Here is a 72,089-nt window from a genome sequence, read left to right on the forward strand (position 1 = left end):
CCAAAATTTTCATCAATCTACACAAAGTCCACAATAGTTTCCACTCCAAACTCATTTATTTCTACTCACTCGATGGATATTGTTCATCCACCGAGTAGTGATTGTATCCCGACGGATGTGCCTAACAGCAGTCATCCGTCGGTTAGCCAAATTACTACCCCGATGGATATCTCTTATCCGCCGACTGTCTCTGCACAGCTTAAAATCTCTTCAATTCTTAAAGTGCAGAAGACTTAATAGTAGTGCAATCACTCCTAGGACTGAGGGAAGGGAGTGAAATAAGTGAGAGTCTGGGTTGCTCCCAGAAAAAAGAGAGGAAAAAAGTGAACCTATGCAGTCCATTTCTTCAGGACTGGAAAAAGTGAGTGTGAGGAGTCCCACCTTGGATGGTGAAGGTGAGGGTGGGGAGCCAAGGTGAGACCTTGATGCAACAAAAGAGAGATCATAAGAGAAATGCAGGTACAGGAGTGATAAGGATGGAAACCATTGCAAGTGAGTCAATGAATGTCAGTGATGCAGAAAGGAAAAGGCTATTTCAGCAAGAATATCAAGCTGTTATAGATTCTATTTCCTTAGATGCTGAGACATTTACTTACCCTGTTACAGCTTACCAAACTCTAGCTGTACAGGGCAATGAGGAGGCTGAAAGATTGCTGAACTTGGTGCATACTACTCAATCCTTACAAAGAGCAAAGGATGCAGTCATTGCTATGCCTTCCAACATTGGCAGTGATTTTGAACTGGATGAAAGCTCTTTTGGGGATGCTGATAGGGATGATGAGGAAGATAGCATGGATATATGGGGAGATGCTGATGTTCCTGCCTGGATGCTAACAAAAGAATGCTCCTACTCACATCTCCAATCAACATTATTCAAGCAAATTCATGACACCCAAGCAGCCATTCAGACATCTACTAATGTCAGCACAAAGAAGCTACTCACAACACATCTTGAAGCACTCGAGCTGCATAAAATTCAAGCCCTCCAACACAGTCAGAGTGTGGATGCAATCAAGCAAGAAATTTCTGAAGTCAAGCAAGATGTCATAGAAAGGATGGATACTAGACTCCCTGCAACCACCATGACTGAAATTGTCCAAAAGCTAAGGAAGGAGGCTGATCTCAATAGGAAAGTTGAGGCCATGGACTCAAGATTATCTGTTGTAGATGTAATAACCCCAATTTTTGGGAAATTTTTGAAACCCTTATGAATAGTGTTTTTGCTGAATGAGAAAACTTTTCATGCCACACTATGTAGGGGTTCTGATATGGATATTCTGAGATTTTATTAGTACTTTATATGGGATATAAGTGTATGTAAAGATCGTCAGAATCCAAATCCGAACACTTTGATTTTTCCCGAAAATACACTAGATACGGAAAGATTTGAGAAAAAAGGTAACAGGATAAAAAGGATTTAAATTAAAGGATTATAGGAGAGGATCATAAAAGGAATATAATATATTGAGAAAGGTTAAGGGAACCTAAGTAATAAGATCCCGGGTATGATCCCTCAAACGATAAACGAAAACGAAAGTTAAGCGAACCGTATAACAGATCAGTGGTCATTAGGCAAACGATTAGGAAGTTAATCAAGGGGATTAGTGGGGATGATGTCATCCAGCCAATAGAAAGAGGACAAGGAGGGGAGGATGACATCATGAGGATGACACAAGCATGACAAAAAAGGAAGGAGATGTGGTGACTTTTTAACCACACAAAATCAAGGGCAACTAGGTAATTTACTAAAACAAACACAAAAATCAAACCAACCAAGCCAAGCAAATCATTTTTCATCAAAATCAAAAAGAAACCAAGGCATTGTTCTTCATGCTCTCGGCCAAAACAGAACCAGAACACTAAAACTGCTGTATCTCCTTCATTTCTCACTCAAATATTGTGTTCTATAGCTCATTGGAAAGGTATTGAGATGGCCTACAACTCTTGTTCACAAGTCTCGTCCAAATAATCATGGTAAGACCCTCATTTTTACAGTTCTTTAAATCGGACTTTTAGAAACTTCAAAGCCTAACTTTGTGTTCTTGATTTCTTTGGAAAGATCAAGCTTGTAGGAGGCTCCCTAAGGCTTCCTAGCAACTTAACACCTCCCAAGGAAGGTATAAACTTCAAACCCTAGCCTTTACTTTATTTGTTAGTAAGTTTAATGGTTGGTGTTGTGAAATGAGAAGCATGGATTGTGATTATTAGTAGTTTGGTTTGATTTGGAAGTGTTTTGGTAATTGAAGCTTGATTATAGTTCATAGGTCTTGATTGTGGTTGTTTGAGTTGAAAACCTTGGAGATTATGGACTGATGTGGTATGGTTTAGGTGAAGTTTTGTTGTATTGATGGTTATGAGTTGGTTGGTGGTTAACTGGAGTAGTTTAAACATTGGTAATCGCGTAAACATAGCCGTCGTAACGTCCGATTTTCTTTGGACTGTTTTTGTGAATAACATTAGGACCCGAGAACCCCCTACTAGATTATGACCACTGCCATTTTTAGATAGCTCATGTTACGAGCTTCGTTTTGATATGTAGTTCGTTCGATTCCGATGCACGGTTTAGGAGAAACGACCGTTTCAAGTAACGGCGTTTCGCGAACGAAACTTTTCCCCTCGCCTTACTTTGAAACATAGGTTAAGGACCAAAAAGGGTTAATTAATGTATGAAACATTTATGGTAAGTGTGTTAGGCAGTTGGTAAGACACTCGCGAAGGAATCGCTTTAAAACTCGTAAAGGTTAAATTATTAAAAATGGTGGAGCCGAGGGTACCCGAGTGACTTAAGCGAATCAGTGAGCGCAAAACGAGCGTTAGAGTCTGAGTTGGTTAGGGTATAGATTTACAAGTGACTTTGGTTTAATTCCAACTTACTTGTTGCTTATAGGTTACCAGACTCGTCCCGAGCCATTCGTAACCCCCAGTCGCTCAGGCAAGTTTTCTACCCGTTATACTGTTGTTGTGATGTATACATATGTATATGCATTATCTTGTGATAAATGCATGATTATTATTAGCAAAGTTTTGCGATATATTGGAGCATGCTGATATGGTATATATGCATGTCTGTTTCGTAATCTGGTTATCTATCTGTTGATTTCGATGCTTATAGTTGCATAATACCTATGCTAGAGATAAGCAGTAGTTGCGTATACCCTTAGTATAGGGGACCCAAAGGTGAACATATTTCTAAACCGGGAGTCGATGTTCCCGAGTATAATATATATATATTTTTATATATATATGGTTATAGTTTTCAAAACTATTAATCGAATAAGGTTTATTCGATAACTTTAACTTTATTTTATAATTGAATATTATTTCGAATATTCATCTAAGGACTTATGACTCCTTTATTTTATTATTGAATATTATTTCGAATATTCATTCGAGGACTTATGACTCCTTTTATTTTATTATTTGAATAATATTTGAATATTCATTCGAGGGCTTATGACTCGGTTTATATTATTTAATGAATATTTTTGAATATTCATTTGAGGATCTATGACTCCGATTATTTGCTGAGATTTGTTCTTTATTTTATTAAAGAATAAGGTGTAAATAATCAAACTTATTTTCGATTATTCAAATAAAGATAGTACTTTCATATAAGTATATCTTTGGTTATTTAATACTCGTTTCAAGTATAAGTTTTAATACTTCTACTTCAATTATTTTTATAAAGATTATTCTTTATGGGAATATTATTTAAATAATAATATTCAGATATTTTCTAATATATGGGGACTGATTTACTTCATTAAATCAGCTTTACTCCAAACACTCTTTAAAGTGTTTTCGAGTCTTCAAAATGATTTTTAAAAGTTAGAGCGGATCCCAAAACTCATTTTTATATTTAAGATCTTCCTTTTTAAGGGGATTTAAATACTCGCTCAAAACCTGGGGAATCCGGCTCTGTGGTGTGTTTTATATTCGCAACGAGGTTGCAGTTTTGGTAAATGAATTGATTACTTGCCCAATGTTCGGGAAGTAAGCCCATCTAATTGAGTCGGCATAAGCGACAGGCCGGGGTACGGTCTATGAAAGTGTAAGTGGCTGGGTGGCAGTCCATCAACGCGTGAGGGGCCGGGTAACGGTCTAGCGCGAGGTCCTAATGCGGCCAGGGTGATGAACGGTGAGGAATTCATCCATCTACAGTAGAAAAGGTTACTTATTGGTATCTTCGCCTGATCAGCAAGATATCTGGTTTATGCCAAAATTCTTTTCCTTTCCAAAATTCATTGGATGTTTCAAACTCTGTTCATACTTTACATAACAGAGGTTCCAGGAAATGTTTAAGAGATATATATATGTGGATATATATATATCGGGACTAAATAAAGTATCTCGTAACTTTATTTCATTCAATAATATTTCAAAGATTGAATCTATTCAAATCTTGTCTTGTAGTCTCATCTATGTGATGAACTTTTGAAACTGATTGTAACTTGAACGGTGGTAGTTCAAGTGGTATTGGGAAAGATATAAGTATATTGGGGTATTTGGTAACCTCATCTTTTAAACTTATATCTAATTAATAATTGTCTTATGAATGACAAAGATTTTCAGAAAAACGTTGAGACAAGGTTAGATATATGAGATCACCTTGCAACGATATTTTTTTATACAGTTATACACTGGGACTTTGTGTATATTATGCATGGAAGAGGACTTCCAATATTTTGAAAAGTATATATGTATATATACTGAATATTTTGCGACTTCATCACATTAAAATATCAAACTTGGTTCATTTCTTTTGACCAAGACTTTCATGAGTATTATGAGTAGGCTCATATACTATTAATCATTATACATATTATTTTGGTGGGCTTGCTGCTCACCCTTGCTTTATTTCTTCATCACACAACAACAGTTAGGAAAGATGGCCAGACTCCAGCAGACCCAGCGCAAGCGCGTGGGAAGCGTCCCGCGTATTCCCGTTGATGTTGTAGCTGCTATAGCTGCAGAGGTAGATCTATTGTAGATCAGACCATCTACTTTTGAGAATCAATTATGTATAATTATAACTTGTGGCAGATAATGGCAATTAACTGTAAATTTATCAAGTAATCATTTTGGGTTGTAATAATTTTTAAATTATGGATTCAAAGACTTGTACTTATTTAAATTTCATCTCTGAGACTATAACGGGTTATGGTGTGTGTTAGTGTGGGGTCACAGCATAAGGTTATTTATTATTAATTAAGTGAAGTGATATTGTGGAAAGAAAGACCGTGACGACCCGGATCCCCGACCCCGGATCTGGGGGTGTTACAGAAATGGTATCAGAGCTAAGCGTTATAAACCTCAGAGATGATGGGACGTTAAGATAATAAGTTCACTAAGATAATAAGAACTCTTGCCAAGTTCATAGTCGGGCTACCTAACGTAGTACTGACAGTTAAAACCCTTATGGGAACCCTTATAAATATCGTGATAGGAGCGTAGTTCGTTATCGTATATGGTAGCGGGACTCCGAACCCTGAGGTTGAGGAGCAACATCGCGATGATATTTTATTACTAATTGGAGATCGGATTGTGGATCCGATAGAGTGTCCTAATGCAGGACCGGATGATGTTGATATTGAGGATTTAGCGGTTGAGGATGTTGTCCTAGAAGGGATAGTTGTTGAGGAGGATCCCATGGAGGATCCTGACAGGATTGGATAAAGGACCACTGATGAATTGATGACCATGGTTTGGTCGACTACCAGAGGTAGGATTGGCCGGTCACTACCGGAGGTTCGTTCAAGTTATAAAGATAGTAGCCCCTTTAACGCGGCTTACTCGTAAGACTGAGAAGTTCGAATGGACAGAGAAATGCGAGAACAGCTTTCAAGAACTGAAGCAGAGGTTGGTGATGGCCCTTATGCTGGCGTTGCCGGATGGAAAAAGAGATTTTGTGAAGTATAGTGACGCTTCGCACAAGGGCTTAGGGTGCGTGCTTATGCAGCACGGTAAGGTAATCGCGTACATGTCAAGACAATTAAGGTAATATGAAATTCGATATCCCCGCTCATGAGCTTAGGCTCGTGGCAATAGTTTTACCCTAAGGATTGGAGGCACTACTTGTATGGAGAGAAGTGTGAGAATTACCTAAGCCATAAGTGCTCTAGTACATTTTCACGTAGAAAGAGCTCAACATATGCCAGAGGAGGCAGTTAGAGCTAATCAAGAATAATGATTGGGAGATTCTTTATCATTCGGGGAAAGCCAATATGGTGGCTGATGCCCTTAGTAAAAAGGAGAGACTCAAGATGATAATGTCTTTTGGAGAGTTTATAAGAGATTTTGAGAAAATGGAAATAGAAGTGAAGGTAACCGGAGCCGGTACCGAAAAGCTGTTTGAGATTGCAATACAGCCCGAATTATTGGAAAAGATCATATTGTGCCAGAAAAAGTTATGAATGAAGGCAGGGAGCCAACAATTAGATAAAAGATTAATATCGAGAAAGATGATAAGGGAATAATGAGGTATTCCTATAGAATTTGGGTTCTGAAAGTTCAAGAGCGTAAGGATGAGAACTTAGATGAGAGCCATAGTTTGAGGAATAAGATATAGAGCAAACCCTGAACGTGATAGTCAGGGAGGTCGCCATCAAGATAGAAGGAACCCATGACATAATGGAGTGGAAAATGAGGATTTTAAATTAAAAGATGACCCCAATTATGGGGAGTAGGATGAACATTTCATACTAAGGAAACAGAAAGTCGAGTAAGGAAAGGAGACCCGAGACGGTACTCCTATACGACAATTCATGGACCTGTCTAAAAAGAACTTAGACTATTATCCCCAACCACCACCCTGAGGAGACAGTGCGGTGAGAAATTCTTTCAGGACCTTTAAATCGCTAAGCTCTCAGAGTTCCAAGGAACAAACTGACCCAGTCGAGGCAAGAGCCTGGCTAAAGGAAATATAGGAATCATTTGAGATTCTAAATGATTGACGAATCACAAAAGACTATTTTTATCACTTACCCTCCTAAGAGAGAGACCACCCGCCGGTAAAAGGCCAAGGAAGGCACGGAGCAAGAGATTATAATAAACTGATTTAAGTTCAGTCAATTGTTTTCGGGAAAGTAATTCCCAAAGATAAGGAGATAGTGTAAAAGCTTTAGAGCCAGAACAAAGGCAGGCGAGTATGATAAATTATGAATCTAAGTTGTAAAAGTTATCAAGATTCGTTCTGAGGACACGAATCCAGAATGACGGGATGTTTGAAATCAATGCTTATGTTGTGTTGGTTCATGAAATAATGATAAGAGAAAGGAAAATAAAAAGAAATTGAAGTGGAAAGGAATATAACGGCAATAGAGTTTGAGGTATGATAAGGGAGTTGGGTATGAGGAAACCCTAACGACTCGTAGCAATAGAAATAGAAAAGTATGCATTCGTCAGGATGAGGGTGATACACCATAAGTTAAAATTGATGGTTGAGGGCATAAGAGATATATATAGTTTATCCCCTGTAAGTTGGGAGGATTCGAGGAAACCTTGAGATAATTCGAAGGATAAATAATGAGACGCGGATAGACTAAGGGGATAAGGAAGTAAGAAATTAGGAAAAATTGGATGAAGGAAGTGACCTTCAAGAAGGAAATGTAAGACCGGTGGCTTGATACCCAGAAAGGGAGACGTCAGGTATGAAAGATATCCCAACATTGAGGTGACTGTTGAGATAAACAACAGAAGTAAATAAGGAATTATTAAGAAGAAGTTCACATTGAACACGACCAATATCTTCCAGAACATCCTTGTTATCGTTACCAAATTAGGCAAGACAAGCGGATAACCGTTGTTATCTTTTGGAGGCCATATGGATTGACCTCAATTTGAATAAGGATGTTATTATGAAGTTAGGTATAGACTATCGAGGTGGGAATGATGAATATGATAATCTATCAAGGAAATATGACTTGATTTATTCGTGGAAGGATGCAGGTACCTTTTAAAGGTGGAATTAAGGATAGAACATTGGTAACTTAAAATGAATCCTAGGGGACTGCATAAAGGTTGGCATGTCACCCTTAATAGGGACAGTATGAGTTTTGACAGTATGATTGGGAAAGGGTTAAGGTAACAACAACCTTTAAGAATCAGTGGAGAAATTTTGCAGAAGTATATAGACAATGGTTCTACTATTAGTAAATGGTATTGTGATATGCCCTGTATCTAGGGAATACAGGAGGAACGATTGAAGGATAACCTTAGAGGTTTTATAAGGAAAAAGGTAATATTCAAAATTCTCAAGAATAGAAATGTGGATAAAGGAAATATGACGTAATTATAATGATGCCAAGTGGGGCACGTGTTAAACCACGAGAAAGTATGGATCGAACCAGTAATGGTCGAAATTGTTCAGGGCAATTAGGACTTAAGATAAAAAAAAATGTTCTAAGTATGATTGAGAGTCAGTCTTGACAGTGATTAGCCTCTAAAGACTGAGGCAATAACTTATGGAAAAATGGTGATTTTTTTTTCCCATCTGATTTTAAGGAAAACATCTTCACTCAAGCAGTGATCGGAAATAAGGTAGAAAATTTATTTGGAGGTGGTTAAAATGACATTGACTGTAAGGAAATTTTACTATCAGGAAAGGCCAAAGAGGTGGCCGACACTTTAAGGGTAAGAGGATAATTATAGGCGCGTGTGCCAAAAGAATACAGTGATGATGGTTAAAAATGTGAAGGTTGAATTATGGTTTGGAAGATTGACATTCCTTCTGATGACTGTGCAATACCCAACCGTAATAGTAGTTGGTAAAGGTTTAATTCGTGTAATCGCCATGAACGGGCTATCTATCTTAGAAGGTCCTATCTTGAGATAAGCCAGGACCATGTTTCAAAAAGGACTAGATGAACCCTTGAGTTAATTCTTCTATTTAGGGCGTATGATTAAGAATAGTATTAACCTGCTATCGTTGCTTTGATTGAAACTCTTCTGCACTTTTATCTGCTTCATGTCATGTATGTATGTCAGGATCAGGAGTGTTCTTCATGAATCAGAAATGGTGATTATGTTACCTCCTTAGAAGGATTTGATACGACATGTATGGACTCCGTATGGTTAGCTATTAAGATTTCATGGAAAGTGAATGATGACAGTGGGTCAGTGGTGGACCATAGTAAGGCAGCAATGATTCTGCGAGTAGTGAGTTGATTACAACCGTGAGAGTTGTATTGGAATGGGTGTTGAGATTGAGTACCACTAATCGGGTCGTGGTAGTGTATAAGTTATCATTGATAGACTAATTAAGTAGAGTATCTACCTGGTGAATAATTATTCTTTCTTATTAATAGAGAGTCGTATTATTATACGAGGAAGGTTGCGGTGCAAGCATAGAATTATAGTAACGATGATGTATAGAATGAGATCCCAGATTCGATTTTCGATGTCGAGGGAGTTTTCAAAGGTGATTATGTATAAGCTCGAGGAAGAGTGTGGGTCCATGGAATGATGGACGGAATAGAAATATTTAGGCATGGGAAATACGATGCTATAATACTTGATGCTGATATAAATACGTTTATGTTTTGTTCTCCTATGACAAACCTCTATAATTCAGAGGTAGGTTCCAAGCCAGATATTTTATGGCAGTATATATTTTTTTTATATATACAATTCTCTTCAGTTCGTTCTTTTCTCTTCTTTTCATTTCATGTAATCTGAGAAGAACAACTCTTCCAGAAGGGGAGGTATTGCCGAATGACTATCTATCTGTGTGATAAAAGCCTAGTAGGATACCATCTATTGTTTAATTGCTTGTCAAGTACTAAAGGCTGGCCACCTTCTGTACTAACTATGCAATATAACAAGTGTTCATGATCATAGTGATCTCTCAACAAATTCCTTTGCTTCTATATGATTGATCAAGCTTCCAAAGATAGAAGCAGCTGAAAAAGGAGTAATAAAGTGGTGGTAGTATGCGGAATGGGAACACATTCGTGATACTAAGGTTGACGTGGTTATTAAAAGGTTATAGAACGCTAACGAGCAAAAGTATAACCGGTATAATATTAGGAACGGAAGGTAGTAGCGATTACGAACTGGAAAAGAAAGGGTATTAAGAAGCAAAAGCTATAATGTTAGAAGCTATAATGAGAGTCTGTGCAATAGACCTGAAAGAAATTGGAATGATCACTTAACACGGATTAAGTTTTCTTACGACAATAGATCATATGTCATTATCGAGGTGTCACCTTATGAGATCCTTGAGGGAAGATAATGTCGATCTCCCTTATGTTAGGATGAAGTTGTAGAGCGCAAGATGCTCGGACCCGCAGTAGTCCAAAGGACCAGGGATATAATCGATCTAATCAGAGGACGGCTGGTAGTAACCCAAGATGGACATAAGAGGTATGCTGATTTGACTCAAAAAAGGACAAAGAGTATGAAATAGGGGGCCTAGTAATGTTATAGGTATCCCCTTGGAAACCCTTGAAAATGATTGATGAGGTTCGGAAAGAAAGGAAAGCTAAGTCTACAATTTGTTGGACCCTTGGATATATTAAGACGTTTGGGAAGTTAGCATATGAGCTAGCCCTACCCCCGAACCTGTAGCAAGTTCATAACGTGTTCCACGTATCAATGTTAAGGAAGTGTAATTCGGATGCCAGACAAATAGGGGCATATGAGCGCATAGACATGCAACCAGACGTAACCTATATGGAGCAACCAGGAAGGGTATAGAGTAAAAAGGAACGAGTGCTTAGGAGAAGGGTTATCAAACTAGTAAGAGTTTGATGGTAGAACCACAATGTGGGAAAATTTACTCGAGAGTTAGAAAGTGCAATGCTAAGAGAGTATCCCTATTCACTTTCTATCTGATTCCGGGACGGAATCCTTTTAAGGAGGGGAGACTGTAATAACCCCAATTTTTGGAAAATTTTTGAAACCCTTATGAATAGTGTTTTTGCTGAATGAGAAAACTTTTCATGCCACACTATGTAGGGGTTCTGATATGGATATTCTGAGATTTTATTAGTACTTTATATGGGATATAAGTGTATGTAAAGATCGTCAGAATCCAAATCCGAACACTTTGATTTTTCCCGGAAATACACTAGATACGGAAAGATTTGAGAAAAAAGGTAACAGGATAAAAAGGATTTAAATTAAAGGATTATAGGAGAGGATCATAAAAGGAATATAATATATTGAGAAAGGTTAAGGGAACCTAAGTAATAAGATCCCGGGTATGATCCCTCAAACGATAAACGAAAACGAAAGTTAAGCGAACCGTATAACAGATCAGTGGTCATTAGGCAAACGATTAGGAAGTTAATCAAGGGGATTAGTGGGGATGATGTCATCCAGCCAATAGAAAGAGGACAAGGAGGGGAGGATGACATCATGAGGATGACACAAGCATGACAAAAAAGGAAGGAGATGTGGTGACTTTTTAACCACACAAAATCAAGGGCAACTAGGTAATTTACTAAAACAAACACAAAAATCAAACCAACCAAGCCAAGCAAATCATTTTTCATCAAAATCAAAAAGAAACCAAGGCATTGTTCTTCATGCTCTCGGCCAAAACAGAACCAGAACACTAAAACTGCTGTATCTCCTTCATTTCTCACTCAAATATTGTGTTCTATAGCTCATTGGAAAGGTATTGAGATGGCCTACAACTCTTGTTCACAAGTCTCGTCCAAATAATCATGGTAAGACCCTCATTTTTACAGTTCTTTAAATCGGACTTTTAGAAACTTCAAAGCCTAACTTTGTGTTCTTGATTTCTTTGGAAAGATCAAGCTTGTAGGAGGCTCCCTAAGGCTTCCTAGCAACTTAACACCTCCCAAGGAAGGTATAAACTTCAAACCCTAGCCTTTACTTTATTTGTTAGTAAGTTTAATGGTTGGTGTTGTGAAATGAGAAGCATGGATTGTGATTATTAGTAGTTTGGTTTGATTTGGAAGTGTTTTGGTAATTGAAGCTTGATTATAGTTCATAGGTCTTGATTGTGGTTGTTTGAGTTGAAAACCTTGGAGATTATGGACTGATGTGGTATGGTTTAGGTGAAGTTTTGTTGTATTGATGGTTATGAGTTGGTTGGTGGTTAACTGGAGTAGTTTAAACATTGGTAATCGCGTAAACATAGCCGTCGTAACGTCCGATTTTCTTTGGACTGTTTTTGTGAATAACATTAGGACCCGAGAACCCCCTACTAGATTATGACCACTGCCATTTTTAGATAGCTCATGTTACGAGCTTCGTTTTGATATGTAGTTCGTTCGATTCCGATGCACGGTTTAGGAGAAACGACCGTTTCAAGTAACGGCGTTTCGCGAACGAAACTTTTCCCCTCGCCTTACTTTGAAACATAGGTTAAGGACCAAAAAGGGTTAATTAATGTATGAAACATTTATGGTAAGTGTGTTAGGCAGTTGGTAAGACACTCGCGAAGGAATCGCTTTAAAACTCGTAAAGGTTAAATTATTAAAAATGGTGGAGCCGAGGGTACCCGAGTGACTTAAGCGAATCAGTGAGCGCAAAACGAGCGTTAGAGTCTGAGTTGGTTAGGGTATAGATTTACAAGTGACTTTGGTTTAATTCCAACTTACTTGTTGCTTATAGGTTACCAGACTCGTCCCGAGCCATTCGTAACCCCCAGTCGCTCAGGCAAGTTTTCTACCCGTTATACTGTTGTTGTGATGTATACATATGTATATGCATTATCTTGTGATAAATGCATGATTATTATTAGCAAAGTTTTGCGATATATTGGAGCATGCTGATATGGTATATATGCATGTCTGTTTCGTAATCTGGTTATCTATCTGTTGATTTCGATGCTTATAGTTGCATAATACCTATGCTAGAGATAAGCAGTAGTTGCGTATACCCTTAGTATAGGGGACCCAAAAGTGAACATATTTCTAAACCGGGAGTCGATGTTCCCGAGTATAATATATATATATTTTTATATATATATGGTTATAGTTTTCAAAACTATTAATCGAATAAGGTTTATTCGATAACTTTAACTTTATTTTACAATTGAATATTATTTCGAATATTCATCTAAGGACTTATGACTCCTTTATTTTATTATTGAATATTATTTCGAATATTCATTCGAGGACTTATGACTCCTTTTATTTTATTATTTGAATAATATTTGAATATTCATTCGAGGGCTTATGACTCGGTTTATATTATTTAATGAATATTTTTGAATATTCATTTGAGGATCTATGACTCCGATTATTTGCTGAGATTTGTTCTTTATTTTATTAAAGAATAAGGTGTAAATAATCAAACTTATTTTCGATTATTCAAATAAAGATAGTACTTTCATATAAGTATATCTTTGGTTATTTAATACTCGTTTCAAGTATAAGTTTTAATACTTCTACTTCAATTATTTTTATAAAGATTATTCTTTATGGGAATATTATTTAAATAATAATATTCAGATATTTTCTAATATATGGGGACTGATTTACTTCATTAAATCAGCTTTACTCCAAACACTCTTTAAAGTGTTTTCGAGTCTTCAAAATGATTTTTAAAAGTTAGAGCGGATCCCAAAACTCATTTTTATATTTAAGATCTTCCTTTTTAAGGGGATTTAAATACTCGCTCAAAACCTGGGGAATCCGGCTCTGTGGTGTGTTTTATATTCGCAACGAGGTTGCAGTTTTGGTAAATGAATTGATTAAGCCCATCTAATTGAGTCGGCATAAGCGACAGGCCGGGGTACGGTCTATGAAAGTGTAAGTGGCTGGGTGACAGTCCATCAACGCGTGAGGGGCCGGGTAACGGTCTAGCGCGAGGTCCTAATGCGGCCAGGGTGATGACCGGTGAGGAATTCATCCATCTACAGTAGAAAAGGTTACTTATTGGTATCTTCGCCTGATCAGCAAGATATCTGGTTTATGCCAAAATTCTTTTCCTTTCCAAAATTCATTGGATGTTTCAAACTCTGTTCATACTTTACATAACAGAGGTTCCAGGAAATGTTTAAGAGATATATATGTGGATATATATATATCGGGACTAAATAAAGTATCTCGTAACTTTATTTCATTCAATAATATTTCAAAGATTGAATCTATTCAAATCTTGTCTTGTAGTCTCATCTATGTGATGAACTTTTGAAACTGATTGTAACTTGAACGGTGGTAGTTCAAGTGGTATTGGGAAAGATATAAGTATATTGGGGTATTTGGTAACCTCATCTTTTAAACTTATATCTAATTAATAATTGTCTTATGAATGACAAAGATTTTCAGAAAAACGTTGAGACAAGGTTAGATATATGAGATCACCTTGCAACGATATTTTTTTATACAGTTATACACTGGGACTTTGTGTATATTATGCATGGAAGAGGACTTCCAATATTTTGAAAAGTATATATGTATATATACTGAATATTTTGCGACTTCATCACATTAAAATATCAAACTTGGTTCATTTCTTTTGACCAAGACTTTCATGAGTATTATGAGTAGGCTCATATACTATTAATCATTATACATATTATTTTGGTGGGCTTGCTGCTCACCCTTGCTTTATTTCTTCATCACACAACAACAGTTAGGAAAGATGGCCAGACTCCAGCAGACCCAGCGCAAGCGCGTGGGAAGCGTCCCGCGTCTTCCCGTTGATGTTGTAGCTGCTATAGCTGCAGAGGTAGATCTATTGTAGATCAGACCATCTACTTTTGAGAATCAATTATGTATAATTATAACTTGTGGCAGATAATGGCAATTAACTGTAAATTTATCAAGTAATCATTTTGGGTTGTAATAACTTTTAAATTATGGATTCAAAGACTTGTACTTATTTAAATTTCATCTCTGAGACTATAACGGGTTATGGTGTGTGTTAGTGTGGGGTCACAGCATAAGGTTATTTATTATTAATTAAGTGAAGTGATATTGTGGAAAGAAAGACCGTGACGACCCGGATCCCCGACCCCGGATCTGGGGGTGTTACAGTAGAGAGGTCAATGGCCAAGATACTTAATAATTTAGAAACTCAGACTGCACTACTCCAACAGTTGGTGGCTTCTCAACTCCCTCCCACACAACTTGATGATAACAAAAAGGGGGAGAAAGACTCAAGTGAGGGGGAACAACAGCTTAATATTCAAGTTAACAAAGTAATTGTGCCTACAATTGCTTTTACCAAGCCACCAACTAAGGACAACATTGATTTGATTAATGAAGCAGCAGCCACATTGAGAGTAGCTGAAAAGAAGCAGTTAAGTCCAATCAACTGGGAGAAGATTGATAAGGATATTCAAAAGAGGTTTGGGCTAGCAAAGAAGCCAGAAAAATCAGCCGTTCATCACTCTCAAGTCAGGCAAATCTTTGTGAATGATATGAGCATGAATAATCTGGAAAGAGGACATCCATCCTGCATCAAATCTCCAAAGGATGAGCTAATTTTAAAGCCAAAGGTGAACTATCCAAAATCTTCACTAAAGAACCCCTTGGACACAGTGTATGAGACACCAAAACCTGATGAGAAGAAGCTGTTAGCCAGATCTATAGCATTCGACAAGGATCCTGCAGATTCAGTTCTAAAAAGGAGAATAACCAAGATTTTCAGAAATGGTAAGGAAATTTGTGTGGTGGCTGGACACCCTCATTTTGCTGAAGCAAAAAGGGAAGAAAAGGCAAGACTGAAGCAAGAAAAGAAGCAAGCTACTCTAGATGCTAAAAAGATCAAACAAAAGAAGGAGCAAGCTGCTATCTTGGCCAAGTTACAAGTAGTGAAACCCACACAACAAATTTCTGCACAACCATCTGCAATTGCTGAATCTCAAGATCAAGTAATGCAAAATGAGCCTCCATAGACGAAGAAGCCAATGTACAAGCAAAGAATCAAGAGAAAATTGGATTTCAGTGATGAGGAGATGGAAGGATACTTTCCCAAAGAGTCTACTTCTACAACAACTCAAACATCCATGCCCTCTGTGGCACATGAAGAATTCAAGATAGATCCATCCAAGAATTTCCACGGTGAACCTATCATTCCAAATGATGAGCCAATAGACTGGGATAGTCTACCAATTCCTGAACTCAATCTACCTTACTTCATGAAGCCAAAGAAGACAAAGACCAGAGCAGTCAAGAAAGTAAAGCCTTCAACTCTCAGATCCAAGTCCCTAACCAAAGCTCAAACCAAAGTCAACAAGGGAGATATCATGTACATTTTTTACATCAAGGAATTCTCAGATCTAAACCTCTATCTAGATGAACTGGAAGAAGTTAGAGGGGTTGATGCTTACAGGAATCTACCTGAAAGGTTAGTATTCAAGTACAAGGGAGGAAAAGAGATACAATGGCCACTTCACAGGATCCTTCAAGAAAGCCAATCTGTGCTGATAAAGGTTTATTCATCCTTCAAGAAGAACTTTGGATTCAATATGACAGCTAGAAGACTAGTTCTAAAGAAGATTGAAGAACTGAGGAGTATTAGAGCCAAGGATGCACTCCCAAAGTCTCTAACTATTCCTTACACTGGAAGTAGAGTGCATCTGAGACCCTACTGGCTGATGGAATTCATGGATGATAAGGGAGTTGGAAGATTCTTCAGATTAGAAGACCAGTTGAGCATCTCTAGCAATGAGACTGTTTTGGAAATGCAAGGAATGTTAAATCTCTCAGAATCTGATGAACTGGAATTCCACAGACAACTCCAAAATCAGATAGAAGAAAACAACAGAAAGCTTGAAAAGAGATCCAGATCATCAAGGAAATAGATCAATCTGCTCAAGCTAGATGAGCACCTTGAAAAAGACTTTGAGCAAATCTCTGTACACTATACCTTGTACTTTTTTCAAGTAATAATAGAAGCACTGTTTAGTTTTATCTACTACTTTTTAAATATGTAATTTTATAGTGTTTTGTTATCATCAAGTTTCTCTTAATTTATGGCTACAATTTTAGTAGACATAAATTGGGGGAGATTGTTGGGAATATATTGTGAACTTGATAATTTCATTAACAAAATACCTTAGTAGATTCAACTTAGTGAATTATGTAGCACTCGAAGGATAAAGAATATAGTCCCGACGGATGACTCAACATAGTCCCGATGGATGATGATTTGATATCCATCGAGTGAGTAGCTTATGTAATAATAAGTCATGTAGCACATTTATGCAAACACCTTTGTATAGATTCTGTAATAGCATATAAGTCATGTTGACTGTAACTAGATATGCAGAATAGGTTGATTAATTATAAATAGATGATGTCTTGTAATTCTGCATAAATGAAATGAAGTCAAGTGCCAAATAACTACCCGCCGGATGATTAACAAAGCTACCCGACGGATGATTAACAAGGCAACCCGCCGGATGTTCATGTACCTGACGGATAATCAATTCAAACATCTGTTGACAGTGACAACACAGTCACATATGTCGAGTGTTTGCAAAAGGAATGTGGCAGCCCATTCAATTGGGTTTTTGAGAACAAAGAATCATTGCCATTTCCATGCTATTATGAAGAAATTCAAAGATGCTGGAATAGAGTAATGAAGCAGCATAGTATTAGACTTGATAGGTTTTGTTTTATTATCTTGTCTTATTACTGTGTAATCTTGGTGATATAAAAACCAAGAGTAGCAAGTAGAATAACAACAAGACTAAGCATGTATTTTCTCAGAGAAACAATTGTAAGCTGAATCTTTTAGCATTTCTCTGTAAGTTTAGTTGTTCTTATTTGTAAGCAGCTATGAGCTATTCAAGCTTCATAGGGTTATCTTGATATATATATATATATATATCTGGTGGATACATTCAAATCCACCAGAAAGTTTTAAAGACTTGTATTTTTATTACTTTGTGTTTTGATTCATATTTAACTTGTCATTCCGCACTTTGCAAATCAAAATACTGACATATATATTTTAAGTTAGAACATTTTATAATTCAAAAAAAAAAGTTTCAAGAATTCCATTCAACCCCCCTTCTGTAATTATTGTTGCATTGTTAGGGACTAACACTAATTACAGGTTTTAGAGAACAAATAAGCATTACCATTTCCATGCAAGTATGAAGATATTCAAATATGTTGGAATAGAGTAGTGAAACAGTATGGAGTTAGACTAGATATAGTTTGTCTTATTATCTTGTCTTACTGTCATGTAACTTGGTAATATATAAACTAAGTGTAGCAAGTAGAACTAACAATTGAGTAAGCATAATTTTCAGAGAGATAGAAAAAGTTGTATATGTTAAGAATTTCTCTATAAGTTTGTAAGTTCACTTGTAAGCAGTTGTGTGTTATTCAAGCATCACAGAGTTCTCATACTAATATATATCTCTGGTGGATAAGTTCAAATCCACCAGAAAGTTTTAAAACTTTGTGTTTTATTACTTTATGTTTTGATTTCAAGTCAAGTTTCATTCCGCACTTCTTGCAAAATCAAACACTGTTATATATATTAAGTAAGAACAATCTTAAAATTTATAAAGGAGCCAGAATTACATTCAACCCCCCCTTCTGTAATTCTTATTGCATTGTTTGGGAATAACATAACCATCCTAAATCATGCTTCTCATCCTCCTATACAATTCCCCTGTATCTATTCATCGCCACACAACAAACATAAAAGTGCCCAAATTAACCATAAACCCTAGTTTTATAATTTGGGTTTCTCCTAATCTTGACCCAAGTCCCTTTTGCCCATGATTAACATTTCATATATAGCTAAATAAAATCTATTATATATATCTTATTCTATCGTATCCTATCTAATTATACCTGAGTTTACCACATCTCGCAGTTAATTAACCACATACTCAATGCTATCCTATATTATAATACCCGAGTCTACCACATTACGTTGTTAATTAACCACATACTCAATCAGAAAACTATAATTTATTTTAGAATCAATCATATTTGATTCCTAAATATTATAGCAATCAAATTAAATCAAATCATGATTCCTAATATAATTTATCCTCCTATCTATTTAATCAAGGTTAAATCCATTCATACTATAAAGTAGCTTATATATAATTAAAAGGAATCAAGATTTAAAAAATATGTTACTCAGTTAGCTATATACCCAGATCTAAGAGACCATTTTAAAAAAATTAAAAATACACATAGTCGGACTTCAATAAAATCAAAAAAAGCAATGCAGGTCTTCCCGGACTCGATTTGCAACTCGGCCAATTCCCTACATCATCACTCATTCACTATATCATGCCCAAGTGTGATGCATTAAACATTACAACCTGATCTCTTTTTCAATATTATTTAATTTTAAATATTTATATTTACAAAGTTAATTTTTTTAAAATAATATCCTATATTATAAAACCCGAGTCTACCACATCACACAGTTAATTAACCACAGACTTAATGATATCATATATTATAATACCGAGTCTACCACATTACGCAGTTAATTAACCACATACTAAATGTTATCATATATTAAAAGAGTAATTCGAGGTATTGGTTAAAGACATTGAGACCAATCAAATTTTAAAATAATAATTTGAGGCATTGGTTTAATAATAGTTCTAAAAAATTTGAGGTATTTTTAAATTTTAAAATAATAATTTGAGGTATTGGTTAAAGAATAGTTTCTAAATTTTAGACCAATCAAATTAAATCTAATCATTCCGAAAAGAAAGATAAATAAATATAATCATGATTCCTAATATAATTTAGTCTACTATATTTTAATCAATGTTAAATCTGTCACTCCTAATATTTTGGGTACCAAACAATTGAAATTTAAGCTACCAGACTAAAACCTGACTTGATCCATTATTGTAAATAAGAATAAGTAATATACAATAATAAAATGATAAAAGTTGTATCTTGCATTAGATAAATTAAGATTCCTACCACCATGTGCAGTTACAATTAACAAAATAACATAGAAAGTTTCATGTCCCCAAGTAGTTCATAGTTGCAAAATAACATTAAAAAAAAATTCAACTAAAGCTTCTTCTGTCTTAGGTCAGTGAATATCTTTACTGGAAGCTTTGGCCTTTCTCTTATACTGGTCCCAATCCCATATGAAGGAGGTGGAATTCCACAATTTCCATGTGATGCTCCAACATCTGGTGTAGGCATCTGAATTTAAATGGAATAACAATGAATAAAATTAGTTTTTGGTTTGATTAAATGAATTAAAGCTACATAATTAACATTAAACTACTTACAAAAATCATTCTCTGACTTCTCCCTGGTATTTTGGTAGACTGACTCTGTGCCTCTAGTCTTTTGCTTCTTCTTGGAGTGGTAGGTGGTGGTGCATTCATTTCAGTTTTAACCATAAAAACCTCATCCATTAACTGTGCTTCACCTGTCTCCTTTTAATTCTCATCCTTCTCCATTTTCTTATTCAAATCAACCTTTTCTTCCGTCATTTGCTTTCTCTTTAGAGCCCTATTTTTAGGAACTTTTTCAACATAATCAACAGATTTATTTGGGCATATGCCCCTCTTATGACCCATTTGTCTACAAATAGCATAATGCACCACCCTACCCAACCTAATTAATGTACTTTTTGATCCCTTCTTCACTCTTGTAGAACTACCCTCCTACCCTTCTCTCATCCTCTATTTTGGATATATCTTGGAGATATCGACAAGTCATTTTTCTTCACTAGAGAACTTAGAGTTATCGACAAGTCAAATATCACTAGAGAACTTTGAGTTATCGACAAGTCAAATATCATTAGAGAACTCTGAGATATCGACAAGTCAAATATCACTAGAGAACTCTGAGTTATCGACAGTCAAATATCACTAGAGAACTCTGAGTTATCGATAAGTCAGTTAGTCACTAAAGAACTCAGAGATGTTTATAAGCCAAAGTGAAGACATGAAGTGGAGAGATCTCGACAAGCTAATTCTCTTATAAAGAACTCAGAGACCTCTACAAGTCAAATCAACTATAGAGTAATGAGAAGATCTCGATAAGCCAATATACTTATCGAGATGTCAAGTTCTCTATATACCAAACTGGAGATCTCGAGGTAAAACTCAAAGTACAAAGTGCAGACCAGTTCAATATCCAAAATTAATGATCAACAAACAATCCAACCAGTTGGATTGACAAGTCTACAAAAAGCAGCTTGAAGAGTGTGCAAGATCAAGGGTGAAGATTAACTGACAAAGGAAGATCAAAGTTAACACAGTATGCAAAGATATGCTAAGCCAGGAATGGAAGATACACTTTTCCTAAAATGAAATGATTAGTGATAGTTTACTAAAGTAAATAGTATCTCTTATTGTACACTGTGTAAACCAGTAGTTAACTATCATATAAAGTTAACACTAGTCCTTTGTTAGAAGTAACAATTAGATGAGGAAATTCTTGTACTCTCTCAAGGAAGAAGCTAAGTTCTTTATCAACAAAGAGCCTAGAAATTTTGTAGCAAACCATTCTTAATTTTAATATAAAATAAAGTGAGTTTTGAAAGATATGTGTTATTCATTTTTGCATGTTTAATTTCAGTCTTAACACATCTTACTACAAGATTTAATTTACTTTGTTCACAACCATAAATATTTCAAGAAAAGCAGAAAAACATAGAAACACATTCATCCCCCTGTGTGTAATTCATTACCTAACAACTCATGTTTTTACATGAACATAAGGAGATCAACAATTATGACCAGTGTTCTAAAAATCGGCCGATTAACTGATTAATCGGAGTTCGGACGGGTCCCGTATCGATTAATCGTTAATCAGGTCAAAGTACGGTTTTTTAAAAAATCGGTCAAAAGTCGGACAGTTCGGGAAATATCGGTAGAATCGGGTCAAAAATCGGTCGAATCGGTCAAAATTTAAAAATAATAATAATTTTTTTTTAAGAAAAATTATAGTTTTTTGAAAATAATAATTAGTATTTAACATTTAATAATAATATATTAATATATTGACTCTTTTACATACATAAACAATCTTATATTCTTATATCCCTAAATTTTCTACACAAATCCCTGTTTGAATTACTCTCAAATCTCAATACTCAACTCGCTTGCCCAATCGATTCACAATCTTAAGGTATTCTAAATTTATCAACAATGGTTATATCTTTCATATTTGTATTGTTTTGTCCTACACTCACTCGATTTATTTTATTTTAAATCTTAAGGTTTGAACTAATAAGTAATTTTTAAACTATGAAAATCTTAAATTAATGATATGTAGTTTTATTTTTATAAATATTATGAAAGGTCATTTAAATAAAATTATTTATTATTATTTATTAAATAAATTGCTTCCGATTAATTCTCCGATTAATCGCTCCGATTAATCACAGATTATCCGATTAATCACTGAAAGGTCTCCCCACAGAATAATCCCGATTTCCGCTTTTTAGAACGCCGATTATGACAAGCTAGTACATGACAATTCACATGCATTTAGTTGTTAAATTCCGCAAATGAAAGAAAAACTGAACAGCTGAAGAGCATTAGTTGGCACAATAAAACTAAACGATTTTGATATAGAATTTCACAACCTCTAATTTCAAACATATATTCTATAGAAATATAAAATATTTTTGGAAACAAGTACTCCCTCTGTCCCTCCCAAATGTTTATATTTGGGTTGGACACGGAGTTTAAGAAAAATGATAAAATAGTGGAGAAAAGTTAAAAAAAGTGAATAAAGTAGTGAGGCTGATTAATATAATATATATAAAGTGGGTGTTATAGGGAGAATTTTGTATAACAGTGTTGTGGAGGTTAATGGGCGAACAAAGATCAAGGACGGTATTTGGTGGTGGCTGAGCTTGTATGTTGACTCCTTAAGAAAGAATAGGGTTTGTTATTCTTTATCAAGTGTCGACTCATGTCTCATACAAGTGCCTACGTACCCCCTATTTATAGGGATCAAGCCTCACGTAGTTCTTGGGGAACAAGTCACATAGGCTAGGGTTAGGACTTTTCATCCCGTGCAGCCCAAGCCCATGATAGAGTCATGCCTTCAGCCAATTTAGTCACGTAAATCTCAACCGGCTCCACACGCTTCCTACAATCTCGCGACATCTCCGCAATCCTTCCCGTGACTGTAGGAACAACCCGTGTCGGACCCGAAATCTATGAGCAACTCAATCATCTATGAGTTACTTTCCATATCGAATACAAAGTCCTCTAATGCGGGCCGGCCTGGCGGCCTCGGCCCGCACCGCCTTCATTATCAATCAATAAATACAATATTATCTTCAACTCTATTAGATGTGAGCTCATGGGCCCAGCCCGAGTGTGGAAAACCGAGCCCAACTCGAGTACTGTCACTCGAGCCCACCTCACGTATGAGAGCCCAGTCGGCAAGTATGAGCCCAGCTCGCTTGTCATGAGCCCAGCTCGCATGTCATAAGCCCAGCTTGTGGCGCCCTCCAAACCCGGGTCAGAAGTTTGGGGTCCACAACACAAACACAATATATCAACCTGTATATGAAATATTAATTGCAATGACCCTGCTCTATGTAACCATGGATCGCAACAGGTTAAAGTATGAAAACAAGCCACAACCTTAACTTTTATTACAACGTACCAAATCTCAACTAATTTAACTTACAACTGATAATAAAATTATTCTTACAATCTTACTATCTCACTACCGCCATAAGCTCCTGCTAGCTCGATCCAACTCAATCTGTAATCCTAGCTCGTACATTGAACTGGGAAACCTCGCTATCAACTGTATCCTTCTTAACTATAGAGTACATAAAAAAAATATTCACAAGAGTGAGCTAACTAGCTCAGCAAGTCATAATAACGATAACTGAGGTTAAACAATGATCAAGGGATGTAATTCATATGAATCAAGTTTCTTTTTAACTAATCATTAGAATTGGATATTCATTTTTAAGTTTTAAAACCAAGGTTAGGCTGCTGATCAGTCACGCACTAACCCCGAGCAAAGCAAACAACACTGCTCTAATTATTGGATCCAAGGCACACATTGGCCTAACTTGACCATTGGTCTGACCACGAATCTGGTCCACATATATAAAAACTATCCAATCCTAAAGCAGTTCAATATGATAAACAATATAATTCGATAACACAAGATCATAATCAATGATGATTAAACATTTGAATAAAACGTAAGGAAACTCATGGATATCACAAGGGTATATTAGGATATGTAAAAGAAACGGCTTTCAATCTGTAAAAGAATCAGGTATTAGAAAAATAATGATTTTTCAAGGTATAATTCTTTGATGTTTTAAAGAACGGTTGGAGTATAAAAGTTTATGTTATTTTCAAACAATTTTGTTTCAGTGTTTGGTGTTTGGTAGTTATACATTTGGGGAGTAGTATCATATTTGTGTGATTTGGTATCTGAGGATCAACAAAGGATGGTTTACAAAGAATAAGGCTTACGGCTCAAGATTAAGAAAATCAGGGTTCAAGGTTTAATAGTTTAAAGCACTTGCAATATAAAACATGAGTTATTTTGAATAATAGCGACATGTTATGAAACAGTTCAAAAACATTGGTAATATATCTTAAAGAAAAGTTCAGAAATACTTGCCTTACAGGGCTTTACAACTAGTACTGATCAACTCTGAGCCGACTCTACCACTCAGGCTTTAATGTCCAACCACTAGATCACATTGGATTCGACTTCGATATTCAGGTTTTTCTGTTGAAACTCTACTGAGCTCGTCGACTGACCACTAGGTTATCTTTAGTCCATCATCCACTTTCAGGTTCCCAACTATAACCTACATGGTCGAAATACCCTACGTTAGACATTCAATTATGCTTGACATATCCTCGCTAACAATCTACCCGAACGTTAACAAAACCCGACTCGTAACATATTTCATATAATAGTACACGTACCACTTAGGGTTCACGTTCTTGAAAATCGGTTCGGTGCTCGTTTTCAGAAAATACGTATACTTGTCATTTTACGAGATTAGGGTTACTGAGTTTTGGACCGAACATTCAATGCAACACACAGTCAGGTTTTGTATAAAACATACACATATGTATTTACTTATACTCGCTTGACGTCCCGATAATCCTCGGATACGCTCTCGTATTTTCGTAGTTCGACTTCCCGGAAATCGAACAACGTCCCCTTTGTTTATCGGACTACCCGTCGAAACATCATCGACGTCAATAACACAAATCACAATCCAATTTTCACAATTCCACAACCATTCCCATACGAAACTAATTACACAACTCATTTTATTTATTTTATAAAAATTAGGACTCTGAATAAATTCATCACCGTCCACCGTCGGCTCGCTAAGGCTCATCGCCGACGGCGGTAAAATTCGCGGGTTCCCGATTAAATTCGGGTTTCCAACACGAATCCCACCGATTATACAATAATTTTACATTGAATAATTATTTAATTTCACGAAATCCATCAATGATTCCTGCAGAAATCCAAACAATTTAAATAATTAAATATTAAACACAGGCGCGTGCAAACGCACGCAACAACACACCCAGTAAACGGAATCACAGCAACAGTTACCAGAAACAAGCCGGGAACTAAACAACAAGCCAGAGAAATAGTCGATGCACAGAAGACACACCATCACACACATAAAACACACCCATATATAGATAGAGTAACAAGTAGGAACATGACTGAAATAATCACCGGAAAACACACCGGAATCCGAGAAACAACGGCAACAAAAATAACTACCGAACACATATATATTTTACGTATATACGTGTGTGTATATATATATATATATTAATCAACAAAACAGAACTGAGATCAGGAACCGTGGCTGGAAAAAGACAGCCGGAACCTTACCGGAGCAGCCAACGCGGTGGCGAGTTGCAACCGGATAGAAAAAGGGGAATAACAGAGGGGACCAAAAATAAGGAAACAGAACCCAGAAACCGCGAGCAACGAGAGATACGAGGGGGTGAAGAGAGAGCGAGAAGGAATTAGGAAGATAAAAATGAGAATCAAGAAACACCTCTGCTGCAGACACGTGTCTTGATTTACATATACGTGTCCATTTCTTTTATAAACTGTAATAACACACATACAATCGATTAATCGGGCTTTTCTGGTTCGTTTTCTCTTAATTTGACGAACCGAACCGCACTTAAAACAATTACAGAAAATCACGAGAATAGCCTTAAAATGTTGCAAATATCCCGAAGTTTATAAAAACATAAATTTCAAAATTTTAAAACAATTTTTGAAATGCAATTTATACCCGTTTTTCGCAATTAAATGAATCGACGCGCGGATAAAATTAATCCCGAAAATTTCCAAAATAATTTTAAAATTCTCAAAATATTTCAAACTTGAATAAATATGAGTTTCATAATTTTTGAAGAATTTTAAAATTAAATATCGATTTTGCAAAAAAAGTAATCAGCAAATCATTTAAAGATAAATAATTAATAAAATATTGATTTCTCAATTTTATAAAATCCTAAAAATAATTATTGTAATTATAAAATCATTAAAGCAATTTTGGAGACATTTCAAGTATTTACGCAAATAAATTTGCACCAAATCCACTTTTGAAAATGAAAATAATCTAATATGACCCCATAATTAATCACGCGAACAACCCAGTATATTATAAATCACACATCAATAGTCAGACAATACATAGCGGTCAAAACCAATACACATATTTTATTTATTTAATAATTTCCATAATTACATAATTAAATAATTCAAAAATACACGAGTCGTTATATCCTTCCCCCCTTAAAAAGATTCTGTCCTCAGAATCTGGTCTAACTAAATAAGTGAGGACATTTGTCAAGCATATCTGACTCTAATTTCCAGGTAGACTCTTTTACTCGAGGATTTCGAACGTACTTATTATGGATATACTTTTTTTTTCCAAGAACTCGCCTTTAACGATCAAGAATTTAGATCGATCACTAAGTGCAAAACAACTTGGACGAGAGTCCATTGGCTCCTGATCAATCACTTAATTCAAATCAGATACTTATCGCCCTAACCTTGACAGACAAAACACATTATATGTACATACGGTTGTGACAGTAACATCAACTCATGAACAACTTTATCTATATTTATTAATACCTCAAATGGTTCACTAAATTTAGGACTCAACTTGCCCTTTCTACTCAAACTTATCCAATCTCTTTCAAGACGACACTTTTACTAACATTATTGGTCCTATTTCTATATTCATGCTCTCCCTCGATACAATTCTGCTTCTTTCTTTGTCTACTTTGAGCTGCTTCAGTCAATATCGTTACACCCTTGGTGTGCTGAATTAACTTAGAATTTGACAACTTTCTTTCTCCCACTTTATCTCGGTAAAAATGGGGACCTACACTCGCTTTCAAATAAGGCTTGGTAAAGTGGCATTCTAAAGCTGATATCGATGGTAAATGATTATCCCAGTTTTTCTTGAAATTCAATCTCTCAACATACCTTATATTTCCTGAATCGCTTCCTCGCTCTGACTCTTTGTTTAAGGATGGTAGGCGGTGCTCATTTTCAACTTGGTTTTCAAACATTTAAACATTTTTTATTGTTTTCCATCAGTGAAATCTGAAAAGTAATCTCATAAATTCACGTATTATCACCTTTAAGTATTTGAACTTCAGATTCCACTATTTCCAATTCGTCTATTAACTCCTCGGTGGTCTTAATTACATCCAATCCTTTCTGTCGGCATAAGGCATCTGTTACCATACGGCTTTACTTAGGTAGTTGTTAGTGGATTAATTCAGAATCCTTTGTTAACCTTGGTCAAAATTTCATTCTTGAAACTCAACATATAGTTGCTTTCCTTCTGATCTTTGGAGAAAAATCCTTGGGCACTCCATGCAGACTTTCTTATTCCTTGAGTAGCTGAGGATGTTATCAATAAATATAGTTTGCTTATCTAAGTACTCCTTATACACCATGATCCTTAATTCCTTATAATCATCTGATACACTTGTTATTTCACATAATATCATCTGAGCTTGCAATGCCCTTAACTCTCTTTAATCATAATCTCTGATATGTTCTCAGGTCGGATCTTAAGTTAATCCTCGAGGTATAATGTATTGCTTGAATTAGGTCTCGTAAGTAGTCAATTCTTTATAGGGTCTCACTTCTTCTTATTCGTTATTTTATTGAACTCCCGCTAATCTGTACATAATCTCATAATTTTATTCCTTTTCTTCATGGATATCACTGGTACCCTTCACGATTCACCTCTTGTAAAACCACTCCCTGGGTCTGCCTTATCCACTAGGCCTCTAATACTTCGCCTTAATTCTTTGACATATCCAACACTTCCTAATCCATCTTGAAATTTCTTTCTTATACCTGGTTATCACTATTTAAATTTCCGTATATCTTGGCATTTCTTCAATAAATTAAATACTTTGTATTATGAATTCCCTGTGGGATCTCACTTCTTAGTCCTTCTACTTGTAGCATCCAAGTGCTGGAAGAAAACTTGGGGGTATCGTGATCGTTCTCCTGGGCGCATAAAATTTTACTAACTGCTAACATCGTGATTCATTATCTTCTCTTAACATCTCCTTATCTTTCCCTTAACAACTTTAACTGAAAGGTCATACTATCTATCCTTGCTCTTTTTGGATTTATAAACTCTGACTTCCAATTCCACTTTTGAAATTCCATAGATAATTCTTCTGGTACAGTTCCTGTATTTACTTTCTTCTTTTACTTATCATTTGCCACTACATTTGCTTTTCCTTGTAAATATATACTTCAAACTCTTAAGGTCCGTATAAATTTTACACCTTTCTCCATACATATCATGTTTTCCAATCTTTCAAAACAAATATTATTACTGTCAGTTCCAATTATGAGTAGGATACTTCTGCTCATAAGGTTTCGGTTGTCTGGGTGCATATACAATAACTCTATTGTGCTGTATCAACACACTTCCTACTTCTTTATGAGAAACATCACTATAAACTACTAAATCTCCTTAATACTTTCAAAATGATAAAGCAGGTATTGTAACCATTCTTTCATTTAACTCCGCAAAATTTTCTTCACACTTTCCCATTTTATCTAAGCTTCTCGCTATTCCTGGTAAGCTTCATCAAAGGCGTTGCAACTTTTAAGAAATCTTGAACCAATTTTCAGTAATAACCAGTCCAGGGTAAAACTTCTTACTTTTGTTGGTGCTTTTGGCCTTCCTTTATTCATAGTAACTTTAATTTCTACTAGATCTCTTTTGATCTTCTCCACATTGACTACTTATGCTAAGAACTATATTTCACACAACTTCTTTCTTCTCCAACTTCTCAGTTATCATTAAATGCTTTGCATGGTCCTCCGTTGACTTTAAGTATTACACAATAGCTTATCCAGATATTCCTTAAAGAATTTATCCATCGAGTTCAAATATTATGGATATATTGGTTAATCCAACTGACAATACGGGAAGTACTTAATTCTGAAAATTATCTTTGATATATCCATAGGTTTAATCTTCAATTGGAAAAGTACCAAATCTTAAATCAATTTTATAAAAGTACTTTGCTTTCTTCGTCTGATCAAACAAATCATTGGGCCAAGGTAACCGATACTTGCTCTTGATAGTAAACTTGTTGAGCTTTCGCTAGTCGACGCATAATCTCATTTAACGTCTTCAGGACTATCTCTTCATCATGACTGTTCGTCTGGGCATCATGCTTCCATAGTTAGTCCATTCCTTAGAATAATGTCAAATCCTCTTATCTCAAATGATATCAATTCTTCACAACTTATTGCCAGAAACCTCAATTCCACCATTGGTACTTACTTATTTAACAACTACACGTTCTTGACTTGTTAATCCTTTTAACCATAATCTTATCAATTCCACAGGCTAATTCATTTCATCAACAAAACCTTGAGAGATAAACAATTAAGTTTCTCTCACATCTTTTAATACTTTAACGCATAAGGTACTTACCATAATCATCCATGTTGTCACATCCGTAATCTGAACAACATATTTCATTGGAAAGTCGCATATTCTCATTCTCGAAGATGTATCCTTATTGGAGTAGATTCCCTTGATTCTTGGTGCATCCCTGACTGGGTTAGTGATTTTCAATTCTCGCCATATGCCCTTGTTTGCTTTCCATGCGTGAGAGGTAGATGGAACTTTGCCCGCTTGGTCCATAATACGTTAATTTGTTTGAAAACTTTTGCAAAGAATAACTGTATAACAAAATAACTAGATGGATTCATAATTCAACAAAAAATAGAGTTGAAAAGAAAGAAGAAGTAAGGATTTGAATATGAATGAGACAACCATATTGGTACTTAAGATGGCCAGTCTTTCATACCATATGGCATACAACACATGATTAGGTAGCGTCCCGCCCGACTCTTCGTCATTCTGACAAAGGGTCTCACCATAACACTGTTTGTCCCAATCAGAAAGCAAAACTTGAGGGAAACAATTAAATTTGAAAGGAATGCAATATCCTCCTTTTTGATATCATAGCAAAGAGTTTATTTAAGAAGAGAAGTTCATACTTGTTTAGGAATCAAAAAGGAATATACGGTATAATATTGAAGACAAGAACGATACCATTGGTCACCATTCACATTTCACTCGTATTCATCTTTCAAGCTTGTTCGATCATATCCCTATTGTGTCCTATAACAACTTTAAAAAGTACGCTGAAATGTCTTCGCAAATTAAGCATTATGGTAGATTCTTACTTGTTAAGTCTTGCATCGCTGACATCGCAGCTACACGTATAATACTTTAATAATTCGATCATAATGGCATTCTTATCTGATAACTTCGGGTGTTCTCCTCTTTAATTTAGGACAACCACGAATCATTCAACATAACGATCCTTTTGTTAATAATATTCTTCTTTTTAGAAAAAATCTGGAAATCTTCCCAATCTTCTTCGATCACACCCAGGCTCCTTTTTAAATCAATGAATTCTTTAAACTTAAATGGTCTCTGCAACTGGATGAACAATTACTCCGTACGCGGATTCTGTTATTGACCTTGTCAAACAATATTTACACCTTACGGTTAGGAATAATCAGCTTCTTCATAATCACGGGTTACTTGGTTCTTTGAATTAACAATACTAAGTCCGAAGTAAGTATCCTTCCAGGAAATCCGGGTTTTTAACAAACAAGAAACTCAAGTAGTAACTTGACAACCAAGGTTTAAAACTTATTTTATTCAAAAGGCTTCTAGAAATTTTGTAAGGAAAAATCTTTTTCGAAAACTTGTTAAAAATTTTGAAAATCACAAATCTGGTTGTCCTTACTATATGAGTTGGTTGTTTTCCTTCCGACCTAAAACAAGGTACCAAATTAAAGAAACAATCACGTAAAAGTCCGTTCACTTCAATTTACCTTTTCTCCTTTATCGCGTCCATTTGCCTTCCTTAATCGACGAAAAATTCAATTGTCGTTGCATATTATCTTATTCGTAGCTTCACATCAAGGCTTCCATACTGGTAATACTCCCGTTATCAACTTTACAATCATTAAGCAGAACAGACTATCCAATAGTCAACAAGTCTATTTCATAGAACCAAAATTTGCTCATATCACATCACATCACTACTTTACATATCGCATTTATCATAGCACCATCATTAATTCTATAAATATTCCAGATTTATACTTTTCTCTCTAACTTTTTCTTAATTCATCTAATCCATCCCACAACCAATCACGGGTGGCCTATTTACTAGTAGTTTCATTTAATCTGGTAACAGCTATCCTCTGAGACACGTGAATCTTTTTTCTAAACTCCTTCTCAATTTTAATTATATCTCAAATACTCACCATTTACTGTGACTCCCGAATCCATCCTCGTAGGTACAATTGCTTCATAGGACAAGTTTTAAACTGGGGTATAAAACAGGGTGTAGGGTAAACTGAAGAGATACACTCACAATTGAATGTCCAGTAAAACAAAAATAAACAGATGGAGGTTTTTAAATAGATAGTCTCGTATCAAGAGGTGGTAGAATAGCGTAGAATAGCTTGAAGAGGTGCAACTGCCATAACAGAAGGTAGTGTCATTAATATTGATGGAGGAACAAGGTGTAAATCAAATCCGAGAGAAGATGACGATCCTTAAACGGAAAGCTCCAAATGATCGGATGATACAGGGAAATCAGAATCTGTCATTGCCGTTGTCTGGAAATCATGTCACAAACTAAGAATCCCGAATCGCAACACGAATCGTACCGGAGACCTACTATATAGTCGCACTCATCCTCACAACGTCTTATCTTTCTATTTCCTATTCCTAATCCTAACCCTCTACCCAATCCCGACATTCTAGGCTTATTTCAGTGACTTATAACCTGTAGCTCTGATACCAACCTGTGGCGCCCTCCAAACCCGGGTCAGAAGTTTGGGGTCCACAACACAAACACAATATATCAACCTGTATATGAAATATTAATTACAATGACCCTGCTCTATGTAACCATGGATCGTAACAGGTTAAAGTATGAAAATAAACCACAACCTTAACTTTTATTACAATGTACCAAATCCCAACTAATTTAACTTACACCTGATAATAAAATTATTCTTACAATCTTACTATCTCACTACCGCCATAAGCTCCTACTAGCTCGATCCAACTCAATCTGGAATCCTAGCTCGTACATTGAACTGGGAAACCTCGCTATCAACTGTATCCTTCTTAACTATAGAGTACATAAAAAAATATTCGCAAGAGTGAGCTAACTAGCTCAGCAAGTCATAATAACGATAACTGAGGTTAAACAATGATCAAGGGATGTAATTCATATGAATCAAGTTTCTTTTTAACTAATCATTAGAATTGGATATTCATTTTTAAGTTTTAAAACCAAGGTTAGGCTGCTGATCAGTCACGCACTAACCCCGAGCAAAGCAAACAGCACTGCTCTAATTATTGGATCCAAGGCACACATTGGCCTAACTTGACCATTGGTCTGACCACAAATCCGGTCCACATATATAAAAACTATCCAATCCTAAAGCAGTTCAATATGATAAACAATATAATTCGATAACACAAGATCATAATCAATGATGATTAAACATTTGAATAAAACGTAAGGAAACTCATGGATATCACAAGGGTATATTAGGATATGTAAAAGAAACGGCTTTCAATCTGTAAAAGAATCAGGTATTAGAAAAATAATGATTTTTCAAGGTATAATTCTTTGATGTTTTAAAGAACGGTTGGAGTATAAAAGTTTCTGTTATTTTCAAACAATTTTGTTTCAGTGTTTGGTGTTTGGTAGTTATACATTTGGGGAGTAGTATCATATTTGTGTGATTTGGTATCTGAGGATCAACAAATGATGGTTTACAAATAATAAGGCTTACGGCTCAAGATTAAGAAAATCAGGGTTCAAGGTTTAATAGTTTAAAGCACTTGCAATATAAAACATAAGTTATTTTGAATAATAGCGACATGTTATGAAACAGTTCGAAAACATTGGTAATATATCTTAAAGAGAAGTTCAGAAATACTTGCCTTACAGGGCTTTACAACTAGTACTGATCAACTCTGAGCCGACTCTACCACTCAGGCTTTAACGTCCAACCACTAGATCACATTGGATTCGACTTCGATACTCAGGTTTTTATGTTAAAACTCTACTGAGCTCGTCGACTGACCACTAGGTTATCTTTAGTCCATCGTCCACTTTCAGGTTCCCAACTATAACCTACATGGTCGAAATACCCTACGTTAGACATTCGATTATGCTTGACATATCCTCGCTAACAATTTACCCGAATGTTATAAAAACCCGACTCGTAACATATTTCATATAATAGTACACGTATCACTTAGGGTTCACGTTCTTGAAAATCGGTTCGGTGCTCGTTTTCAGAAAATACGTATACTTGTCATTTTACGAGATTAGGGTTACTGAGTTTTGGACCGAACATTCAACGCAACACACAATCAGGTTTTGTATAAAACATACATATATGTATTTACTTATACTCACTCGACGTCCTGATAATCCTCAGATACGCTCTCGTATTTCCGTAGTTCGATTTCCCAGAAATCGGACAGCGTCCCCTTTGTTTATCGGACTACCCGTCGAAACATCATCGACGTCAATAACACAAATCACAATCCAATTTTCACAATTCCACAACCATTCCCATACGAAACTAATTACACAGCTCATTTTATTTATTTTATAAAAATTAGGACTCATAATAAATTCATCACCGTCCACCGTCGGCTCGCTAAGGCTCATCGCCGACGGCGGTAAAATTCGCGGGTTCCCGATTAAATTCGGGTTTCCAACGCGAATTCCACCAATTATACAATAATTTTACATCGAATAATTATTTAATTTCACGAAATCCATCAATAATTCCTGCAGAAATCCAAATAAATCAAATAATTAAATATTACACACAGGCGCGTGCAAACGCACGCATAACACACCCAGTAACCGGAATCACAACAACAGTTACGGGAAACAAGCCGTGAACTAAACAACAAGCTAGAGAAATAGTCGATGCACAGAAGACACACCATCACACACATAAAACACACCCATATATATAGATAGACCAACAAGTAGGAACAAGATCGAAATAATCACCGGAAAATAAACCGGAATCCGAGAAACGACGGCAACAAAAATAACTACCGAACACATATATACTATATGTATATACGTATATATATATTATATTAATCAACAAAACAGAACTAAGATCAGGAACCATGGCTGGAAAAAGACAGCCGGAACCTTACCGGAGCAGCCAACGCAGTGGCGAGTTGCAACCGGATAGAAAAAGGGGAATAACAGAGGGGACTAAAAATAAGGAAACATAATTCAGAAACCGTGAGCAACGAGAGATACGAGGGGGTGAAGAGAGAGTGAGAAGGAATTAGGAAGATAAAAATGAGAATCAAGAAACACCTCTGCTGCAGACACGTGTCTTGATTTACATATACGTGTCCATTTCTTTTATAAACTGGAATAACACACATACAATCGATTAATCGGGCTATTCTGGTTCATTTTCTCTTAATTTGACGAACCGAACCGCACTTAAAACAATTACAGAAAATCACGAAAATAGCCTTAAAATGTTGCAAATATCCCGAAGTTTATAAAAACATAAATTTTGAAATTTTAAAACAATTTTTGAAATGCAATTTATACCCGCTTTTCACAATTAAAGGAATCGACGCGCGGGTAAAATTAATCCCGAAAATTTCCAAAATAATTTTAAAATTCTTGAAATATTGCAAACTTAAATAAATATGAGTTTCATAATTTTTGAAGAATTTTAGAGTTAAATATGGATTTTACAAATAAAAACAATCAGCAAATTATTTAAAGATAAATAATTAATAAAATATTGATTTCTCAATTTTATAAAATCCTAAAAATAATTATTGTAATTATAAAATCATAAAAGCAATTTTGGAGACATTTCAAGTATTTACGCAAATAAATTTGCACCAAATCCACTTTTAAAAATGAAACAATCGAATACGACCCCATAATTAATCACGTGAACAACCCAGTATATTATAAATCACACATCAATAGTCAAACAACACATAGCGGTCAAAACCAATACACATATTTTATTTATTTAATAATTTCCATAATTACATAATTAAATAATTCAAAAATACACGAGTCGTTATACAGCTCGCGTGTTATGAGCCCAGCTCGGATGTGCTAGCCCAAGTCACATTGGCCCATGATTCTAGCCCACACATGAGAGTCCAGCCATTCAATGCACCTATGGGGACTTGTTTAGGGCCCATGACCGAAAGCGGGCATAACAACTACCCCCCAAAATTCCTGGTCGCCTTTTGAGGCTAGGAATTTTTTAGTCTTTTATGGCCTCGCAGGTGCGAGCCCACCAGGCCGCACCAACCGCCTCGCGTGCCTAGCCTCGCATACATTTCATTTAGCATTCATTTTGACAACCGTTGGACAGCTGGCATGGGGATCTGTGTCGTCATCTGAGATGGTGACACGTGTCGCTTCTCCTTTCTCTCTCCTATCCCCTATAAATATGTGAGATTTCAATTTATTTCTCACATTTCCAAGAACACTTCTCGAATTGCTGCTAAATTTGCTCAAGGATCTACCACGGCGAAGATCATAATCTCCACAAGAACCGTCTATCGGCGACGATATTCTCCCGACATAGATTCATCAGGATCTTCATACACTTCTCCAACAGGTATTCTTCGATTCGAGCCCATTTACATCCATGCTTGTTCATGTGCACTATGCGAGCATACACCACCTGTTCGATGTGAGCTCACACACAACCACCACACGCTTGCTTAGATACTTAGGTGCGATCCCGTGTGAGATGTGAGGACACTTAGGTGCGACCCCATACCTGTTTTTTGTTTTCTTTTTAGGGCCACACGCTAACTTTCACCATCTTTTACAGATGTCGAGTGCGTCTTCAGCCCGCTCCTATGGGTCGTCTCGCTCTTCCTCGAGCCCGGCTCGTACCTCTACTAGCCCGGTTCATTCTTCAGCCACTCCGTCTCCATTAAACCAATATCCACCCAAGCAGCGAGGCTCCAAGGACTTTCAACGCGAGCTGACTTCTCTTTCTGGTCGTCTTAGCCAACCCATCTCTCCTGGCTCAGCTATCACCCCTTAAGGGGCTTTGAACATTGCCAGAGTTGAGAACTCGATGCGAGAAGCCGGATCCGGCTCGCTTGATATTCACCTCGACCCAAACCCTGAGGATTTTAACAGGGAGAAGAATATCTATAATTGGAGAGATAGGCCTGTGGACCTCTCTCACATACCAGCCTTCCTTGGGGTAGAAGAGCTGCTAAACCGCAAGCCCGCTCCCTTGGATAAAGAGCGAGCTGAGGAGATTCTAAGAGAAATGGTTGAAGAGAGGGCAGCCCGCCTGAGGCAAGCTGCAGCTAACAACCTCGACCCTATTCACCTTGACTCGGAATCTATTGACAGCGACGTGGGGAGTGCGTACTATGACACCAGGAAGAAAGGAAAAGAGCCCATAACTGTTGAATACCCCATCTTGGGGCTCGATGGTGAAGAGGTTGGCTCGCACTGGTCCTATGACTCTCCTCAGAGCGAGGAGGTGGTAGATGTTACAAGTCAGTACAAGATTTGTAACTATAACTACAACCCCGCGGCCTCTCCTGAGCCTTATGTGCCTCCTGCCTAGCCCGAGCTTGAGGGTGAAATTATTTTTAAGAGGCAGATCATTCCTGATGGGGAGGAGAGCTCAACTGCAAACGAGGAGGTTAAGGTGCTCGCTTGCCGCGACCTTCCCACCTCGCTGACTCAGAAACATCTGGCCGAGCATATTGAGCAATTCCAGCTCGAGGGCCATGTTGTCCTGCCCCTGCCTCACATGAGGTGCTACAGATTCAACCATTCGGAAAATGGAGGCAGGGTGCCTCGCATGGTCCTTTCCACCTTCCTACTAAGGCTAGGAATCTCCTCACCCCTCCATCCCTTCATCAAAGATGTTTGCGAGCACTACCAGCTCGCACCCCTTCAGATCAACCCTGCAATCAAGAAGTTCTTGATAGTCTTATCGCTGGCTCCCCTCACCTTGGGGACCTCGGCGTTGAACCGACGAAAGTATTCTACCAGGGGCTCCCCCTCCCTTTGCTTAATGTTGGCTAACGTGGCCACAGGAGGTGAGTAGTGGAGGGTGGACTGAAATTGTATGACGAACAAGTCCTCCAATTGCCTCCACGTTCTTATGCTAGCCGGTCCCAACTTGGAGAACCATTGTTGGGCACTACCTCTGAGTGATGCCGCGAAGAGTCTGCAGCGGGTCATCTCCGACACCTGATAGACTTTCATCTCTGTGTTAAATTGTATAAGGTATTCCGCCGGGTCGGCCTCACCGTTGAATAGAAGTTCGGGGTTGTACCTAAACACCCGAGGTAGGGGGATGATCGGATAGCAGCCGTAAACGGAGAAGGGGCAGCTGAGGCCGAGGGCCCCCTCTTCTCTCGCTCCATATTATCCAAGATCCTTCTTAGGTCTCTTACTCTGACAACTTCTCCTTCTCTGTCACCTCCCGCGTTACTCGAATGGTGTGAGCCCTGAGGTCGCTCGCGACGTCCCCCTCCTCCGGCTCGCGTTTGCGACTCATCTTCACGATTGTCTCTGCGCCTACGTCGCTCTTCCCTCCTGGGCGAGGCGTGTTGTCGTCTTTCCGGAGGGGTCGCGGTCCGCTCTCTTTTCGAGCCTCTCTGATCCCCGGGCTCTTTCTCCTTTCTCTCCTTCTTGCAATTTTCTAATTTGAGCATGAGGTCATGCTCACTTAGTTTTTTACCCACTCGGTCTAGCACGCTAGTCGACCTTGCCTCAGATGAAGTTGGCTTCTGCCCCGATCTCGTAGAGATCTGGCTGCCCCGCTCATCATGGCCTCGGGGTTCATCTTCCTTTTCGCGCGATGTTTCTTTCTTCTGCTTGGTCTCAGTTGCCACATCATCAAAATCGTGGATCAGCTTCTTCTGAGGACCTTTGCCCTTCCAGCTACGCTGAGAGACCTTGAGGCGGCGCGCCTTACGCTTGGCGTTCTGGACCGAGCTTCTCTCTACCCTTGACATTCGGGCGTTGATCTGATTCATCTGATCGGCCAGCCCTTCGAGATACGTCATGACCGCCTGCCCGTCCACGGTTGCAATTGGTGGAGGTGGCGCCTGATTCTCTGGGGGCGTGTGCTCGACCTCGTTATGGTCCTTCTTGCCTCCGCTTCCTGGTGTCGCCGCTTGTTTGCTTTCTTTGGTCATCTTTCTCCCTAAGATGAAAAACCCCCTCCTTCTAGCGCCAATTGTTATAGGGAGAATTTCGTATAACAGTGTTGTGGAGGTTAATGGGCGGAACAAAGATCAAGGACGGTATTTGAGGGCGGAGGATGGTTGTTTGGTGGTGGCTGAGCTTGTATGTTGACTCCTTAAGAAAGAATAAGGTTTGTTATTCTCTATCAAGTGTCGACTCATGTCTCATACAAGTCCCTACGTACCCTATTTATAGGTATCAAGCCTCACGTAGTTCTTGGGGAACAAGTCACATAGGCTAGGATTAGGACTCTTCAGCCCGTGCAACCCAAGCCCATGATAGAATCAGGCCTTCAGTCAATTTAGTCACGTAAATCTCAACCGGCTCCACACGCTTCCTACAATCTCGCGGCATCTCCGCAATCCTTCCCGTGACTATAGGAACAACCCATGTCGGCCCCGAAATCTACGAGCAACTCAATCATCTATGAGTTACTTTCCATATCGAATACAAAGTCCTCTAATGCGGGCCGGCCTGGCGTCCTCGGCCCGCACCGCCTTCATTTTCAATCAATAAATACAATATTATCTTCAACTCCATTAGATGTGAGCTCATGGGCCCAGCCTGCGTGTGGGAAACCGAGCCCAACTCGAGTACTGTCACTCGAGCCCACCTCGCGCATGAGAGCCCAGTCGGCAAGTACGAGCCCAACTCGCATGTCATGAGCCCAGCTCGAATGTGCTAGCCCATGTCACAATGGCCCATGATTCTAGCCCACACACGAGAGTTCTGCAATTCAATGCACCTATGGGGACCTGTTTAGGGCCCATGACCGAAAGCGGGCATAACAGTGGGTATAGTAAAGAGAAGTAGTGAATGCGGTTATTTTAAAAATTATAAAAACTTTATTTTTTTGTAAAATTTTGAAATATAAACAATTGAAATGTAAACAATTGAAATGAACATCTAAAAAAAAGTGTGAAGAAACGGTAGGAACAGATCGAGTATATCAGTATAGAAGTTCTGGAATGTGAATTTATATAGGGTGATTTAGAGTAAGTATAAGATAACAAATAAAGACAAAAGTAAAGAAGAATAAATACCCATGAATATTGATTTCAAGAAACCTGCATGTTAGAAGAGTTTATGGAAAAGGATGACATCAGAATAAATTGTGTGGAAGAATTGTGTGTGAGAAAGAGATACTCTACTACCTTGTAGTCTCAGAAATGAAGTTTCTTTTCTTTGTAGAATAAACGTTTAAAACTTTGAGTTATTTACAAAATGTGGGCCCAAATGCACCTGTATTTGTATTTTATATAATTGTATTTTACATTTTCTTATTATTTTTGACACGATAAATTACACTATTTTCATTAAATTTGTAAAAAAATTTAGGGGTATTTTGAAAAATTAAAATATTAAATTAGAATTAGATCTTTATTTAAGCTTTTTTGACCCTCTAAATAATATTTCTCGAAAAAATTTAAAGAACAAAAGTTGTAGAGAACGAAAAGATCTTTTCAAAACAATACCATTCATGATTATCAAAAATTTAACGAAACTAAAATTAAATAAAATCTATACTTAATGAATTTATTAAAAAAATTACAAAGAAAATCTTTTTATATTGAACCTTATTATTTCGAGAAGATCTTTCCGTTCTCTACGACTTTCATTCTTTACATTTTTTGAAAAGTATTGTTTAGAGGGTCAAAAATCTTAAATAAAGATTTTATTATAATTTAATATTTTAACTTCCGAAACCACACCTGAGATTTTTAACAAATTTAACGTAAATGATGCTATTTGTCCTATCAAAAATAATAAGGGATTACAAAGTGCAGTTAAATAAAATATTGATAAAGAAATATATTTATGTCAAAATAGGGGATATATTCTACAAATAACTCTAAAATTTTGGACGGGCCTCTCTTGGTTCCCTGCATAGTTAATGATCTAAAAATATTATTATGCATGTTAAAAGTTTTGATATCAACTAAAATCATATCAATCATTAGACTATAGTTTAGCTCTAATCTTTTAGGACTTTCCATTGTAAAATAATAATACCAAGATAAGATTGTTACAATTTAGAAAATGAGGATACGGATGACAGTGCATCACAGCCGGAGGAATGAACCAACAAGGAGGAACGTAGGTTGAAATCCAGCTGACATCTGGAAGCGGGGAGCGGGGAGGAACTAGGAGGAGCATTCTTGGCAGTTTCTAAAAATCGGTCTAGGCGGGGCGCTAGACGGTGGTAAAACGCCCCGACTCGGGCCTAGGCGGTGATTTAGGCGTTTTTTTAAAAAATCGGGTCAAAATCGGGATTAGGCGGTCAAAAATCGGTCCTAGGCAGTCGAGGCGGAAAATAATTAAAAAACATTTTTTTTATGTTTTATAATTTTAATTTATTAATTTCCTAATTTCACACAATATCATGTCAATTTCTAATATAAAATATTGGTAAAAAATAACCGGTAATCTAATATATTTATTTTCTCACTTAAAATATAAAAATGATATATTGTAATTAGTTTAAAACTGTGAATTAAAATATAGTTAATATTGTAAACTCAATAATTAGTATATAACAAATGTCAAATGTCTAGATATTTTTTAATATCATTCTACTTTTTTTTTCAAACAAATATTTTACATATTGATCATTATATAATTATAAAAATTAAAAATAATGTTTATATTCTTCCGATTAATATTCCGATTAATCGTACCGATTAATCTCCGATTTGCCGATTAATCTTTCGAAGGTACCCTCACCGCCCTGACACGCCTAGCGATTTCTGGAACACTGATCTTAGGGTGCCCGATTAACCTCCAAAAATTAGTATTTTTTTTTTGAATTTTTAGTCTGGGTGATATGTGAAAAAGTACAAGGAAATCTGTACTAATGTTATAAACACTTCAATCTTAAATTATTTAAATCCATACTCCTTTAAGATCCTAGTTCCGTCGGTGACATAATATTTGAGTCACATATCTTATGAATATATATAGAACTATGTATGTTAATATGCAAATATAGGAGTTGCATACTGATAACTGTTGAATTTTAGTTAAGGATTCATTGTTCTCTGTTTCTAGCTAATTTATGATGTTTCTCACGTTACAACGTTAGAGTAAGAAGACTCTGTTTCATGAGTACCACAAATTATTTAAATGCACAGGATTATTAGATCACCAATGTTCAAGGTCTAAACACGAACGTTTTATATAAATGGTTCAAGTGAAATCATTCCTCTAAAATCAAATCTCCATCAAAGTAGATTAAATTTCCGCAAGAACTTGTACAACAATAAATTGACCAGAATATATAAAACATAACTTACTATGTGCAAGTTCAGAAACTTCATCTACTTGCATTAACAAAATTACTACAAGCTACATCCTTAACAATTCAGAGTTGGTTCTTTTTATTTTTGTTGGGGCCAGTACAAGAAGCAAAATATTATCACACACACGCTAGACACCCACACTAGTCTTCTTCCTCATCTGTAATAAACTTTCCGGTACCAGGATTCAATGCGGCAACAAAGAAGAAGACAACATTGAGCAACACAAGAGGTTCGATGTCACTGATTGGGATTCCGGTCTCAATGTTTAGCTGTGCCAATGCACCTTTTCCTGTTATGATCTCTCCGATTAAGGAGAATGCAATTCCCAACTGTGCTAGCCTTCCGACAAACAGCTCATTCGACTTTGTGAATCCAAAAAGTGGACCTGCATTTGACAAAACCATTCAATTTTTTTTAGCTAGAGCCAAGTGACAGATACAGTTGAACATCCTTACATTTAATAATATATATCTATAAACTAGAAGCTACTAGAAGTATTATTTAATTGAGGCTATAGCGTTTTACTAAATACGTCTTATTATACAAACACATACTACATTAGTATCAATGCAAAAATACTCTAGCCTCGGTTAGTAAGGGTAAGGTCAGCGTACATATAACTTCTGTGGACCCTACTTTCGAGTGCATACTGCTTATCTATACTTTAGAGTGAGGCATAAGTAACTTGAGTTATGTTTTCTTAACTTTGTAATTAATGTTTTCATTTTTAGGCCTTGCATTGTATCAAGTAAATAATATATGAGCAACTAACCTCCTTCGCTGAGACCCAATGCTGCTCTGAATCCCTTTCCAGGCTTAATGACAGCCTTCTCAAGACCGGTGGGAGGGTCATCGACGAAACGACCACGGTCACCAAGAGCTCCGATTGCTCCGAGCAATGTGAAAAGAATGAAGAACAGAAGAAGGGGCTCAGCTTCATAAATTGGAATACCAGTTTCCAAGTTCAATTGTGATAGAATTCCTTTTCCTGTTAAAGCTTCTCCTAATAAAGATGCCTGCACATACCAAAATTCAGCTGCTTCATCCAAATAAATAACTAAAATATCTATTACCAACAACAAATTGATTTGTATGACTTGTCTGAAACATGAATAATATAGAAAGATAGATTTTGCTATAACAATTCAAGTGACTTCCTAGTTTTGGCATAAGCTGCACATAGTCCAGTTCACTAATTTTATTTTTTATAATTATTCAAAAAAAAAATTCTCATGAATTTCAGCTACTTGTCTCAACAGTACAATACAAGACCATAACATTTTCTGAACATATACCTACTTGTCTTTAACCAGTCAATCCAAAACAAAGTGTACTTAAATAAATTATAATTACAATTTATTTACTCGGATTCGACAGAGTTTCTGAAACAGAATGTGAACACAGCACAAGTGAACTTTAGGTGTCAAAATTTGCAGACAGCGTGAACTAGAAAGTAAATGTAGAAAATGTAAACAATAGAGATTGTATACTCACAGCAAAACCAATCATAGCAACACGTCCAACAAAGAGCTCATTTTGCTTTGTAAAACCAATGCCTCCTGAGGTTCCAAAAATACCATCCTCAACCTTTGGCTTTGGAGCTACCACCTATAGCATCTCAAATATAAATAATTAGTTTAACATGTATGAAAGGTGTCGGTAAAGACACGAGTGTACAAGGCATGTGTACGTGAGTATTTAAATTTCCGAATATGAAATAAGTTAAACATACTTTCTTGACAGGAGCTTTAGCTTTTGATTTAAAGAGAGCATAAGTAGTGAATGTTGAGGAAGACTTGGAAATGTTAGAAAGATGAGGCAACAAGAAGTGAGAAAAAGGCTTAGGCTTAAGCCTTTGAAGTAAAGGAAGAGCCGGTGACTTCAAATTGTCAGCTGCATGGCCTGAAACACAAGTACTTGAAGACATGAGCAGCATTGTTTGTGCCATTGAAGTACTTGTGCTAGCTCCTAGTTACCTTACAAGTTAGAGATATGATAATGTATGTGTGTGTTAAATTGTGTGTGATAAAGAGAATGTGAAGTGAAGATGAGTTTTTATGTGAAGAGATATGAGGATAGCATCTCAGAATCTTGATGGGTGTATATGGACTGACCACGTTTCTTGTGTATTTTTCATTATTTTGCTTTTAGTTTCAGGATATATTGAGTTTTATTTTGTGGACAAAGTTTTCGTACCCATTTTTGAATCATTGTAACAACGAAGATTGCAGATTAGTGCTTAGGTCTCTAAAGTAAACTTGGTTTAGAGAAAAATGGTCCCTAAAAAATGTTGATGTATGAAAGTATAGATCAACAATTTTTTTTTAAAATATAATCACTCTGACGAAAAAATATTGATGTATCAAAGTGTAAAAAAAACGCATCTGGAAGTACAGTTCTTTTTTTATCAATAAAATACAGAAAACCTTTTTGAAAAATTATGTAAAATTAGACAAAAACATAAAAATTTAGTGTGAAGTTATGGTGCAGTTGTGATTCAGCATGATATAAGAAAAATTAAAAAAAAAATGAAGGGATAAGAAAAAAATAAAATTGAAAAATAAATAGTTGATGTGTGTGGTTTACAAGTTGTTACTCCTACTCTGTTACCCTTTTCAGTGGATCGACAATGGACACATGGCATTGGTAGATACCAGCGACGAGCATTGAATTGTATTGTTCAAGACAAAATAAAATAGTATGTCCTAGAAACTTGAATTGTAACTTGTCCCTGTTTGGGCCCTGGTAAGGGAGGGCACTTGAATTATTAAAACAAGCTGCTCTCTGTTTGGCTCCCTGGATAGTTTCCCACTTTCCCTATAGGCTGAAGTTGGTTACATAATTCAAGTGTAACCACATGCACATACTAAGTGTACCATGAATATGTTATAAATCATACTATGGAGCTTTGCTTTGCTGCTGCGCTGGTTAAGGAAAAATGGTTGGATGCAGACTCGTGTGTTGTCCAAGCACGATAACGCAGACAACATACTGCAGCTGGACGTGGAACTGGGCACGGCGAATATCACAATTTCTGAAAACAAGCACGTAGAGTAGAATTGCTGAATCATGAATTCTTATCAGCTTTAATGGATAGATAACAGGGGTTATGAATACAGAGACAAACTAGACAACAAAAGTACTCTGGACAGTTTTTTCAAATGTGGTTTACATGTGTATACAAAGTTACTATTAATTATAGTTTTAGGCCATTAGAAACAACTCAGAAATCTAAATGCCAAAGAATTTGGAGCTTAAATAGTTGCCCCCTTGGTATATTTATATATATATGCACGTCTGGACAGAGGCATCAGTCTACTTGTACCCCCTTTTAGCAGATTTGTACCTGCCATTCCATTCCAGATAAGGCAAGTGGAAGTTCGATATGTTAGAAAACGGAAAGTAGAGATAGCCATGATTTAGATACACATTTGAAACGTGCCACGGATTTTATTGGGAGTATTTCTCGGCGGAATAGTTCTTGTGGCAGCTCCACGGTCGGAGTTTTCTTTCTTTTTAACATCTCACTCATTTCGGGGAAAGGTGAAATGATTACAGCGTGTTTTACAGAGATGCTCGCTGTATTATTTCAATTTTGATTTCCTTTCTAAATATCATGTTCAGCAAAATCGGAAATCGAAATTAATTGATTAAGACATAATTACACGTAATCAATAGATATCGATATTAAAAATTGGATAGTTCAAGATATTTCAATTTCCAGCTCAAGCGTATTTGTATTCTCTATTTACAACAAAATCCATACGTTACCTGGTCGGTTGTCTTGTTCTTTAAAAAAAGTGGCAAACGGTACAAAAACATTGCCACCTAAACAAAACAATGAAACTTTACAATGTAAAGAGATTAATATCTGCACTTGTTCATGATTCATGATCGATGATCTTCGCGTTTCACCTGGGGACTATTCTCTTTCTTGTAAGCTTTGATGAGATCAATGCCAAGAAAAACATTTAGCAGATTCATACCCGCCATTCCAGATAGAGCGAGTGGAAGTTCGATACCCTTCTCAAACTTTGGAGCATCAATAATAAGCTTGGCTGTGATGAGTACGTGGGATACTAATCTAGCTAAAACAAAGGCAGTCCAGTTAAGAAACCACTCCGCCTTCACGAATTTGTTCTTGCTATCACGAACACCAGCCATCCGTCGGATTTTTCTCACATGTAGAAATATAGAATGCAACTGTATAGTCAAAGAATATTAGCTTTAAGTTTGAGAGGTGCACGAAAGCACAAGCAATTTATCTGCTTTTCTGGTAAGAAATTAGAATCTTCTTTGTAAAAATAAAGTAAAATTAAAAGTCTATTTTTCAGTTTTCACTAGGCAATCAAAAGCAAAAGAGCTAGCACACAGGACATGAAAAATGCAGAGCAGTTTATCTTTTGCTACACTGCTGTAATACGCAGTTCTCTAACATAACTACGTGGATCTGTTGGGTTGTAAACTTGTAGCTTATGCAATGCTACAGTCTCATAATAAGTTCAACGCTCTCCCTTTTGGGGAGACGAAGAGACTCTAATTTGAACCTTTTAAACATGAGAAGCAACAATTTTTGCACACCGTTTCCAGAAACAGAGACCTTATGGACGATGGCCAAGATTTAAATAGATTGTTCCAAAATCGTGACTGAACATCTGAATTCAGATGATCATATGCCTCTTAATTTTCTAATTACAAATAACAGAACACTGGTAATCATATCTTTCTCGATGCAAATATCATGGCACTGAAACTTTCAGCACTTGGCAACCTCAACAAACACAAGCAACTTACAACAGTCAACACAGTCACCCAACCCCCTCTACAACAGACCTAGTTGCAGGTATACTTTTATCAAATTATGTATAAATATGTTGCGAAATTCTGTTTCAAGCTTTCTGTGCCACTCAACTTCAGTAGAAGAAAATAAAAACTATCATCAAGGCAGCCAGAAAAGTAATTCTAAATAAAATCAAATTTGTCCATCTGAAAAACTCCACCAACTGAAATACAATTGGTAAGCCATGAGCCCCTAGCACCATGTACACCGCACAAGATAAATAAATACAAACAACTTTAAGATAACATTATACTTATCAATATGACTTATGATATGCTCTAGTGTCGTAACAAAGTCTCAACCATATAAACCTTAAGTCCTCGGTTGAAGGTTTTACATAGTATCAAACTGCTTCCCTAGTCGGGTACCTCTTTTGCTGAATCCTAAGTAGCATGTCAAGTAAAATACTGAAACAAACAAATATGCCCCTTCTCCTCTCCCGGACACAGACCACCCATCCATAATAACTATCAGTCTGAACTCTGAACACTAGTTATCAACCATAAAAAAGAATTTATTGTGTCCCGTCATGAACAGGGACCCAATCTTCCCTTTCCACGCTCTATTCCTGTTTGAAGCTTTGAGACTTTCACGTACCCCAATATAATTACAGAAATTCTTCCCAAATGACGATGCATAAGAACGTATTTCAGCTTTAAAAAATATAAAACTCTTTTCATCTCGGCTTTTACATTCAATTTAGATCTACAGTCTACGCTTACCATTTTTATATTTATATATGTAAGTTTAAAAATATCAGCATAAAATACAAATGCAACAAAACAATTTAACAATAAAATTATAGAACTGGTTTCTGAAATAGATAACTTATCAGAATAAATCAAATACTTGCTAAAGTTTCAGCTTGGTATATTACATATACAGAAAAATTACCAATTTCTAGAATATTTTTTAAAATGTCATAATTTTTAACATATGAAACCATACTGAATGTGGTATATAATGCTATTTAGATTTTTATCAAGAGTGCAGACCATAATTTTCTTTTTTCAAATCCAAGTAGAGGCCCAACTTTTAGGAGCCTATCCATCAGAACTCCCAGCCATTTGGTTAATATTTTAGCCTTAATTTGCTTGACCCTTCATTGATTTTCTATGAACTCCCAATATATTTCCAAATCCCACCTAGTCCATATATGCTTATGACCTGTGACCAACACTACTAAGAGCAAGTCTAATGAATAGCTGTACTTGGTGTTATACCTATAAATCTATAATATAGAACTAAGTTTACAAAATGTTCAATCCAATACATCTCTGCATTCAAGTATAGTCATCCACTGGATTAATCATTCTGTATACTTGGTCTATATTTTAGCGAGAGCCCCATTTATAATAATAATTATCCTTGTCAAATCAACAATCTAAATAGTTATTATTTCATTTAAAGTTGGTTATATCTTAGAAACAAGCATTGGGCCAGAAGTTATATGTTAGTACTTATCACCAAGAGTCACTATTTTTCCGTATATAGCAGTTGTACTTTACTAAAGTTTAGCATTAGCAAACTTGGCTTGCTCTAAGCTAACTTGGTACAATCTTCAGCTTGTTTAAAAAAATCCTTTAAATAAACTTATTAAAATACTGCATTTGCATCCCTAGTTTTAATTTGAGCACTAGATTTCTATTACACTGGTTTATTTATTATGCAAAGAAGATGGTGATTCATGAAAATGTGGTAGACCAAATTAAAATTTAGAAAAACCATCAAATAAATTCCTACCAGAAGTTTGGATGTAATAATAATGCCAATTCCTGAACATTGACAAAACAAGAGAGCAGAAAGAAGCAAAGAAGTTAAAGCACATGCTCAAGAGGATGAAGCAACATACCTCACATATGAGAGTCAGGATAAGGTAATTGATTGTAACGTTTCGATATAATGCCAGAGTAAAGCAGACAAGGAGTACCAAATGATGCACCAAGATTGAAGGTATCAAGCCACTATATAACCGATAGCGCAGCATATCCCACTGATCATAAGCAAAATAACCACATGATACACACAAGGCTGGATATGCCCATGCCCAAGTATTGCCAACCAACTGGGAATGTTCAAACATCTCACTTGTACCACTTCCTATCCACTGATTAACTAATATGAAAACCACTGCAAAAACAGTTGATTTATCAAAGTAAGAATGAGGGACAAGAGATCACATAAACTGCAAAACAGTCAAATTCAGAATCAACAATAGGGTGGTCATTGTATAATATAATCCTGACAACTTTCAGCTTTGAACTAAACACGTTACACCTTGAGTACCAGTAAACTTCTGGTGGAAACTAAAACCTTACGCTAAACAACAGAGCATACAGTCGAATGTGTCAGTGGATTACAGCTGATTACATTATTCAGGATATCATAATATTTATTTAGGAGATGCTAACCAACAGATTCAGTACTGAAATTAGGGATAATAAACTGATTTTATTAGCAGTTTTGATCAGGCTGTAATCAGGAACAGTAATTAGCAGATTCTGAGAATACATTTAGGCTGTAATCAGGAACAGTAATTAGCAGATTCTGAGAATACATTTAGGCAGTAATTAGATATAGTAATTAGCTGATACTTAGCATATAGTTAGGCTATAATTGTGCCATAATGTATGTATCTTTTGTGTATATAACTGAACAGAAATACAGAGGTAAGGTCATTGAATCCAACTTTGATATGGTATCAGAGCCATAACCAATCTTTTAAGTATATTTTCAGTTTCTATAGCTTTCGATATTAGTTTTCGGTTCAGCAAATAAGTGCTGATCTTTCAGTTCTTTAGTAAGCATAATGTCAACCAACAATGGTGATATTTTTGGTCTACGTTTTACTGGGAAACTTTATTCCAATTGGGAATTTCAGTTTTGTCTCTTCGTCACGGGAAAAGAGTTGTGGGGTCATGTTGATGGTAGTGAATCAGCTCCAACTGATGCTGCTAAATTAGCTGAATGGAAGGTGAAGGATGCTAGGGTCATGTCATGGATCATAAGTGCCGTTGATCAGAATATCGCGCTGAATTTAAAGCCATATAAGACTTTTAAGGAGATGTGGGAGTACCTAAAGAAAGTGTACAATCAAGATAATGCAGCCAAGCGCTTCCAAATAGAGTATGATATTTCTAATTATTCTCAAGGCACTTTATCTATTCAAGAGTATTATTCTGGATTTCAGAATTTATGGGCTGAATTTACTGATATTGCTTATGCAAAAGTGCCAGCTGCATCTCTTTTAAGTGTTCAACAGGTTCATGAACAAAGCAAAAGAGATCAGTTTCTTATGAAACTACGTCCTGAATTTGAGGTAACTCGCTCTAATATAATGAATCGTGCTTCCTCTCCTTCTCTAGATGAATGTTTCAGTGAGTTACTTCGGGAAGAACAACGTCTTGCTACACAATCTGCGATACAACAAACCAGCATGCCCGACCAGGCAATTGCTTATGCAGCCCAAGGAAGAGGGAAGGGCAGAAACATGCAACAAGTTTAATGTTATTCCTGTAAGGAATATGGGCATATTGCAGCAAATTGCGCGAAGAAATTCTGCAACTATTGTAAGAAACCTGGCCACACTATTAAAGAATGCCGTACTCGTCCTCAGAATCGCCAATCAAATGTGGGTCAAGCTGCAATCGGTAATCAAGCTGTAGTTGGTTCAGTTACTGCTGAAAAATCAACTCTTACACCAGAAATGGTTCAACAAATGATTGTTTCAGCTTTCTCCGCCTTGGGTCTTCAACGTAAGGATACTTCATCCTCTTTATTTTGGCTTGATTCAGGAGCATCCAATCATATGACAAGTTGTCCCAATACTTTAACTAATGTTCGCAATTATAATGGCACGTGCAATATTCAAATTGCTAATGGCACTCAATTACCTATTCTTGGTGACATCAACTCCTCAGTAAAAGATGTGTTTATATCTCCTGAACTTTCAACGAGTCTTATTTCAGTTGGACAATTGATTGATAATAACTGCGATGTGCATTTTTCTCGTGATGGTTGTGTTGTGCAGGATCAGGTATCGGGGATGATCCTTGCGAAAGGGCCTAAAGTTGGACGACTGTTTCCTTTGCACTTTCCTATTTCTAATGTTGTTTCTTTGGCTTGTACTAGTGTTAATAAACATGGTGAAATATGGCATAGACGTCTAGGACATCCTAATTCTCATGCTTTGTCTCATCTTGTGAAATCTGGTTTATTGGGTGATAAAGATCAATTTTCTTCTGATTTGTCTTTTGATTGTTCAACATGTAAACTTGGTAAAAGCAAATCTCTTTCTTTTCCTTCTCACGGTAGTCGTGCTATAAGGTGTTTTGATTTGATCCATACTGATGTATGGGGCATCACTCCTGTCATATCACATGCAAAGTATAAGTATTTTGTTACCTTCATTGACGACTATAGTAGGTTTACTTGGGTTTATTTTCTTCATTCAAAATCCGAAGTATTCTCTATTTTTAAGAAATTTGTTGCTCATGTTGAAAATCAGTTTTCAACAAACATTAAAGTCTTAAGATCTGATTCTGGGGGTGAATACATGTCCCATGCATTCCATGATTTTCTTCAAACAAAAAGGAATAGTTTCTCAAAGATCTTGTCCTTATACACCTCAGCAAAATGGGGTTGCTGAACGTAAAAATCGTCATTTATTAGATGTTGCAAGAACTTTATTGCTTGAATCATCTGTTCCTACAAAATTTTGGGTTGAAGCCTTAAATACAGCAACTTATTTGATCAATCAAATTCCTTCTAGTGTGTTGGCTTTTGAATCTCCATATTTTCGTCTTCATGGTAATCATCCTGAATACCTTGGCATGCATACTTTTGGTTGTGTTTGTTTTGTTCACTTGCCATCTCATGAACGTCATAAACTATCTGCTCAATCTATTAAATGTGCATTCATGGGATATAGCATTCCACACAAAGGTTTTATATGCTATGATGCTTGTTCTAACAGATTTCGTGTTTCACGGCATGTTATTTTCTTCGAAAATCAATCATATTTCACTACTCATGTTGAGCCCATGCCTGAGAAAGTTATTCTTCCTAGCTTTCCTGAATTAAGTAATACTTCTGAAACACTCAAACCAACTAAACCAATATTAGTGTACGAGCGGCGACGTCCAACTTTGCCACTTCGTGAGCAACATCAAGAACCTGAACCTGTACAACTTGACACACAAAATGTGTCTTCTGAAACTGCTCCTCGGCGTTCTTTAAGAAATAGCAGGCCTCCTGATCGGTTTGGTTTTCCTCACACCTCACTTAAAGCTACTCTTAATACTATTCATGTTCCTAAGTCCTATGCTCAAGCTGCTTCTCAGGAATGTTGGAAACAAGCAATGCAAGAGGATATTCAGGCTCTTCACGAAAATCACACATGGGACATTGTGCCTTGTCCATCAAATGTTAAACCAATTGGGTGCAAATGGGTGTACTCGGTGAAGTTCAAATCTGATGGTTCACTGGACAGGTATAAAGCTCGCCTTGTAGCTCTTGGAAATCGTCAAGAATATGGACTTAATTATGACGAAACATTTGCTCCCGTTGCCAAGATGACCACCGTTCGGACTGTTTTAAAGGTTGCTATTTCTCAACAGTGGCCTTTAGTGCGTTCTTACACGGCGATCTAAAAGAAGAAATATGCATGACTCCACCTCCTGGGATGTTTACTACTCCTTCATCACAAGTTTGTCGCCTCCGTCGATCCATATATGGACTGAAACAATCCTCACGTACATGGTTTGATAAGTTTCGCTCCACTTTACTTGCTTTTCAGTTTAAACAAAGTCAATATGATTCCTCCCTCTTTCTACGCAAGACTTCTACTGGAATAGTATTGGTTCTAGTTTATGTTGATGATATCTTGATCACAGGCTCAGATTCTGCCCTAATACATGAGTTGCAAGAGAACCTCAAGGCATCCTTTCATATGAAAGATCTTGGTTCTTTAAAATATTTCCTTGGTCTTGAGCTTCATCCTACTTCATCTGGCATGTTGCTGAATCAACAAAAATATGCCCAGGATCTGATTTCTTTGGCTGGTCTTGATTCTTGCAATTCTGTTTTTACTCCTTCGGAGGTTAATCTCAAGCTTGCAAAAGACGACGGAGAGCTTCTATTTGATCCATCATTGTATCGACAACTTGTCGGAAGTTTAAACTACTTAACAATTACTTGCCCTGACATTGCTTTTGCAGTACAACAAGTCAGTCAGTTCATGCAGGCACCTCGTCATCTTCACCTTTCTGCTGTCCGTCGTATTATTCGATATCTCAAGGGCACTTCTGCGCATGAATTATTATATTCAACAGATTCTTCTTTACAATTAGCTGGATATAGTGATGCTGATTGGGCCGGATGTGGTGATACTCGTCGTTCAGTTACTGGATGGTGCATGTTCTTAGGTTCAACCCTCGTTTCTTGGAAAAGTAAAAAGCAAGATAAGAGTTTCCAAATCTTCCACGGAATCTGAGTATCGTGCTATGTCTGCTGCTTGCTCTGAGATAACATGGCTTCGTGGGTTATTAGGTGAACTAGGTTTTCCTCAGCTTCATTCCACCCCTCTTTATGCTGATAATACAAGTGCTATTCAGATCACCGCTAATCCCGTGTTTCATGAACGTACAAAACACATAGAGGTGGATTGTCATTCGATACGGGAAGCTTACGACAAACATGGGATTACTCTCCCACATATTTCAACTAAACATCAAATTGCGGATATTTTCACAAAAGCGCTTTCTCGACCTCGACATCAATTCTTAGGTGACAAATTGATGCTTCAGGATCTACCAACATCAATTTGAGGGGGATGTCAGTGAATTACAGCTGATTACATTATTCAGGATATCATAATATTTATTTAGGAGATGCTAACCAACAGATTCAGTACTGAAATTAGGGATAATAAACTGATTTTATTAGCAGTTTTGATCAGGCTGTAATCAGGAACAGTAATTAGCAGATTCTGAGAATACATTTAGGCAGTAATTAGATATAGTAATTAGCTGATACTTAGCATATAGTTAGGCTATAATTGTGCCATAATGTATGTATCTTTTGTGTATATAACTGAACAGAAATACAGAGGTAAGGTCATTGAATCCAACTTTGACAGAATGTTGTGGAACTGTCCTACACTCCACAAACGGAAAGACTGGTTCATTAATCTAATTTCCACTGGAAGCTACTACATCCGGGTTGGTTTATAACATAAAATTAGACAAATACGCAATCGTTGGACTCGTTAGTATTGATGTCTGTTGTTAGTACTTTAGGTGCGGAATGTAAATGCCAGATTTAATGATTCTAACACTATTAGAAGTGGTCAATACTCAAAAGTACGGAACACGTAAAGAAAAACTGAAAAGAGAATTTCAAAATATTATAATTACCTTGTAAAACAGGATGGAATATAATTGAGGTAAATTTGTAAAGTGGGACAGTCCAAACTTTTAAAGACGAAGAGAGCTGTAATATTTTCTGGTACGATGGTATATACAGGAATATTAAGTTAAGTTTCGAATTGTCCTACTCGCAATCTGAATTACTAATATCACTGTAGTCACTTCACAGTTTTGGATTGTTACCCATCAGAGAAGAGACCAAAAAGTAGGCATAATAAAAATTGCCATGAAGTGACAAATTACATTTGAGCCAAACCCACAAAGAACAGAGGACTTAAAAATATATAATGTCACCCAAAGATATTGTCCCCATGACATACCCACAGTGTAGAGATGAGGGTAAGTACATCAAAGAGGACCCAATTAGTGGCAAGTATCAACTCTTTTTGCACAGAGAAGCACAGGGGGTCATACTCATACCTATAACGAACATCACTATTCAAGTTATACAAATCAAGTACAAAAGCGGAAACCTTAATTCATTCAAAATCAATCATCTACTTCACAGCCTTTTGAGTATCGGTTAAGAACCATCCATTTCCTAAGGATCTTCAACCATACTATATGCATGTTGCAATCCACTTATTTTTGTGAAAACCCCATAGATTATAAATTAGTATTGTCATGATAATGTATTCTAAAACAAGGTAGACTGGTTCTAAAACAACTTCTTTATGTAATAGAAGGGGTAACTATTCATGTCTGCGTACATCAAACCCTCTCGCACTATTAGGTATTCTTGAATTAACTAGTCCATGATACACGACCACATCTAAAACAAAATAAACAAGAATTATACTAAGTTCCCATTTCGAAAACAAACAAAACCATCTCCCCCCCCCCCACCCAAATCAATACTACAAATTAAAAAATAATATGTAAATGCCTAATTAAAGAAAAAGAAACCAATACATTAAAATACAGTACAATGCACAACAACAAGCTCAAAAGTCAAAACAGACAAAACCATCTCAAACAATCACATCTATTAAAACAATAATATAATAATTGCTTAGTCAAAAGTGTCAACCAAAACACTCAAATATACACTACACACAATAAGCTTGAGAGAGAGGGAGAGAGAGGGAGAGAGGGAGAGAGAGAGAGGGAGGGAGAGAGAGAGAGAGAGAGACCTAATTACCTGAACAAGAAGTGATGGAGGAATGGAGGAGAGAAACACAAGTATTAACAAAGAGATGATCTCTAGACACCCAATAATTAAAAACCCAGTTAGCAGATTGGTAGAAAAAGTAACCAGCAACAACAGAACACAGCTCAATCCTCTTATTAACAGCTATTTCAAACAAAATAGACACAGCCCACATGACCAATGTGGCCAAGAAAAACACCCCAGCTTTGTTCTTCTTGTCATCAGAAGTTACTCTCCCTCTTGGAGCCATTACAACAACACACTTCCTCCTAGGTTATTTATGGGATAGATTCTAGCTGTGTATGTATCGTTTAGATTTTGGACATAGATGCATATCTACAGTAGGAGTTTACTGGTCAGGTCGTTGGGGGCTATGTGGCAGTATTGGGAGTCGTGAAAAGAATGAAGCTTAGATTATAGTCAGACGTTATGTAAATTTATTTAATTAAGGTGATTAAAACACCTGCTACTAGAATTTAATATACGTGTTTTTTGGGTGTGGACGTTAATTTTGTTTACTTATACCGACAAATCAGGAGGTTTAGATTAAAGTATCCCACCGATCTTGTAAAAAATGTATTAAGTGACTATTCGATCTTCATAACGATTCATTTTAAATACTATAATAATATATATATCACTCCATCATCTATTTTTTAATATATATATCACTCCATCATCTATTTTTGAAATCTTAACGGAAATACAGTGATGAACATTGACGTGTCTGTGTTTGATAGGTATCACTAAATTTAAATGATTTTCTCTCGTATGTATGTATATATTTGTTTAATTACTCTTGCATATATTGTTATCTTCACGGTAAAATGGAAGGCCTATGTCTGCAAAGTATATATAAACTAAAGTATATATAAACTGTTTTGATGATCTGATCTACTCAAGTTTCATTATAAGAAATAATTGTAGGATCAAGCACTTTATCTTTATTGGACAAAACAAATGAGTATACATTGGGAAAAAATGAATCGAAGTGGAAATCCTCCAATTTGGACCATTAAATAGAATATAAATTCAGAATCGGAAAAAATAAAAAGAGAGTTTTAGCTTGCCATTGAGTTTAGACTCAAACAAGGTTACTTCATTTGTTTGGTTAATGATATAATTGAACTCAAATTAAGAAAATAAGCTTGCATTCCAGAGACATATCAAACAGTCATAATACACAAAAGGTTTAATATTCTCTCTGTCCCAGATTATCTTGTTTGACTTTTTGTGGTCAAATTGACCCAATTTTGACCGAAGATTACACATAGTACATTATTGAAAATATTTATAAAAATTATATCATTAGAAAGTATGTTCAATCTACTTCGATATGTATTTTTCAGTTTTTCAAAATAATAAAATAATGAGTTTATATATATGGTCAAAGTTGAGTCAATTTGACCATCAAAAATCAAACAAGACAGATAAATTGGGACGGAGAGAGTATCACAAGTCATAGACCTTGTCATAATCCTAACATAAAATTCACCAAAATATAAATTTTACCAAGACATAAGTTTCAACAAATAATTAAGTCCGCTACTGACTATAAAAACATAAGTTTAACAAAAATAACTAAATGCATTGGCTTATGAAGTTCTTCATACCCCACTTTTCCCAGAACCTGATAGATGAAATGACTGCTTTTACTTGAAGCTGATATTTCATTGTTCTTGACCATCATATCTTCATTTAGGCTTGAGTTTGTCTGAGATGCTTGCGTGTAATGACTTGAACTTCTTCGATAGGAAATTCTTTTATTTTTAACCTCCTAACAGCCAATTTTGACCTTCTAATCCCAAGTTTGTCCCTTTTAGGAGCATTTCTTTGAACATTAATCTCTACAGAATTTTCATTTCTTTGACCATGATTCTGATTAAAATCTTCTCCACCTTGACTTCAATTCCCAACAGCTTGACCTTGTACATTTTCATCCATCTGACCTTGAGTTACATTTTCATTTTGACTATGAGCATTTTCACCTCCATTTCTAATATTTGCACCTCCATTTTCAGCATTTGCACCTGCACCAATAGTTGGACATTTATTTTTCCTATGACCCCTCTGTCTACAAATGCTGCGGTGTTGAATCCTACCACTACTATATCTCTGCACCTAAGGAACATCACTTACAACATTCTTATTTTTTACCCTACCACTCCCCCACTCCTCTGAATACCCTACAACATTCTTCTAACCTTTTAGGTCTACCCATAAGCTTTTTAGTAAGTTCTGGTGGTAGTAAAGGTTCTTCTGAATAGTAATCATAATATTCCTCTCCCTTAACTGTCTCAATACTAAAATTATATGATGCTAGATACTTATATCTTTTATAGTAATCTGATGCAAAGTCTGTAGGTTGTTGCCTACTATCATGAATAGCTCTACAATCACAACAGCTTCTTCTGGACTGATCAACTATTACAGCTTTTGTACCATTTTTAGCCAAATATTTTCTATCCCTGTCACAAGATACTCTCCACTCCCTTGCATTTTTTTACGGCCACATCTAACATCTTTTTTATTGAAGGACAGATCATCATATCGTTGGACTCCATTTCATCTCTTTTTTCCCTGAACCTTGCCATGAGTTTTAAAGTGCATCTTTTGCAGCATTGTTAAAAGTGGAAAGTACCTAATATTTAATAAGTCGGTTACTAGAATATTTTTAGAAGTGGTGTACTGAAATTTAAAGTACAAACCTCTCATTAATAATCCATGAAATATAACTGTTATCAATCTTGTACGATAAAGATATTATTATATATATATATTGAATATATAACTAATTCACAAGAACATTGCTAATTCTTAAATCACATAAGCATATAAGAATTAACAATTAAATTAGGAGAAGGGTTTGAGAAAATAAACAGAGATTGAATTTAATCTCGAGTCCAGAAAACTGTCTCCTTAAAGCAGTTTCGCCCCGCACCATCCGTGTTTAGCAACCTGCTTCCCAGGATAAAACGAGATACTAGTATAATCGATAGATCGAATATACTCTCAGCGAACTTGAACTGAGCCCGAGAACTATCACCGGAATATTGGAAAAATTTAAGACTAAAGAGACCGAGAATGAAATAGATGACTCTTATTTCCTCGACTTAATAAAACTGGTGCCCTAAGACTCTATTTATAAAAAAAGGCTTGAAAGGACTTATTTTTCTTTTCGATGTGGTACATGGTATTTATAAGAAAAACTAAAGAATAGGTTTGTGCTACCCTCGATGTGGTACAAAACCACTTTTCATATTAAAAGGTAAAATTTTGGAACATCAGTTCTCATTCACCTTTTACTCATTTTGAGCGTGTAAATATGCATTGGAATCCCCTCGAAGAGGAGAATACATTCCAATAAATACACACCACTAACACATAATGTGTCTCACTCATATAGAGTCTCAAAATGATTCACAACTTAGTCTAAAATACTAAGTTTGTCCAACAATCCCCCACAAATGAGATTAACGGTCCAGTAGCACGCACCACATAGACAGATAAACGCGGAGCTTGACTTGGTGATAGTTCCGGCGGTCAGATATAACATACGATAGGTAGAGAATGCTCCTTGAACCTTCGCTCGAATAAGTATATCGACTTTACTGGTAGACAGTATGACGCGATGTCCTTGAACTGTTCGACCGTTTGTGTAAACGATGACATACTCATCACTATATCTTTCCCGACTCATTCAGTTCTCATGATTATGTCCATTTTGGCCCTGGAACATCGTCCTGGTTCTGCAAGAGTTTCTAAAGAATTGTGCCTCGCAATTCTCCTTTGAAGCGGCCATACTTCTCTCTTACATAGGTGATCTTTATCTTATAGAGTAAGCCGCGTTTACTAAACCGAATATTATGTATTCAAACTTGAAATCCTTGTATTCGTCAAAGATCATTAAAAGCATAAAGCTTAACCTCGTACTTTACGGGTCTCAATGTTTCATCATCATAGAAATAGGCCAGGGGTTACCCCCACAGTGATTTGGTCATCATGATTTAGTTGTCCCATTGAACTAAGTTCTTGGGATCTCCAGTCAGCAAGGTTGGGTGTCCACCATGACGCCGTTAAGCAATAGGCAAGGCCCATTCCTCTCGATGATTTGACAACTATCTCTCGGTTTAACTAGATTCCCTTGGCTTAAACAGATTCGCTCAGTTTAACCATCTGGTTAGTGGATCCAAACATTATTATTTGACTTTACATAGTCAATCATGATAATTCTCGTTAAGAATAGTTGTTTAATGGTATTATGTCCTCATCATAGATGTGAGACATACCATTTCATACACAATAATGTGATCTCCCAATTTGCATATTGATTACACGATATATGCATATTGAAGACACATTTTACTTGTCATTTGGGAATATCCTTACAAAGTGGCTATTCAGCCTTTTAACTGCATTTATTTTATGCACCAGACTCGTATTCCATCATGAATCGAGCTAAGTTTAGGATTTCCATGACACGGCTGCTAAGTGTGAAATGTATTCTCGAATGACTTTTAAGGTCTTAAAGTCAAATATCTAATTTACATACTATATTCACATAGTATAATTAGATATCTTTCGTATTGCAGTCCAAACTCATGAGCACATATCATACACCTTAAATCTCATTGCAATCACTTCCAAGTGACCAATTTCCATTGTACTCGTGTATCTACCCAGTTTACCAACTGTGTAGCCTATGTCTAATTTCGTATAATTTTAAAAAGTACAACAGACTTGCAATCCTTCTTGAGAGATCCTTGTTCATCTACGCTTGGATAAATATAAATCCATTCTAGCTATGACAACTTTAGCTTCGTTGATTTCTTCAAAATTCACATCACCAACATGTGACATGTATCATCTAAAACTTTTCAAGTCACGAAGATTGTAATCTTCAAATCAAAACTTTTCAATCTCATCAAGATTTTCAGAGATGATCCTCTTGTCATTACTTCTCGTAATGATCAGATTAGTCACATGCAATCAATTATGACTTGCATATCATGTGTAAATAACACATGCACACTTGTCAATTCTCTGATTTTGAATCAGTTTGACATCTCATATTAACATATTTCACATTTATGAAATAACTTTACTAGTTATTACTTAAGGCTTCACTTGTTATTGATATTACCAGCTTTTAGCGTCCCAAAAACCAGCAATTTCAGTTTGCATCATTACCGAGTTTAAGCGTCCTTAAACTGGCAATTCTTATTCACATAGCAACCAATTTGTGAGCGTCCTCAAAATGGCAACCATGTCATTTATTTGAAGCCATTGCTTATCATATCAATATCAAATTTAATATGCCATTATTTCGTGTCAATGTTGTTTCACTCAACATGATCACCGAAAATACAGATTTTCTACTCTTGCTTTATCTAGAGCAACCTTCAGGTTCACGTAAATAGATATTTCTCCAAATATCTATTTAGAAAGACCGTCTCAATATTCATTGATGCACTTTTAAATTTCAGAATATGATAATTTTAGTATCATCTTAATGAACCTTATTCTCAAAACTCGAGAATATTTCATAAATTATATAAGGTCATCACTTTTGACTATAATATTTTATTATCAGTCTGACCTTATACTTCCTTCAGACCCACATATATTTTCCCAATTTGAAAATTCATTTGAGTCCTAATGCTTTTATCTCGTAAGAAGATCTATATATTTTTTAAACAAGATTCTGTCAAACAGAACCACTCTCTCTATTTCTTAACATCCTTTCCCCTACAAAGGACATAGAGAGAACATGCACAATCCATTTTCTAGTACACGTGCTAGAAAATCTTGATTTATTGATTCTCAGTAATAGTCAAATTTTCTCTTGATATATTCACTTATCAAGGAATTATACGAGAAGCGCATTGCTTCTATTAAATTTACGAGTTCACCTTCAAGCAAATTATCAAGACATTCGGGACTAACAATTATCCAAGTCTTTTGCTCTCTGCAGGTTCATCCACACATTCTTCCAATAACTCGTAAGTTCATTTAGATGACTTTTAATTACAGATCTACTAGCTTATCGCATAAGCATTCCTAAACTCTGTAATAGTATTCTTACGAATCTCAAAAATTAGATTCATATATCGGATATTATTAGACTCAACCATTGTCTATGTATCTATCCAAAATATCTCAATTGATTTTGGATCTCATGCTACCAACAGAGGTATTGGTATCAAGTTTAGAGATACCCCACATTTCAATTATTTTCAAGAATGTTTCATTACATTCCACTATTCATAGAAAATTCAATAATTTTCTATTCTAGATACCCCCACAATTTTAATATTTTACAGAATGTCAGAAAAAATTCCAAAACTAATAGGAAATTTAATTATTTCCTTCTGTGGTATCATGTTTAAGGAACGATTAGCCCTTCGTAACTAATATCCTCAAATTCAGTGATAGTCTGAGCTGATCACAATCGTTTTGCATCTCTCTCAGAGCGCAACTCAAGCCTGCATCTACTCCATTTATTTAATGCGAGTAAGGTGCAACGACCTCATGAATATTCACGTTGCAAACAGAATTTGCCCGGTGATTATTCATCATCAAATTTATTCACTACCATCTTAATTATCTGTATTAAGTTGGATTTACCCTTGAGTTTATAGAGCACACATCTCTCTATTTAGCTTCAATATTGACTCGACTACGAGTATGAGTGACAAATATTTTACTATCAAACCAGACAGTAAACACGTATCGTGTCACTACCTCTCATCTGAGCAGGTTTTACGTCATTCATTAAAACCTATAAGATTTTAATATCATGTTTAAAGAACTTCCCGTGGTTCTTATCATTAAAAATTCAATTATCGAATTTCTCTAAAATATTTACATGGTTCACACGAACCTACATTTCTAGCTCACCTACTGGTACAACCAGAAAAGGCCCAAGGAAGAATATAAATCTTCAATAAACCCACATTCAGTGATCCTTGATCAACTGATGTGTTAGGGTTAACAACTTTTCGAATTCTCTCCGAAGTTCAGTATATATACTGATATCAATATTCGCCGTATTAAGTATCACATGGATCACTATAATAGGCTCGTGTGTCACTGCCGCAGCAGACCGACACCAACACGTGAAATTACTATTTAACTGGAGGAAGAATCCAACCAGAAAAATATAATTTATGTGCCGACCTATAACCTGTACTCCAGGCCCATTAGGTTTTTTAATGTGGAGAATCCTGAGCAATTGTAAATCTTGATTCACTTCAGCTGCACAACTCGTCACATTGTTTAACAACAAACATATTACTGCATTCTATCCAGTGCAACACAAGTAAAAATACTAGAACAAATTTTTCCAGTCAAACTAATGTTAACTAACGAGACACGTTACATAATAAAGCAACTTATGCCTCCTTTAATAGCATTCAAAGCCTCCATATAGACTAAAAGTATTTTGTTAACAAATAAATCTATTAAAATAAGATGTTTAGAACTACATAGTTTGCATCACGTTTATTGTCACCAACCTATGCTTGCAATCTATTTTCTCCAATTAAATAGATACGCGGTAAGGCCTCTATTTATCCAGTATTACAAGTTTGTGATATAACTCCATTATGAAAGATTAAACAATAATAATTGATGCCTTATCATCACTCAACAATGATTAAAATTAATCACCAAATAATCAAGTTTCATCATGAAGGGTCACATTTATGTAGCCATATCATTTAATTGCATAGCAATATCATGTTATGAACTTGCAAACACGCATGTAAACTATAGCATATACGATTCTTGTATCAGTATACTAATAATTTTGAAATCAATTCAGAATTAAGAAACTCTAGCTCATATATAATATCAATCACCATGTTAATTAAACAAAACATAATAAGCTATCCATTAATAGCGAAAACATGGACAAATTATAAATTTGGGTTTAATCTGCCAATTTATAATGATCAACCCGAGAGAGATGTCACCAAATATGTCCACTTGAATATAAGTTGATCATAAATCAATAACCATTAAAGCCTCAATAGCCTTATAAGAAACCAATTATCCAACAACTTTGTGCTTATTTTTACCTCGTGCCTATTATGCTTAAACAAAGCACCACTTAAATCAAATTTATATTAATTTCAAGCACATGGCAACAAGCGATCAAAGAAATTAATGCACTAAATTTAACTTAATTAATGAGAAAAATAATGGTCACTCCTATACCCATAAATAAATCCAATTTAAACAATCAAATTGACTTTTGCGTCTACTCACAAGAAAGTATGAAAATTGAAGAAACTGCTTTAAGATTGTTATCAATCTTGTACGATAAAGACATTATTATATATATATATATATTGAATATATAACTAATTCACAAGAACATTGATAATTTTTAAATCACATAAGCATATAAGAATTAACAATTAAATTAGGAGAAGGGTTTGAGAAAACAAACAGAAATTAAATTTAATCTCGAGTCCAGGAACTGTCTCCTTAAAGCAGTTTCTCCCCGCACCATCTGTGTTTAGCGACCTGCTTCACAGGATAAAATGAGATACTAGTATAATCGATAGATCGAATATACTCTCAGCGAACTTGAACTGAGCCCGAGAACTATCACCGGAATATTGGAAAAATTTAAGACTAAAGAGACCGAGAATGAAAGAGATGACTCTTATTTCCCCGACTTAATAAAACCGGTGCCCTAAGACTCTATTTATAAAAAGAGGCTTGAAAGGACTTGTTTTTCTTTTCGATGTGGTACATGGTATCTATAAGAAAAACTAAGGAATAGGTTTGTGCTACCCTCGATGTGGTACAAAACCACTTTTCATATTAAAAGGTAAAATTTTGGAACATCAGTTCTCATTCACCTTTTACTCATTTTGAGCGTGTAAATATGCATTGGAATCCCCTCGAAGAGGAGAATACGTTCCAATAAATACACACCACTAACACATAATGTGTCTCACTCATATAGAGTCTCAAAATAATTCACAACTTAGTCTAAAATACTAAGTTTGTCCAACAATAACACCCTGACATGTTATTTTTTATGATATCAGCCTTGGGAGTAGTGGATATAAAAGCTTTTGACCAGACTGCATGGTTTAATTTTTTCAAATATTCATGTGCAGGCTTGCAATCATTTAAGATCTGCTCCATTGCATTTGTATGAGCAACTGGGTGTGTGTTACACAGCTATCCAAAACTGTTTCTTACACAGTGTAGATGGAAATCTACAAGATAAAATATAAAAAGCTAAGTACAACATAAAGTTAGTTAAAGAGTAACATTTCATTAAATTAATGAAATAGCTTACTTTTTTCTTAAATTACAAAGTGCTTGAACCTGCTATTATTTTTTATAATGAAGTTTGACTAGATCAGATCATCAGAATGGTTAATATAAACCATGTAGACATGGGGCTTCCATTTTACTATGAAGATAATGATATATGCAAGAGTAATTAAATAAATATATACATACGAGAGAACGACACTTAAATTTAGTGACACCTAATCAAAGACAGACGCGTCACTGTCTAGAACTGCACTTCCATTAGGATTTCAAAAAAAAAGATAATAGAGTGATATATATAATTATTATAATGTTTTAAATGAGTCGCCGGGGAGATCGGGTAGTCACTTGATACCTTTTAACGAGACCGGTGGGCATTTTGATATAAAACCCTAATATATAATTATACATTTGCTTGTACCATAATATAATTCTTTTTTTTGAGGTTAACTTAAGCATTTCATTATGTCAAACAATCATAATAAAGATCCTCCAACAAACTCGAGGATACGTGAATAAGTTACGGGAATTTACTAAACACGGGATTCTGGTTACTTTATGTGCTACCCTGTTAGCATTCTTCTTAACAAAAATAACTGAGGTTCTAGGCAAAGTACCAAGCAACTGTTTGCAACTTTCTATTATTTCTCCAACCTCAAGGTAGTTCGTACCGTTGTTTTGAATTGCATTAGCCGTGACTTGCGAATCTGACTCCACTGTTATGCTATCTCCTTGTCCTTTTATTTCCTTAATCCATGATAAGGCTTCTCGCACCCCCACAGTTTCAGCTTCACACATTACTACTTCTCCTGCAAGTCTAATGGTCCTAGCCGCCATGAATTTCCCCTAATGATTCTGCATTGTCATTCCTATTGCATAATTATTTGCACCTGAAAAGACAAAGGCATCAACATTTATCTTAAAAGTGCCATCAGCAGGAGGTTTACATCTTATATTTGCTTTCCGATTGCAGCTCCCAGCATTCCTATGTTCTTCTTCAATATTTTCTGATTTCTTTTTCACTTGAACCCATTCGGATCTCATCTGATAACTATTTTCCATAGCAAAAGCATGGGTGACTATTCTCTTATCCCACACTTTCTTGTTTCTCCAATGTCAGATGCCCCACAAGGTCATACATATTTTAGTCACTTCCTCTGAATTTCCTGAGCTGAGTTGTTGTAGCAACCAGTCTTGAGCATTTACTGCGTTACTCCAGTCATATGTGAGTCTTGCATGATTCCAACATTCCTTAGCAAAGTTGCATTCATAAAATAAATGTGACATATATTCAATACTGTACACATAGGGCATGTGATAGGGATCGTAATCCCTTTTGAGCTCAATCTCTCGCGTACTGGGATTGTATTTCGGAAAAATCTCCAAACTAACACTCTAATTTTATGAGGTATATTCAAATGCCATATCCTCTTCCAACATGTGCACTGAAGAATCGTATTAGTACCATACCTATTATTATACCAATAATGGTAAGCAATATAGTTGCCATGACTTGCATTTTTCCATACCATTATGTCCGTTTGAGTACGTTGTGGAACATACAGTTCTATAATTGCATATGCATCTTCTTTAAGGAAGTTACGTCTGATCAACTCTACATTCCATCATTTTTCTCCTACAGTAACAAACTAGAGACTCGTTTATTAATACCTTCATAAAATTGAGACTGCTTCACCTTGAAATTGGCCTTGTTTCTCAACCATGGATCTTTGGTTGCTATGATGTTTTCTCCCGTACCTAGAACCCATCTGCATTCTTCCTTCAATTCCTCTTTCGCATTCCAAATTCCTGTCCACAAGAAACTCGAGTCTTGTCCTTTGGCTGCTTTTAAAACGTGATCATGAGGAAAGTATCTTCCTTTAAACACCCTTGCCACCAAAGTGTTTGGATTTTGCATAAAATTCCATATGTGCTTGCGAATTAGAGCTATGTTAAATCCATGCAGATTCCTGATGCCTAATCCCCCTTTACTCTTCGCAAAGCTCATATTATTCCATCCGATCTCCACCAATAATTATTAAATAATTGTTCCAATTCATGACAGAGAGATAGAGGGAGTTGTTATTTCCAGACAATCTTAAAGTTGAATTACAGAAGGGGAAGTTGAATGTAATTCTTGGTTTCTTCCTGATTTTAAGAACTTCTCTAACAAATATACATAAGGGTGTTTGAATATGCTAAAGTTCGGAATGAAAGTATTGATGTATTCAAACTGTTAGGTCACACACACACACACACACTGTAGAACGGGGTTGAATACAGTGTATAGTACAATCAAATCGAATTAAGAACACAAGTATGTAACACAGAATAATCTTATTAATAAAACAATATTACAATGGAACCGTTCTCTCTCAGTGATGAACAAATATCACGAGAGCTGCTAGGGTTACAAAGAATAATATTCTCGATAATGATAACACATATAGTGTAAACCCTATGATGTGTTTATATAGACACACAGTTACAAGATAATCTTCTAACTAATATCGAATATGATTCTGTATCCTAAAATATATCAATTAGTTATCTTTTCCTCAAGTCTTCTATTCTTCATAGAATTCTTCTCCATGCATATCTATTCTTATTTTAGTCTTGATCTTCTTTCCTTTCAATCAGCCGCCTTCCTTATCTGATTATCTTTTGATGAATATCTTCTGATAACTTAAGTTCTGACTTCAGTATAAGTACTGATTTCCAGTTAAGTCTTGATTTGTCCTATTAGTCAAGATCTGAAAATTAAACACAAATCATTATTAGACATGACATCACAAATATATCTAACAATCTCCCCCAACTTATAAATTAGCATAATATACAAGTTCAATAGATATTTGATGATGTTAAAAACATTAAGTACAAATGCATATGAGAATTTGACTAGATAACTACAATTCACAGTCTTTGTAACTTTTACCATCCTTAAAGTCTGATATCAGCTTTAGCCTGTATATACTTCAAAATTTAACAATTGTAGTCCTTGACTTGGCTTCAGTGTGTGATCTCTCGAATATCAGGAGTTGTACTGAGATAGTTCTTTAACAAACTCCTCTCAGCATATTCAAGTTCATTCTACATCCTCCTTTTTGCATCTTTAAGTTCAGCTGTATCTTCTCCTGTCTGAAAGATAGCAGCCCTGAGATCATTAATCTTTGCTTTCCTTATCTGTTGATCTAATCTGATCAGATAAGCTTTGTCGGACTCCAGATTAAATTCAACACCCTTAATACCCAAAAATGTAGTGATTTTGGCAGTATTAGGCTTCGTCTCAACTAATTCACCATTGTGAGCTCTGTACTTAGGATAGTATGGCCTGTCAGACCTTACAGAGTATAATTTCTTCTGTCTTTCAATATCAGACCTTATGTATCTGGCAGCACCATCTGTTGATATGTTCTTCACTTGAAGTAGAAACATCACATGTTGCAATTCTTCAAAATACTTCAAACGAATAGCATCCTTGCTTATCTGGAATACCCTCCCATCTGTCATGAAGTATAGCATGATATCTTCTTTTAGCACAGAGTGGTAGACCATTGACTCCAATTGATTCAATCTTTCAAGAGTTGTTCCTACTTCTGGTGCACTTAAGGAAGTTAGATCATTGGTAGTGTTGTGTATTCTTCTTTCATTAGAACTACCCAATCCTGATTTGTCTTTAGCTTCCTTTCCTAGAATAACTCTTGCTTCAAAACCACTTGATGTATTCTTCAAAGGTTGAATAGATTTTTGAGCTTTAGTGAACCCAGGTAACAGAACTGTTGATGGTTTAATATGAGCAATGTCAGAGGTTAATTCTTCTTTATCTTCTGATATCAAGACAACTTGAGCTCTGTCAGAGGTTGCTTACTTCATTGTAATATCAGAATTTACTAAGTCCTGATCTTGAACAACATGAGCTCTGTCAGAGGTTGTTTGAATATTCTTCTTCTTCTTCAAAATCAGACTAGTATCTTCATCATCATTTATTTGTTCATCCATGATTGGCAGATAGATTTTTACAGAATCATCAACTTTAGCTTTGCCCTTGAACCTTGGATCTATCTCCACTTGTAATTTGGCTTTGAATGTGGATTTAGTTGCTTCGGAGTTTGTCTTCTCTTTAATCACAATGCCCTTAGGCTTTGGAGGTTTCTTTGCAGTAATAGAAGCTTTAGACTTGGATTTAACATTTTCTGCTTTAAGTCTGGCTTCTTCTTCCTTCAGACTTTCAAAATCCATTCCTGGATTGTCTTTGAGAAATAGTCTTTTTGAAATTTCTTCATCCAGCTCCTGTATCTTGGGGTCTTGATAGTAGACTGTTGTTTCCTTCCCCTTGAGCTTCAGTGTTTACATAAACTTCTGTGATTCTTGACTTTCACCTTGTATCAGAACATCAGGCTTAGTTAGAACCTGTTTATCAAAACTTATTCTTTTATCAGCATCAGAGCTTGATCTCTGTGTAGAAGTTCTTGCTTTCCTAGATAAAGAGTCTTTGCCTTGACCATGACCTCTACCCTTTTCAGAGTTTCCCTGGTCATCATTTTCATCATCCTTTTTCTTCAGTGCTAAATCAGTAGAACATTTGGACTTAAGCACCTTCTCCCCCTTTTTGGCATCATCAGGTAGTAGGAGAGAGAGAAGTAGTTCCACTGAAGATTGGATTTCATTTAGTTGAACTTGTTGAGAAGCTTGATTCTTTAGTACTTCAACAATCTGAGCTTGTTGTTTCTCCTGAGCTTTCTCAATAGCCTCAACTCTGTTAAAGGCAGGCTTGAAAAATCTGTTCTTATCCAGTTTAAAGTTCATGTCTTGCTGAATCAGTGTTTCTTGAATTTTGTTCACCTTGGCTTGAGTTATTGAGTGTTGACCTTGAAGGTTCCTGGTACTCAATGCAGTAACTTTGAGATGTGCTTTGAAGTCATCATTCATCAGCATCTCATCAGCTTTAGACATGTGCTCAACAAGAATATTTGCAGTAGGAACAAAATCAACTTTATTCCACTCCTTAATCCATTCTCTTCCTCTGTTGGTTTCACTCCAAGGTACTGGTGCATCCTCTCTCACAAACTTTTTAATCAAATCAGCTTTATTAACTGAGTGTAGAGGTGCATATCCTGAAGGACCAGTTGCATTAGCATTTTCATTTGTAGCAACTTCACCAGTATTGTCAGCATTTACTCCAACAGAACTTGCAGAATCTTCAGTATCAGCATCTTGTGATAGAATAATTGTATATGAAGCAATAAAAGAGTCATCTGCATGTACATCAGCATCTATCAATGGAGTTGTTGGTGGAGTTTGCTGAGGAATGGTTGGAGCTTCCAATTACAGAACCTCAGGCACATTCAAGTTGTGAATATCTATTTCAGCACTTGTACCTGGATGATCAGCATGTACTGGATAATGAATAGGAGACACAGGAGGTGTAGGTATTGGTGATGTAGCAGTCTCTAGCTCTTGATTTGGATATTGTGGAGCTTCAGTAAGTTCTGGTTCAGCAGTGGGAAGAGATTCAATCACAACTGGTTCTTTTGAGATCAGAGATTCCTGACCTCCTTCCTCAGCTGCTGCTTCCATTCCTTTTTCAGAGATTGATGATTCTATAGCCCTCACTGCTCTTTGCTTTTTAAGTCTCTTAGCTGATGGAGAGACTCTGAGAGCTTCATCATCAGAGTTTAGCTTTCAAAGCCTTTTTAGGGGCCTAGAACTCCCACTTTCTTGAGCTTTTTGAGAAAAGACCTTCTCAGCTACTTCAACAACAGGTTCTGATGGTTGAACCTGTACCTCATCATCAGACTCATCTCTTAAAATTATCTTCCTTCTTTTCTGCTGTGACTGAGGGATTGTCTTAGTACTTTTAGCTCTAGAAGAAGAAGGCTTCACTTGATTATGTGCTGATGGTTGTGGTTGCTGTATTTGATTAATGGTTGGTTTTGATGGATGTTGTGTGTTTGTGGGTTGGACATCAGGATATAGCAATGAATAGGTAGCAGCATCAGCATTTACAAGGGCTTGCTTTACTGATAAAGAAATTCTAAGGGGTCTCAAAACTCCCTTCTTGTTGCCAGCAGTTAAAAGATCAGTAAAAGCCCTTTTAGCTAATCTAAATGATTCTATCTGTTCACTTGCTAATTGTGGTTCTTCTGAAGTACAATGACTGTAAATTAACTGACAGATTCTAGAAAAGTAAACTAAATTCCTGTCCTCTTTCATTCTATCTCCTATAAAATATAACACAGTCTTTGCATAATCAAAATGAGATTGGTTTAAGAGTGCATACCCAATTTGTTATTTTAGAATAGGAATGGCATCAAAATTTGAGCACTTGTTGGCAAACGTCTTCGTGATGCAATCGAAGAAGAAGCTCCACTCCTTTTGAATATATGGGCGTTTGAGTTGACCCAATTTAGCCAAACTCTGTTCATACCCAAGATTAGCCATCATTTGCTAGAGCAATGGCTCCTCCACAGCAGAACTGAATTGACAGTTTTCAGGTAGATGTAGAGCTTGTCGAACTGTTTCCGGAGTAACAACATACTCAACCTCCTTTACTGTAAACACAATGCTTGGAGTTACATTCTTACCACCATCATCGTAAAGTCCTGTACGCCGAAACGTCAGAACTTGAGTTCCAGATAAATAGGATGGCTGCGTCAAAGCGAACCGAATTTCACTATGAGATAAGAAATCCTGAATAAAATGAAGTTCCGCAGGAGCTTCACTCTTAGTGAGAATGGAAGCATAGTTGTTAGGAACGAATTTTGCTCCATTAAAGATTATATCCTTGGGTGCCATTGAAAAAGAAGTGAGAAATAAGAGTGCCTGAAAGGTGTTTGATAAAATGTCTGTATAGAAAAACTGACAGAGAGATTAAGAGAAAAGAGAGAGAAGATAGAAAGAAATGTAAATAAAAGATTTTAAATCTTTTATCTCTTTTACTTATACACTCCACTTGACAGCAGTTATTGAGAAGTGGAACAGACGTTATACCTGTCAGCCATGCAGTAGTTAAGACAAAAGTTATGGGCACAGGAAATAAGTAATGATTACTATGCACATGCAGTTTTTCAAAAAAAAATTCCCACTAAACGAATGATTATTACTGTCTTTATCTCACTTAAACTAATATTCTGATAAAATATAACCGTTCAAGTATTGACCAAAAATAAATCAAGTAAATAAATACTGCCACATAAGCATCAGAATTTAATTATTATCAGAATTTAATCATCAGAACTTCCATCAGAACTTGTCCTCAGAATTTATGCAACTGACACTTAACCTGTTCATCTAAAACAACATTTATCACCACAAT

At 36.1% G+C, this 72,089-nt stretch overlaps 2 protein-coding genes across 2 annotated transcripts; both read right to left on the reverse strand.

Annotated features, from left to right (window-relative positions):
• Window positions 1-41,960: 41,960 nt before the first annotated feature.
• Window positions 41,961-44,111, reverse strand: LOC141671249 (photosystem II 22 kDa protein, chloroplastic). Its single transcript, XM_074477416.1, has 4 exons — window positions 43,787-44,111; window positions 43,549-43,662; window positions 42,827-43,070; window positions 41,961-42,439 (listed from the first exon to the last, which is right to left on the reverse strand). Exons 1-4 carry the CDS (start codon window positions 44,000-44,002, stop codon window positions 42,195-42,197), a joined length of 819 nt encoding a protein of 272 aa, XP_074333517.1. The 5' UTR covers window positions 44,003-44,111; the 3' UTR covers window positions 41,961-42,194.
• Window positions 44,112-45,729: 1,618 nt separating this feature from the next.
• On the reverse strand, window positions 45,730-55,922 carry LOC141672141 (uncharacterized). The gene is made up of 3 exons (XM_074478643.1): window positions 55,463-55,922; window positions 48,747-49,024; window positions 45,730-46,257 (listed from the first exon to the last, which is right to left on the reverse strand). The coding sequence occupies exons 1-3, from the start codon at window positions 55,719-55,721 to the stop codon at window positions 45,943-45,945; spliced, it is 852 nt and encodes a 283-aa protein (XP_074334744.1). The 5' UTR covers window positions 55,722-55,922; the 3' UTR covers window positions 45,730-45,942.
• Window positions 55,923-72,089: the final 16,167 nt, after the last annotated feature.

This window comes from Apium graveolens, chromosome 7, assembly GCF_009905375.1.
Source record: "Apium graveolens cultivar Ventura chromosome 7, ASM990537v1, whole genome shotgun sequence".
Taxonomy (NCBI): domain Eukaryota; kingdom Viridiplantae; phylum Streptophyta; class Magnoliopsida; order Apiales; family Apiaceae; genus Apium; species Apium graveolens.

What these genes read in the sequence shown, in the direction of transcription:
- LOC141672141 (XM_074478643.1), bottom strand. Translation starts at nt 55,721, where the DNA reads ATGGCTCCAAGAGGGAGAGTAACTTCTGATGACAAGAAGAACAAAGCT. An exon ending in CTCCATCACTTCTTGTTCAG is followed by an intron (nt 49,025 to 55,462) that starts GTAATTAGGTCT and finishes CTGTTTTTGCAG; the next exon opens with TGGTTTTCATATTAGTTAAT. An exon ending in TCCTGACTCTCATATGTGAG is followed by an intron (nt 46,258 to 48,746) that starts GTATGTTGCTTC and finishes TTGACTATACAG; the next exon opens with TTGCATTCTATATTTCTACA.
- LOC141671249 (XM_074477416.1), bottom strand. Translation starts at nt 44,002, where the DNA reads ATGGCACAAACAATGCTGCTCATGTCTTCAAGTACTTGTGTTTCAGGC. An exon ending in TTGCTATGATTGGTTTTGCT is followed by an intron (nt 43,071 to 43,548) that starts GTGAGTATACAA and finishes TGGTATGTGCAG; the next exon opens with GCATCTTTATTAGGAGAAGC. An exon ending in ATTGGGTCTCAGCGAAGGAG is followed by an intron (nt 42,440 to 42,826) that starts GTTAGTTGCTCA and finishes TGTCAAATGCAG; the next exon opens with GTCCACTTTTTGGATTCACA.